This window comes from Anopheles marshallii, chromosome 2 (assembly GCF_943734725.1).
Source record: "Anopheles marshallii chromosome 2, idAnoMarsDA_429_01, whole genome shotgun sequence".
Taxonomy (NCBI): Eukaryota; Metazoa; Arthropoda; class Insecta; order Diptera; family Culicidae; genus Anopheles; species Anopheles marshallii.
In genome coordinates, this window is record NC_071326.1 from 33,751,441 (window position 1) to 33,823,529 (window position 72,089).

Genomic DNA, 72,089 nt, shown 5'->3' on the forward strand with positions numbered 1-72,089 from the left:
GAAAAATACAACTGGTATGACGTTCATTAGCGCTTAAAACCCTACTGTACACATTCATCGTAAACTGCTGCGAGAAGGATTTTGTACGTGGAGTGGAAGCGTCCATCGTCGTTCGGTGCAGATCTGTTCGTTGCATGTGCAATAGATATGTTTCTTCCTACGAACCGGTTGGTAAATGAAAAACGGTCGCGGCAAAGCGTGACACTCGCCAACACACTATCGCTTCTGTTTTCGGTGATGAAACGGACGCAACGGCAGGTGAAGGAAAAGCAAGCGCGATTTTCCCACTGGCATGAGGCATGAGCGGATGGGAGAAGACTTTGCCTTGGACCGTTTTCACCATAAATCAAGTGGTCTTTAGCGGTGACGGTGAACGACGGCGGTACGAAATCCGCCTCCCGGTTGAGTGACAGCTTTATGTCGAGAGTAATGTATTTTTGCTAATGAAAAGGAAACAAGAGATTTCTATTCCGTTTTGTAGTTCGTTTGGATTACAAATATAGGTGCTTTTGTTTTCAACAGAGAAAATCTTCTTTCAATGAGCTTTTCCACTGGAAATGTTTTTTTTTGTCTTGAGTTGCCAGCAACATTGCAATGCGTTTCACACGAATGTTTTATTCATAGTAAATACAATATTATTTAATATGTGCTAAGTTTATGAAGTTTTATGTTTAGTTTTTTTACAATTGTTAAGAAATGCGGTGGAGACAACTTCCAAATTAATAACAATAACAATGTTCAGGAGTTTAGAATTCTATCAAGATCAGCTGAGTCGTGTGCTCAAGATCTTAAAGATTTTCTTTCATTTTCTATTCAAGTTCTATTCTATTCGATATTTGATATTCTATTTAATAATCAGTTATGTTCAACTGACACAATGAAAGTTTTTACAAATTAATAAAGCTTTGAATAGAGTTGATTTTAGCATGCAAAATTTCCAGAACATATGAAGGATTTCCGGTTTTTCTAGACTTTTACTTTAGCACATAGCCTGATAATCAGTTCTTGCTATGGTGGAACGGTCCTGAAGGAATTTTATCTCGGTTTTGTCGTGTGGGACCGGCGTCGTTGCTAAACACACCACCAGGTCGTATCACCAGTATACCTTTACAGATTGCAGCTAAAATTTAAAAGAATAAAAAATAAGGGTCCCACTGAATTCAAAAACCCCACGAGGGTATGTATATTTCGTGAAGGAAGTATCAGATTCTATGATGTACAAGTTACCCAAGTGTTTAGTGGATAGAATAGATAGTCCTTAAGTATCTGCAGCATAATGCGCAAACAGCATATTAAAAATACAAACGATGGAAAAGATTTACCAAGAAAATTGCAAAAACATTCGTTTCTTGTTTGACATAGAAATGTACAATCTGAATAGTCTAACCTGAATGAAACGAACCAACAGTTACCAATACAAATTGATCCATTGGGATACAATTAGTTCAAATTATCAATGCCTAAAAGTGTCGTGAAAAAATAAAAATAATACACCATCTTTGCCCTTGTTTAATTTTACTTAACTTTTTTCAACTTTTATTTTTGGCCACACACTTTTATTTTTGGCCATAAATACACTTTTAATGTGTTGAGCGTTGATTGTTTTTACTTGTGTAACGATGTTTTAAGTGAAAAAATCTTTCGATTAGCATTTTAAAAATTTGAATACAATAGATTGACCTTGATTGCAACAAATTGAATTACTGTTCGATTGATTTTTCATATCAAAACCCCACAATTCCGGGCAATGAAACTTTGTCTCGATGCCGAACGGGTGTGTTCCTATTGCTGCTGCTGATCGAATGTAGCAGCGCGTTTCCCGCTTCACGCGGGTGTATATATTTTCCTGCACACGAATAAAAGCAGTGATGCCTCGAGGGTAGGCCACGATTAGCAACCCAGCTGGAAGTTTGCAATTTGGAAATCCCGTTCCGAGGCTGCACAAAACTTTCTCTTTGAGGTGAGGAACGTACCGGAAACGGGACCCAGTGACATGGAATGTCTTCTTCAATTCCGGCTTCCAATCCGGGGGAGGGATGGATTGGGGGGTTTTGGGTTGTGTGGATGGGCCCAGCAGTCCCTCAAGTGATTTATAACTCCGTTAAGTAGATGAAAGCTAGATAATGTAATTGAAAAGGATACACCGGTGGCACTCGCGTGTTTTCGAATCTTTTGCGCGGATGGCGGCGTCGGCATGGTCGGCAGGTATGTGGCAGCAGGGTATACATCTTGAAGGTTTTGAGTTCGTTCCAAGCGCAGGCGGAATGTTCCTCATTCGGCACCACTGACACGGAAGATGAGCGCTGACGGTTTGCCTCTGTTCCAGCTGCCGGCTCCCTAGAGGACAATTCTATTGCCGCAGGCAATGGAAGCGAGCGCTTGTGAGCGAGAGGCAGCGTCTGGAAGGCTGGGGGTAAAATCATAAAGCAATAAAATTTAGAACGTGACAGCTAGCACAGCCAGCACGAGAACGACACTGGTGGAGTTAACAGCAGTTTGACACAAAACTTTGCGACAGCGTCGAATCGGTGGCAAACGCTGGCATCCGTAGTCGTCGTCAACAGTTGCGAAAGAGCTGGCCCCGGGTTCAAGTGGAGTTGATTTCTTTTGCCGATACAAATAAAATATTATGTGACATTATATTGTCCCCGAGTGCTCAGGTTCTGGAAACGGTGCTTCGCAACTTCCAGGCAGCTCTAGCACCGACAACCGGCTACGAACGGAACTGTCTGCGATGGCTTCGGGATGGCGTGATGGCACTGTAACGATAGCTAGTTTACTATCCCACAAAGTTGAGCGAAGAGCGAAGGGCTACGAGAAATTGAACCATGTTGACCGAAGTCGGAGTCGCGTAATGGCTGACAGATGCTGCCAGCTCGTGCCACACGTTCGAACCATTTACTGTCTCTGCCCTGGTGTAGACCTTGGGTAGCCCCTTTCGTCTCTCGTCATCGGTACCGGTTCTTTGTCTCCTCAGCGCCGGTCGCAACGCGATTGTTTACTCAAGTTGATCCTTTCATCTTGTTTTTCGATCGCTTTCGGGACGCTCCCGGCTTCTACAAACACACACCCACACATGTGATGCCTCGGTTCGGGATTTAATCCTCTTGTCGGTGAGCAACGGCGGTGAAGATTGGTTTGAGCTATCGAAGGATGACAGTCGGAGTAGCTTATCGATAAGCTATTAGATTACGTACAAGGATGCCAGACACATGGGTACACGTGGCGTTCGTGTACGCGTGTGTTGATAAATCCTAATGAAGCAAAAATGTGTCGTACCAAAGTGACCCGGACCACGTATCGCTCCAGGTTTCGTGTTCGTTAGGGAGATAGACTTTCTATGTTCCCTTTTAGTTTCCTTTCCCATGGGTGCAACCAGCTCCGGACATGTTTTCTTTCCGATTCGTTGTTTTGTTAGTTGCTACCGGATCGTCTTTGTGACTTAAATTGTAATTTGTGTGTGCGAATAGTTCATAAATTGTGAACTTTTACCATTTGTCTTGGCCAACAACTGAGGGCCAGCGTTGGTCGTCGCCTGACCCTCCCAAGCACGCCACGGTGATTATGACGGACGGTTATGGTGTGTATTAATTTGTCGTTTGTCGCTTCCCGCCGAGCTAAGTGGTCCAGGTGTGAATGGAGCGTGCGAGTGTGTTAGTGTGTGTGTGTGTTTTTTTATTCTGTAACAGCGACACCTAATTGAACCGGAAGCAGAACATTAATTCTTCTCGCAAGTTCCCGCAACATTCCTCATCTGCGTGTCATGCTCTGGGTCCGGGATCGGTTCCTTCTTTTTCCTGCATGTTGGAAAATGTAGAACGATATGGTTTCGTGGTTTAGCAAACGAGCAAACAGGTGGCGAAGTGATGTTAGATAAGAGTTGGAAGATTTATTGCGGTATAAATTGATGGTACACGTTTTTTTTTGTACGCGGTAATGCATTTTCGAAATCATTAAGGAAAATACGGGAATAAATTATTAACGGACGAATAACTTGAAACCACAGGTGGAAAGCTGGTGGATGGCGTCACAGAGGAGAGGACTGTTTCTTTCTTAAATTACATCTAAATGCACAATGTGATCGTTGAATACAGTTTGTTTAGTAGATAATATTCAATTATTCTTAAAACTTCTTCGGAAAAAATGAGAAAACCTACAGTACCTTCCGTCTATTTTCGTATCTCATAAACCTTTCAAACTTTAAATAGAGCAGCACAATAACGGCAAACCTCAATACTAACGTAATGCCGAAATTGAAAACTACTATTGAAATGGAAACTGCCAAAGGTTTCTTAACTCCGTAGCTAGCATGACATACAGAACACGTCATGTGATTGGAAACGAATCAGTTGTGTGGGAATCGGAAAATCGATATTGCTGTTCCCTTTGAAGAAAAACTCAATAATAACCATGTTGTGAAGGACTCCTTCGATGGAATTACTCCCGGTGTCTGAGTAGAATCCCTCGATTATAAGTTTGCACAATGGTAGTCGATTTCTTTCGTGTATCGTGTAACGGGATTGATGCTGCGCTGCAAAAATTTTAACACTCCCCCAATGCTCTTGGCCATGATTCGTCTGTTGTAGTTTTTGTAATATATAATGTGACAGAGAATGAAACGTACTTTATGAAAAGGAACAAAGAAACTACTCTACACGTTGTCACAGCGTATCGTTGTCCTTTTGCGAAAATAAATCTTATCTGTGGTATTTCAAGTGGTTCTTGCTCGGTAACAGAATCAACACCGGCTTACTGTCAGTTTTCGCTTACTTCTGAACAGTTTTTCTCCCGTTCTGTTCGATTACATTTCAAGAGCTTAACGGATTTAATGAGGATTTAGTTCTACACTGATGGGTTGTGTTGTAACTTGCTTTGCGAAACCTCCCATAAATGTTGTACAACATTTAACAAAAAAATGTTCCAAGAAGAGGGCTTCCAGAAATATGATGCAGACTGGAAAAGTGGGTGAAGTTTTTAAAGAAATGAATTAATAAATGATGTATTATTTTAAATTCACTACACTGGCGAATAATACTTCCTCAAAAGGAAATGCGTTTTAGAAGAAAAGTGGGTCTGTATTTGGGTTTATTTAAATTTATAGGAGAATAACTCAAATGTGTACATTATAGTGAAGGCAAATAGTAAATAATAAATTAAAGTATACACTTTTACCATTCTCTCTGTTTATTTCCAAAGAGTTTGTCGTCAGCTCGTTGTCACATTGGAGTTATTATTTAGTATAAAAAAAACATCGTCACTTAACATGAAAAGCGATTAACATAGGCTTTCCAAAGAAGATCAGATTACAGAAATTCAATTCCAGCGCAACACATTGAACATAAAAGCACACTTTTCACAGTGTCAGCTTATGGTCTATATGTTGTTTGTGTGTTTGTGTCTTACTTTTTATTCCAGACGGAGCTTTGCGCAGTTCCCGTTGCAAAAACACGACCAGTAAAAAGTAAATGGAACAGCAAAGTCACACCGGAAATCAACGCTCAACGGTGGAACAGATCGGAACGTAAAAATCAATCGAGAAGTTTCGTTGTTTTCACGAACGGTTTTCATTTGCGGTTCGGTTTTTGTGGAGCCAACTTTTTGTGACATTCGATTTGCATTCCGCGATCTCATTTGCCGGTTCACCGGTTTGCTCTTGGTTCATCTAACGTAACGTGGTAGGGAAAGTTGGGAGGGTCAATCAGGAAACATCCTTCTGCTCCTCTGGCAGGAGGTGTCTTTTTTTTAATATAGAGGCCTTATCGTGGGGAACTTTCTCGACCACCTTTCACCGACACACTCACATTCAATTTAGTGAAAATCCATCTAACCGTTCAGGTTCAGAAACTGCCAGCGACCAAAGGGAGGATGAGTGGGAAATTGGCTTTTTTTGTTTTACTTTTTGTTTTGTGCACCGGTTGATCCCTCCCACCGAAGGTGCTATTTGCTGTCCGATGGAAATGCCGCGTATCGTCGCCTTCATTTCCAATACCGGCTCAAAGTACGAAGAGGAACAATCGTCTCCTTGTCGGATGCTGATGGGGAATTTCATGTGCGGGAACTCAGAGTCAAAATTGAGGTGGAGGATTGAAGCTTTTCTATTTGCTCTTGTACCCCTCCGGCAGATGATCCGGTTCGGTGTGGCAACGGGTAAGTTGTACCATCGACCGGACGTTTTGGGGATTGTACATTGAAAAGCAATTAAGAGTTTCGTTTTCAATCACGGTTCCCATTGCGGGGCAGTGATAGTACGATCGTCAAACGGATAGGAATGTGGCCATGACATTCGGAATCACCGTTTAAAAGATTCTGCAACGGATTCTGCGAACAACATAATGATGTCGTACGGTTTTTTGATGCTTACTGTTGACGAAGTTATTTAGAGATGACATTTACATCTAAATTAAATGGCTAGGCATATTTGTGTAAATATACACTATTTTGCAGCAGCGCACCAATACCAATATTAACGTAAATAAAAATAAAGTCCGTGAATGTATAATGTTATATGTGAACGATATAATGATAGCGAGAGTATACGTAATGCACAATAGGTCGTTGCTTAACATTAATGGGTTGCAATTAAGTTTTCCGCCTGGGTACAAGCAAACGGTTGAAAAATGACTCACGGGTGCGGTAATATTGGTTGGCCCGGGTACGGTAATATTGGTCTTCGAACATTAAATTAAAACATAATTTCCTACAGTGGTATTGAATTTTAATGGGCATATTTAAAATTGTGAAATGTCGTTCCAAAGCTCATTGCCGTTGGAAGGAAGCTTATTTTTTGCCATTTCCCTCTTGAAATTAAAACGAAAATCAATTACGCAATGAACGGCTGTTAATACTTTTGAATCAAATTCCATAAAATCTCAAACGCTCAGCCTTATGCTTGAATGGCGTAAAGAAAATAATAAACGTATTTTGAGAGAGTTACTGTTACGTTCGTTTGTTAAAAAATAAATCATGAAAGGGATAAAATTTTATAAAGCGCATCATTCGAATATTTGTATCAGTAGTGTAGTACCGAACATAACATTTCTTGAGTCAAAATAAAACGAGAAACGAAACACTCTAAAGGCTGTTTGTTGTTTAGCAAACTATATACAAAAAAACACATGGAACATACTTCTGATCCGCTTATGAAACTATTCTCAGCGCTCATAAGCGTAAAGTAGTATGTACCATGCAAAGTAGTTAGTAAGCATATTTCCTACCACTGCGTCGTACCAGTTGCACCAATGCAGGCACAGTGTACAGTGGGCTTATTCTACGTCGTTGTTCGCATAACATATGTAAATAATGTTGTGATGCATCGTAAACACCGTGGGTTCAAGCAATTGTATTTGTTTGATTTTTGAATGGAGCTGAATTGTGCGTTACTTTCATTAGGTTTAAAAAAAAAAAATCATTAGGTAAAAATTTTTAATATTTACTGCATGGAGCTGGGTGTAGTGAGAGGATACTGTCAGACTCATAGTCATAGAATTTTAATTCTTAGATATCATTTACTGATAACTGTTACGGTCGGTCAGAACTTATGCAGGTAATAGAAAAAAGTGACATAAAAAAAAGAAAAAAGTAAAGAAAAGAAATCATAAAATTTGCGAAGGAAAATGGAAGAATCGTTCGAATCAGTTCTATGAGTTGCATGATGAAATCACTCAGCCAAACTCTGGTTGAAATTATCAAAAAGACACCGAAAGATCCAACTTGTGAAGTTTTTTTTATGCTGGTTACTTAGATCGATTTTTTTTGTGTAAGACATATTTGAAGCATTTAAAACCGCACGTTTGAATTTACTTTTGTTTTAATCTACCAATTGCGATTATTGCGAGTGTATTGTGGTACAAAAAAAGGTCCCTTTCTATTTCACAACAAACATTTTTGTACAAAGTGCAGATGCTTTGTTCCAATCGTTTGAACCATTTCAAATACTTGTTAACAAAAAAGCAACATTGTTTAGTCGCCAGTACCGATTGCGTGGCTCCGACATCACTAACTCGCACGTAGTTCAGCCCGCGAGGCTTTCGGTAATATTTAATCGAAAGTTCAAATTTATGAACACGGGTTCGTGCCACAAACAGGGGATGCAAGCTAAAAGAATTGGTATGAGAGACCCCAACGCCCTACCATCGGGGTACGGCACCGATTCAAGGAGGAAAACAATATGTTGGCCTGGCCGTGTCATGTTTACGGTTATTGTTTCATGCATAGTAAATGTTTTTTTGTTACCGCATCATTCGCGCACCACACAACAAGAAAACAGAAGCGTTTGCAACATGCAAAAATATAGAGCTAGAGGCGCAAAACCAAAACAAAAAAAACTGGAGGCAAACATGCTAAGAAACAGACAAAAAACCGACCAGCGGAAAACGTCGTGTACGCTTTGAGAAATGGTGGTGTATCGTGTGCCGTCAAGCGAAAACAAAATTCACAAACACACACACACATACATACCCATACACCTACATCATGACAACCTTGCCGGTGATCATTTGCTAAAGAGGGTCTTCTTCGCGTAATGAATTGCATGATAATGGTGAATACATTTCACCATCGAAAGAATTTTAGCCACCCTTCGGCTCGTGGATTTTGTAGTGGCTTTGAGCGCTTTCGTAGCATTGTTTGTAAGGATGTTGGTCCGTGTGCCTATGGTCGACTGTTCCGATGCGTGATGCGGTTCCTCGGTTGGTTTGAATGCTATGAATTTAAGCTCGTTTGCCATTTGTCGAAGTGTTTGCCCATGTACTGGATCGTTCACACGTGGTAAGGGTAGGGAAACGTGTGCAAGAGGTAAACAATTCGTAAAAGAAAGCTCCCTCGGGCCCAAAATCGGATGCTCAATTGAAGTAAACTCATAATTTCTATTGCTTTATTTGAGAGCCATAAATATGTCACCGCGGTGAAGTGGTCGTTTCTCTTGCACATTGTAGCCGGTGCGACACGATCGGGGAAATATGGCATTGTTTTGAACCGACGTACATCGTCGACGGCGCAACCAAATGATGGTCTGTCATCGGCCAAAGAACGGGGAAAAAACTGGAACGAGTATCATGTTTTAGAGGGTTGGCGCTTTTCTCGCATGGCTGGTGTGTTGTGTGTTTTATGGTGTGTGCGTTTAATGCACTCATATTTTATGAAATTAAATGTTTTTCCTTCCGCGATGTGGCCTCACCGGAAGATTAATGATCCGTGAATGTCAGTAAGCTCGTTCCTCAAGCTGATACTAATGCGCTTGGTTTTTGAGTGCGACTAGCTCGCAATTTGATCTTAACGTACGGTAGTGTTTTGGGCATTCAATGTTTTGTTGCACAAAAACGGGCTGCACTAACGGCACTAATAAGGAACATTTAATGTTAGAGACCTGGGAACTTTTCACTGCAGTCTGTGAGTGTGTCTGGTTTATTAGCTAAGTGGTCATCGTGCGTTGTAGCTTTAGCTAAAGAAACTTTACCAGCTACGGGGATGAATATAGTGACAGCGTTTACAAGGTTATCTTTTTATGGCTCTAAGTAAGGTTTTTTTTCCTCCTTTTTCCATTTAACATTAAGTTGAAATTACTGTAGATTTCCCTATATTTAACATAAGTCTGTTGAATTCAATACTTCTAACATTTGGAGTTTTAGCTAACTCGAATGTAGTTGGCGAATATGGCCTACAGCATTATTTTACTAATCCGTTCACGTTCGATCACCGTTGTCTATCAATCTATATTGCTGGTCTTTAATGCAGACGCATCGACGCAATCACTTCATCTCAATTTGGGCTTACCACCTAATAGGACTTTGCGGGTTGGGTCGTCCGGTGTCATTCTCATGACATGATCCTGGATGGATGCGGAGCCTGGCGAGTCTAATTCGTTGTACGACAGTGAGTTCGTCGTCTAAATGTCCTTTCACACATACGGGACTAAAAATTGTTATGAGTGTGTTCCTCTTGAACGCGACTGGTCAGTCAGGTGAATTTTTGTACTGGAATTATATAAGTTCTATACAGTCCAACAGGACTAGTGGTAGTGGTCACCTTCAATTTTTATTTTGCACCGTTAATGACTAACCCTAAGTTTTAACCGTCTGCTTAATTCTTCGGTAGGTATCTACTACTTAGGAGCCGTAAACCAATGATATCCATGCCCATTTGGTAATATATTGATCCGTGTAATAAAGGTGTGTCTACTTAACGGTTTTCGAATGTGCATGAATTTTGCAATGGATGCAAATCTAAAAGAGATAATCTTCTTCTTCTTCTTCTTCATCGGCACAACAACTTTAAGAGGTCTAGGTCTAGCACTTATGGCTTGCTATGATATAATTTACCTGTAGCGAGATGGTCCTGTGTACGGGGGTTTGGTCTACATTGTAAAATTATTTCACCAACCACATCATTTAGTTTCCCATTAGCCGTTTGTGGAAACTGTATCGATGGGTGAATGGTAGCCAATCGAAGGTGACTATTTACCTCAATTTTGATGGTTCCGTTTATATTTTATTCGATCACCCCACTCAACGACTGCTTTCACCTCATTCGGGTTACCAACTTCTAATCGGCAGAAACCTTTTTTTCCCTTCCCAATGCAAGAAGGTAACGCTTAAAAGCGTTCGATAGCCTAATCGTTTAACGATACTTGGCCGTCCGGATCCCTGGGACCAACCACCGACCAAATCGCTTCCGGGTACTTCGTTTATGGTTAGTCGACACTCACGGCCGACCGTAAAATGATGACCGCCCATTAAGTGGGAACGATTGGAAAATTTATTTTGTTTACGCCATTCCCGCTGTGTGGTGTGAGCCCAGAGGCTTGCGTAACTTTTTATCCCCGGTTTATGCAAGCTCGTATTTACCCTTGATCCGGGCAGTCGGGTGAACGCGGAAAATCAATCAATCTACATCGATGACGATGGGTGGGGACGGTTTTGCGGGGAAGGTAACGGTACAGGTTTCCTGCTTTTAAAAACAAGAGCTTAAGTATGCCTTTCTTTTGGATTTACTTTTTATACGGTGTCAGCAGCACTGGGTTCCTTACGCGATGATTTATTTCAGAATTCAATTTGTGTGGGGTTGGTTTTGTTTTACTTTTGCTTTGCTTTATTTTCTTTCAACTGGAATCGTTTATATACATTATGCCATTTTGTTGCAACAAGTTTGACTTACAGCATGGCACCGGATGTAGAGCGATTGAGTTACTATCGTTTGAAGTGTTGTTGGTATTTGTATTCATAAAGAATGACCAGGCCGAGTTGCTATTAATGGCTATGACTATTAAGCCAATTATTTTAACTTTCAAACTTATTGTACCTTCCAGCGTAGTATAATTCACTAAGATAAGTTTGCACAACGAGTGCTATAAATGAATAGATTTATAATGGTACATAACTATCAACTTTATCACATTGTTACTAAGTCACATTGTCCAGTTTTTCAAATTTAATTAAAAAAGACACTTCATACCAATCACTTGCTTAACTGCACAACCCACAGTGGGAGTGTTTTTCATTCCTGAAATTGCCTTCAACTTCCCCTGTCTAATATTGATTACAATGCATTTCAACCAAATTGAAGTGAATGAACACAGGGAATTGGAGCAAAATGTCGCATGCATGCACCAGCATGAATAACTTTGACAACTCTACGAAATCAATAATGCAACGACATTTTCTTTTCCCTTCTGTCGTTTTTACCCTGTTCGCCGTGCACTTCGTGAGGTTACTAACTGTGGAGGTACTAATCAATAATTGCAATCGTCTTTCACTGCTTTCAGCGAAAACTTTGCCAAGCTGCCGTTAATTTTCTTCAACAAGCCGTTTCCTGCCTTGCGCCATCCAGCATTGAGTTTGTGTTGTTTTCAGGAGGGTCAGAGGAACACATTTTTCTACGTACCCTCCAAATGGGTACGGTAAGGGGTGCGAAGCAGCACGATCCAGGAAGTTCTGCTGAGGACATAAATCACGTAGCCAGAGTAACATAATTGAACGGTACTTTCTATTAAAGTTTCTGTCATTTTCTTCCATCATTCAAGTTCGGTTTCGTGTGTATTTTGGTACGACGCTTTAGCTTCACGTTTCGTTTCAGTTTTAAAGTCATTTTTCTGAAACGAAAGATTAAATTAGAGTGTGTCAAATTATTCTCAAATCTGTGTCAAATTACAAATTTAAAGTTTTCTTATCAGTGGTATAAATAAGCTATTAAGCTATATTGACTTAATATGATATTAGCGAATAGTAAGACGAGATATAGCAAATTTATCATAACTTCAGTCGGCAGGCATGGTCATTTGTCATTCAGTCATTTGTGATCGCGTGTTGTGTTGTTGTAGGTTATGTCCGTCAATATTTTTAGCGATATAGCAAAATTGCTTTCTCTCAAAAACCTTTGATTTATTTGAAATTTTAACCTTTTCTTAATAACTATCTTTGCACTGTAGCTTGTTTCTTTGCTTTTTTTGTTTCCTAACAAAACAAGAACTGATTAAGAGTTTGAGCAACAGCTTTTGTTTAACTTCTTTTTCCTTTTGCGTCAAAAATTGTGAAAATTTTTAGAGAATCTTTTTATTCTCAAAACGCTTGTTATTTTGTCAGATAAAAAAAATCGTAATAGTGCTAAGGCTTCCGTTTATTTTCGACGAATTACTCAACGAATTATTTAACACAATGTTCTGGAAAAGACATTTTTATTGTTTAAAAAAATCATTCATTGGAGTCATAATGTAGTATTCTTTATTAAATCACGAGAAATGTGTGTAAAATAGCCTTATGAAACATTTAAACTAAAAAGTTTGCTTTTTTGTTTTAAAAGAAAATCAGATCTGGTTCTTCCGCATGCTTGCGTGATATTTGAGAAGCAAACCAATCCACATTTGGTTTGACCTGCTTCAAAATCACTCGGGAAAAATGAAAAAAAAAACAAAAGCATTAAAAGGTATGGATGTTACCTTTGTTTCACCTTTACCAACAATGCTCACGGTTGCAGAAGCTTCATAGCAGATTTTCTTAAGCTACTCAGATACCCAGGTCTGGCCGATCCTTCATCATCAACATCAACACCTCATGCATCGGCAGTACCGATTCTTTCGTTTCCTTGGCCCCAAATGTGTGTTTGTGTGTGGCGAGATGTTGAACGAACCGGTCGTTCGGGGCTGTCAGCAATGCTGAACGATATCCTGGCATGATTTATGACGTAGATGAGCCTAAACAAACGACCCGTACCCGAGTAATGCTTATAGAAAGGAGTACGGACGGGTAAGCGGGTACCCGTCCGGAAAAAAATGTTCACTTGAAAAAAAAGAGCCAACCATCCAGCTTGACGTCTAGTCGTTGTAATTTGTTTGATGTGTTGCGCATACAATATGGAATAAGGGCAACAGAGAATGTAAGGGGAAAAAATGGTTACATTAAAAAAAAAAAAAACGGTTGGTTCATCCGACAGATGTGTGAAGGTGTGAAAAACGTTCAAGTGCATTACATTGACATGGGTTGAATGGAAATTAGCACCATCGAGGCGTGTAAGCGTGCTGTGTCTATTTCGTCTTGGACAGAGTGGGTTTTTATTTTTGCACTCCTAAAATAGTATATAGTATGGGTTAATCTTACTTGAATGTTTACAAGAGCGATGAATGTGGGAAATCTAAAAATACCACAGAAGGCACAAAAGCAACGATGCTCTTATGGGTATTTTTGGTTTGGGATTGTGTAAAATTCTAAAACTTATCAAACGAACGTTTGTTCAAATGTTCGAAGTGATAACATTCAAGATAAGTGTTTAATTCAAAATAGAGACAAAAGCAATTGAAGAAAGGTAGAAATCCGTATGAGAAAATGATATTTCATACAAATAGTTTAATTCCAGCTAATATGCAACTAATTAATCCGAAGACAGAGTATCGAAAATCATGAGTGATTTTGTGTAGTCAAAGTTACTGTTGAAATATTTCTGAAAAAATTAAATCGTTTGGACTGTCACGCAAAGCCATCCATCCCTTTTATTGCATCGAAGGAAAGTAATGCAATCACACGGAGTTATAGGGCACTGTAAACGACGTATTATGTTATTTTGCCCCAGCCCGTCTGTTTGAAATTGCATTTTATCTCCAAACTACGTAGGCCAGGCCATACCGTACAGTGAACAACCAAAATTCCATGTTTTTCCTCACTTGAATCTGTTTGCCGAACAGAAGCGCAGTAATGAGTTCGTACGGCCAGCTTATCGGGCATATACAGGTCATGGTTGTATGAAACTGTTAGTGAAAGGGTGTGAAACCATAAACTGATGTTCCAGAAATGAAACAGTTGACACATCCACAGGCATTTGAGTGGCTGACTGATGCACTTGGATCGATGCACAAAATTCTCATTTCCGGTCAGTTATTTGGTCTTCTCGATTTCGGTTTATTCCGCTGGGGATGTGGTTTTCCTGCACATTCTGTCAGCTGCACGTTGTAAGCTTTTAAAAGAGTGTACACGAAACGATTTTTCTGGGGAAGAAAGCATTTATATTATCCTTTTCACATTGCTTCATTCACACTATAATACGCTTTATCTGTGGTAGGAAACAGCGGAACAGAATAATAAGTGAGCTTATGCACTTTGTTGTATTTTTTATGAGATAATATTTGATTTTTTTTTCAGACATAAACATGTTCATGTTCAACATAAAGTTTGAAAAGACTAGTACAACTGCAAAAATATTAACAAGAAATACGGAACTGGTAAGTGCAATTTAAATATGTTTTATGTTTCATTTATGACGCCTCATCTCGCTTCTAATTTAAATAAAAATACTATAATTGCGGAAGTTTAACAACATAGCTGATTTCATTCATTAATAACTTCAACATTTGTTTGTATATAATTGATTTTTCTCAGAGTAGATATCAATTTTGTTATCCAAAATGTTCTGGATGTTGTAATTCAGAAATGTTATCGATTAAAGAGATTGGCTTATTATAGAGTATGAAAAAAAAGTTTTAGTGAGAGATTTGAAAAACGGAAGGTTCTTTGACATCACTGTAATCAAGCTCCGCGCTTTCGAGAATTTAAACAGCCTGCTACGAGTTCTGAGATAATGACACTGAATCTCTTCAAAGAAATGTAACTTAAAATTTCGTTGCATGAGCAATGAACGTAATATCCATGAATAAAGAAATGAATTTTATAGGAAATGTTGGGTATTGACAATAGCTCTTATATTTATGAGAAAAAGTTTTTCCTGTCCAATAAAATATCAGCATAAATAAAACTAGTTGTAATAATAGGAAGTCATCCAATTCTGCTTATCCAGTTAATGCTTGTTAATAATTTTTTTTATAGTTAAGAGTTTTGGTATATTACTCGCTATGAACGCTATGTTCAGGAACGCAGTTATGGGTATTAAGTATTGAAAGGATTCACTGAAAACTTCTGCTCTGGATTTTGTCATACCCGCTAGCCATATCAGCTTATAAACCCGCCACCTAACCCCCCTACCCATATTATCCCGACAGTATTCGTGCGCTATCGAACGATTAAACCATGACCTTTTCGCTCGGTTCACTCTTGGCAGAATATTCATATTTAGTTACGTTCTCAATTTAACCTCAACTCAAAGAACGTCAAGCAAGATGGTGACATTTAGTCGAACGATTGTGATCCTTCCAGGAAGTGGGAATATCACTTTCGGTGGTTTTTGTCTTTTCTCATCCCTTTCTCACCTACCACGGCTTCTCGTGTTCGTCAGCAACACAACAACCAGAACGTTGAGCGTTATAGTCACGTTGAGTGTAACGAAGTGAAACAGGTTGCTGTGCCGAGGGTGACCTTACTCGATTCGGGACTTGATAAAGGTCAGCGTTTGAGTGATGCGTTACATTAAGTGGCATTTGATTTCTGCCAAAACTGTTCTCTACTAGTGATGTGAAAAGGTGTTTAATCTTTCAGTGATCTCGGTTTATTGAGGTTAATCGGTACATCGATTCTTAAATAGAAAAATGAAACAGAGAAGAAATGCTTGTGTTCAGTGAATACAATCTAATAATGGAATATGTACAGTATTTTCATCAAGTGTATGTGTAATTTTAATGATTTGAAGAACTTGTAAATAAATTCCAAGAACAATCGAATAAACAGAAATAAACGAAATTTCTGTTCACTACAACAGCACTATATCTTAATTGAATTTACTTAAAATAAGTGTAAACATGTTTTGTTGATAGAGAAAATCTGTATTTGATTCTAACTTATTTGTAAGATGTTCAAAAAATATTATTTTTGTCAAGCAAACAAGCAGATAAGTTTGGTTATAGAACAAGTTTCAAAAGAGCGCAATAATCAGCAATATAAGATGAAAAATTATATTTATTTTTTAAAAGCAGATATTTATTTTTTGATTATTTTTTTATATTACGAGCAGTAACATGTTTAACCACATTACTTATTTGTACGTATATTTTATTCCGTACGTATATTATATTATATTTTATTTGCGTATCTTTGTATTCCATTCTACATTATCATTTCGAAACCGACGTACATTATGAATGTTTTAAAATGGCATTCATACAATCGCTATTGAAATCGTTTCATCATTCGAATCCGATTTACCAAACTTCCCAAAACTTACCCTGAAGCACCACAGTGAACCAATGTAGTGCACAAACTTATCAACCCGTAACCCTCGCTCGCACTTGCCCCACTGGCACTATTTCCAGTGCACGAAAATTATTCATCAGCTACGTTAACGCCCTTCAGTCCGATTGTCACGTCTTGGCTTTGGCTCCAGCCCAGCTGCCTGAAGCGAACGAGAAAATTTTACAATTGTCATTTGATTACAAAAGTAGTCCGACTTGAGGCGTCGGTTGACACTTGCAGGTTGACACACCGGTACACTCCCGGTCCGTGCACATCACCGTCTCAGGTTCGCCGAGGGCAATCAGATTCCGAGTGATTACTGCGGCATTGTCAGTGTCAGAGGCTCATCTAACTTTCTGCCGGCGATCTCTGCCAGTTTTCGGAATGATTATGGGAGCAGAGTTTACGAGCCAACGGGGGCAGAGTTTTAAACGTGGCAACCCACGGCAAGGGATGTTGATTACGAAAGTTTTAATTTTTATTTCACAAACTTTCACCCGGCAAAGGGTTTAGTTTCGTTTTACGTTCAATCACTTCCGTTCGGTTGCCGGAGGGGGGAGACGCTTGGCTCGCTGCTTTTGATGGGTGTGCTAATATTTTATATCTGAGGAGTGAATTTCAATTTATTTCCAAGCACTTCAAACGATCTTTGACGTGTGCGACTGAAGCAGCGGTGGAAATTGATTTAAATGAATTGTGTTGTCGGTACTGAATTGAATGTCGGAAGCTTTTATTATAAAATGAATGGATATTTCAGTTTTTGAATTTCATATTTACACCCCGAAAGTAATGAAATACTCCAACCGACAGGCAAAGCTCATGATAAACCAAAAACAATTTACCTTTCCGTGTGGCAATGTGCGCCAGAAGAGACTTTCGTGTAAAAAAAAAACTGATCAGGCGCGTTATGCTCCATAATGCTGGGCTCCAAAACGTCGAGAGCTATTTCACTGGAGCCTAATTTCCCTTCTCCATCAAACACAACCCTAATATTGAGCACCGGAGACCAAGATGAGCAAACACCCCTAGCCATGTAAAAGGAAAGCATAAAAGGAAGGCAGCGAGCGAAAACAAGCTCGATAATATTGGCCGAATGATACTGCCACGGTGGGTAGACAATGTTCATCCTGATTACGGGCCCGGGCGTGCCCGAGGATGAAAACGGTTTTACCATTCCGAATACTTTGCCCGAAACTATCTCATTAATATTTCATTCAAGATTAGCACCTTGCCGAAGGAAGGATTTTTTGTGTGCATGTGGTTGTTGTAGGGATTTCTGTAACTCCCACTTCGTTGTTTTCTGAGTGTGTTTCACTGGACGGGACATTCCCTGGGAATGGAGCTGTTTTCGCCAAACGGCTCAGCGAAGACGTTGATGATTTTCATAAAATTTTGTGTGACTTTTAGATTGCTTCCGGGAGCAGCAAGTACGAATGGCCGTTCGTTCGTTGAGGATAGGAAGAGAAAGTAGCAGGAAGTGAAACATTAGGCAGGTACCATTGCTGACGGTGGTACTTACGTGGCGATGCGATTTGTTATTATGGATTAATTTTTGTCAAGATGATGCGGTCATTGGGTTGGTAGGAGATGGCTAGAACGGGACTGCTCCGATTGAATGAATGTATTTAATGGAGCATTACCAGAGGTCGACAATGAAAATGAAAACGCTTAATCTACGGGATGGTGTTTGGAGGTTGGATAGTCAATTTAACGGGGTTTGCCGTTCAATAATGAGTGACCCGTGGGACAGCTTTAGGTGGCAAATGGAAACGATGAGAAAATATAGCTCCTGCGCGAGTAATGTCGATAAGTAGACGCTTCTTTCGTGAATATAATTTGTTGTTTTATTGGTAAATTTAAAAGATTATTTTAGTTTTATCGGAGTACTACATAAAATACAGATTTTACTATGAAAGCTAAGACCTAGAAAGCAGTGTTTGATTGTTGTTAGTTAATCTAACAACAGTTTTCATGTAAGTTGTCAGATAATATAACTGTGTATTAGATAATCTGGTTAGTTTTACGCGATTCAGTAACAACATCCTTCTTTGTAATCATAATATTTTTGATCGGTTTTGGGGCTTTTTTAATTATGCACATATGTGTTACATACACTCCGTGTCACAAAATTATGGAAAACTTTTGTTAGGACTGTATGGAATGTAGGAGCTGATATGTGAAATGCATTTCGAGACAATCACAAGTCTTCTAACCACCAGCAACTATGTGCCAAATTTGTCCGAAAAACATCACAATTTGTAAAAGCTTTCAAAAGCCATCCATCGTCCCAGAGATCCGTGATTTACAGGCTGGTCAACGGGAAAATAGCTTACGGAGCACTATTTTCTAACATGCATTGAATGATACTCAAACAGCTCTGTTTGCACAGTGTTCTCCCGGGTGGATACACTTGGGCACAAATTAGCTCCGTGTTCCAGAGTGTCTTCGGCCTGCAGTATTTTGCTGCATTCAATCTAAAAAATGAACCCAATCTATTCTCCCTCCTTCCAAACGTGGGGTTAATACTTGACTGTATGAATGAATAGAATTAAAATTAAGTGAGCGCTCGTTTTCGATAAATATTTTATAATAAAACGTTGAAGTGGCTATATAAATTCCCATGTAAGTAGAATCGATTTACCATGCTCTACATAAATGGTGCGCATTGAAAATTCACGAAAATAGATCCATTGCTACTTTTAACCCTTATGTTTTATTATTGATGAAATTTGCTTACTCTTTTGTGAATATTTCGACTAAATTTTCAATGGTTTTGAAAATCACTTCAATAATTTTATTCCAAAGTACACTTCATTATTTTTCCATGCACGCTACTTTAAAGCATGTGAAAAAAGCGCGCGCCAACGTTGCTACACGGTGTACGGCAAACAAATGCACCGCAATTGCATACTGCAGGTCGGATTATTTACTGGGCCACCGAAAATTCGTATAAATTTGTGGTTGCACCGGCACCGCACAACCGGTTCTAGCATAAACATGTACGCGTGTGGTGCTATGCGAAAGGATGTGCGGTGTATGCATCCAGCGCGTGCATCCCGGGTGTGCAGTTGCATCGATCGCCGCTTTACAAATATGTTAATGAATGTTAAACTCGCACTACATATTCATAAAATGTCGTCAACTTGTGAGCTCTCGGGACGATTGGAAGACCTTTCGTTGGCGTGCGAGATGAGCAGGGCGTTGAGTTGTCAGTTGCGGACACGATGTGAAAGATGCACACAGCCATCTCTACCACGCTCCGGGCGATGTTGATGACGCGATGATGATGTTGTTGTCGGTGAAATTATGGAGTAGAGATGTGGCGCAGATTCACACAACGGAATCAGGGTTTGAATGTTTGCAAAACGGTAGATTTATGTCCTGCAACAAACGGATGGGCAAACCTAGAGGCGACACATAATTTTGTATAATCACCACTGACAACACAACCACCTAACACAGGCACACAAACACACACATTAGCTCATACCGCAGGCATTCGGATGGATGCAGCCACAAATGAATTGTTACATTCGTCCTTTCATCCAACTCCCGCACGCTGTGTACACCCCAGGGAGTTCTAAAGCCCCAAATGATCCAACATGAAACGCACGGTTACAGAGTGTTGACGAGAGCATCCGAACGGAAGAGTGCTAGAATAGTGTTGTGCATTGAACAACACCACAAGCACCCCGTCAAACAATGCGCACTGGGGCGATACAATCGTACCGAGGATTGTGTAATTACTGAAAATCTTTACACACGGGCATTGGACGAATGAGAACGGAATGGTCCAAAACTCTTCCACCCTTCAAGAAGCAAACTAGGAGATTCAATACACGTCGCCCGAAAGCGACCTACCAAAGTTGCTCGTAATCCGTTTCAAGGGTAGCGGTACACTAGTGGTGGCATTCCTATTCTGTAGGCTTGAGAACGCATTAATTTCAAACGGCACACGATACCCAGAAATGTTATGGATGCGTCCGGATGCGGGTATGGCAGGAATGCAATTACGGTGCGTTTTGTTCAGACTGAAGCAGCGTGCTGAAAGAAGCCAGGCTGTCATTCTCCGATCGGCAACCGATCGTTGGCTTTGATTTGCGGCCAGTCGATGAGCGAACGCAGCCGGGCATTGGTTGGGTGAGCAAGATAAAGCGTGAGGGTTGCAATTATGTCATGCTGTGCCGTGTGTGGTGTCAGTTGGTGATAAATTCCATCCCCTACGTCGAACAATGACATTCCTTCATCCGGGCTCGACACTGTACCCGAGGAAGGATGCGAATGCCGGTAGGATGCGATGAGTTGTGTGTTTGAGGGAGTTTGCATTGTAGAAACCATCGTGTAGAGCAAGAGCGGTGGAAGGATCGAGGGGTAATGGAATAGGTGCGTACGATATGATCGAAATGCACACATTTAATTTACAACGTCATGTCCCCCAGGGAGTCGGAATGTCGTTGTCTGAAGGAAGTATTGTTTGGTCATGAATGTCGTTAGTGGTTGAGATTGAGTGTTGATGTTTGGCAGATGGTAGTTTGGATTCGGTGTATGTTGGGGCAAAGGGTGAGATGAACCTTAGGAATAACGATAAATTGGGCTCGTCTTTAAATTTTGCGTGGACAATCTAATATCATCATACAAACGGTCGTGATTCGGTAATGGTATTCCAATGGTTGCTTTGCCGGTTCTGCATGATTCAAAGACGAATTATAATTATTCTACTGTTGCCACGTTTCTATATATCCTTCTAATATGACATGAAAATAGATATGAATTGCTTAAAAGATTAAACATGATAAAAGATTGGAATAAATACGCCGTACGCTGAGACAATGAATCATTGAACCGCCTTACAAACGTTGATTACGAATTGTAAAAAATAAAAAATAAGAATAAATTCCTCATTGTATCGCTTTGAGAATAACCTGGAAGAAAATATTCATAACCATGCACATAACACGACATTCTACAACATTCCGCGATTAAGCGTAGATTACAGTAACAGTAACGCTCAGAAAAAAAGAAGTTTTTGTCCCTTCGCTATCACGTTTTACGCAAGCTTTGAAACAAGAAGGGCGGATGTTTTGTTGTACAAACTGTACGAAACATGCGAAAAAACGTTCACAATGCGCATCAACTTTCCACACAAACGAACGAATCCAAGAAAAGGTGACACTGTGGTGGTTGGAAGGGCGAGCCACCCCAACGGTGAACAATAAATATTAGCAAGTGGTTGTATTTATGGAAAAAGTTTCACGTGCAACACAAAACATAACTGCACCGCTAGCGGCCATACTTATGGGAGCGGATCTTGGGAAACTTCTCGCAAACAGCGTCGGTAGATGTAACCTGACAGATGGCTGGGCAGTAAGCAGCAAGCATCATGAACTACTCATGATAATACCTATCTTCCCGAATGTTGCGTTCTGGTTGTTTTTCAAAGGAGTAACTAAAGTTGTGTATGTTTGTTGAAATGATATGAACATTTAATTACAATTTGTATGTGTTTCTTGCCTTGTCGGAACATGAGAGTGTGATGGAAATGACACTAATGAGATGTATGCAGTTCATGTCTGATAATCTGCGATGCACTTTTTTATGTTGTACCTTTTGCACCCAGCACTTTTCCTTATTTAGCTTTAGTTGGTTAAAAATTGATCAAAGGTGGCTGTGGGCATCCCACCAGCCCTAGGAGCTGTACTGAAATGACCTACGATGGTGCAAAACAGCGAATGCAGGGAATTGATGCAGCTAGTCTCTCATGTAATCCTAATCTTGAAATCTCAACTGGCTCGTGTCTTCGTTACTAAGCAAATACTGTTCATTCCAAGACACAGCTTGAGTCAGCCATTAATCCACACTGCTAAACCGATAGCAGAAAGATCACGAATGCGCATACCGCAGTAATTATCTTTAAAAGAAAAGCTATTTCATCAGACGGACGTTACTTTTTGAACGAAAATTCACGATGATACCATAGCCGGTCTCTACGAATTCATGAAAAAGATGTTTAAATGCATGGTGTGGACACCACAGTACCTGTTAATGAGCACACTAACAAAGTGTGTTTGTGAAACACTAAACAATTTTTTATCCTGTGTCAGAAGCATTTTCTCGAGGTTTGTAGAAATACATAATTTAATAAGCTGTTTTATATTATCTATTATGTAAGTCATTTCGGTTGATCTGTTCATCATTGAATACGTCGTGCTGATGTGTATATGAGGAATCTTCCTCACTCTGATCCCTGAAAGGTTAGATTGGCATGACTAACATATATTAATTCAATTTATTTCGTTCCAAACAAATTGACTACCTTCCTGGTGGATAATGAGTCTGGTAAAGCCCTTCGCATATTTATGAACTTTAGTTGGAGTTGCGGAGCTTGCTGTTTTGGGCAATAAATGTCAGAAGTGTCGTTCTTAGTACTGGTAACAACCAACATAACAAAAATTAACCCTTGCTCAAGTAAATAACGGTAAAAAGTTGGAGCACAAGAGTATACTAAATTAAGAACATAAAACATCGCATCGGAACAGAGGATCGAATATCACATCAAGTAATTCAATATCTTCGCAAATACATGTAAATTTAGAAGATTGATTTTTTTTACAATAGTAGGATAGAATTTATGATTAATATAACGCCTCACGGTAACCATGATATGCATTTCCTTCAGCTGTGCAAGGTAAAAAAAAGAGTAGATATGGAGGAGGATGGAAACTGTTTTGTCTCTGACGCAGGTCACGCACCAGACGATACTTAAGTGAAAATAGGTTTGTTTTATAATCGGCCAAGTCAAGTGTCTTATAATCGGAAAATGAACGAAGATTAGATGTCTTCTTTTGGAGCTGCTTCCATATGATATTGCTACTCTGCTATGATATTGTTAAGGGTTCGTGAAGGATAAAAATAAGACTTTACCTACAATACCACAAATAAAGAAAAAAAAAAACACTAAAGCAAAACTAAGGAATGCTCACGTTTTGGCGGATTTTTTTGCTCCTTACTGCACTTGTTCTTGCACTTGTATCCAATTTCTTTAACATCATCACAACTCGGTCAACACACCGGAAACATGGAAAGACATAACAACAGCTACCATCGGACGTCGGTACATGGCGTTTGTTTTTGTTGCGAATCGTCACTTCATTCCAAGAAATGGTTTTAATTAAATAGTATCTTTTTGCTACCGATAATGCGAGAATGAAATGAGAATGGCCGTAGGTCGGAGTACGTAGTGATACCTTGCACACGCCAACAGAGCGATAACTTTTGCCTGAGGGCTGTATATAAATTAGCTCTACCACGAGCCCTCGCGTTCTATTGCAGCACGGTGAAACCAGTGAGGTGTACACTTGCAGAAGGTAAGGTTCGCTGAGATCGAAGATGGTGCAGGTGTACCACGGGTTTTCCCAACGAACGAAAGGCTTGTCGATTCTGTGTGGAATCTTTGCAGTGCTACAGCTTGTGGAAGCTTCATTTGGTATGGAAAGATTTGTGCAATCATTGAACGTAGAACATGAACACTGATGCGTGAATTATGCACTTGTCTTTGCAGTCAACTACCAGCTAAATGGGAACCCGGTGACGTACGATGCGTACAATAAACAGTGTGGTTTACAACTCAAATGTTTCGACGATAAAAGGTACTTTGTGGAGCAAGTGAATAAAATAAGTTTAGCTTTGCTAGCCTAACCGATCGCCTGTTTCGTAGTTGTCCATCACTGCAGGAGCTAGGAAGCTTGGAGAAGGAAGCACTGGAGAAAGCGATTCATGAGCTGCTCAACAACGAAGCAGCTTCAAACGATCCTCGCTTTCTGATCGATGAATCTGAGTTTGATGCTGGGTTCCATCAGACGAAGCCTATTCATCCAAATGAGCAGCTGGGGGTAACGCGAACTCTCACCACACAAAAGGTACTGGAAGCATTGGCCAAACGGTACAGCTGCTGCCAGTTGAAAAACCTGCTAGATGGAAAGTGTTACTCGAACGTAACGCTCCCCTGCTGTAAAGGTAGTGAGACACTACACTGCGATCCTGCCTATCCGTAAGTGTAGCAAGGGCCAATTAATTGTTTGTTAATAACGCTTTTCGTTCACTATTCTCAAAATAGATATCGAAGCTACGATGGGAGTTGTAACAATCTACGGCATCCCACCTGGGGCAAGCGTGGTAATGCTCTGAAGCATCCCATTGCGCCGTGTTTTAGCGATTACGTTTCGCAACCGGCGCGCAGCAAATCAGGTGCATCGTTACCACAAAACCGAAATCTCATCTCCGGGCTGGCCGATGCACTGAGAAAGCGGGAAATTAAAATTACCTCGAGCCTGAACATGTTTACGGTGTTTTTTAGTGAGTTTATAAATTCGGATATGATCGGTCGAGCGAACAAGCGAACCAAACGAGCAACAAATGGTTTTCGCGGTTGCCTCGCGGATGGATCCGATCGCAGTCCTTTCATCACCCCACTGTCCAACCCGCTGCTAGTGCAGTCCGACGATTCTTACAATGGGAAGCTTGGAGTGCGCTGCCTCAACTTAAGCCCGCAAGAAAAAGCAAACGACCAATGTGAGTTAAAGCACGTGGCCGAACGAAATCTTGAGACCCCTTTTCTTGACTTGTCGAGCTTGCTTGGTGATACGGCTAATTATGATGTGTTTGGTAGACTGATTCTGGAGTTGTGTGGTGCCACTAACCCGATTGTGAACTCGGAACCCATTTCGGTGCATTTTATTGCGATTGCTGGTCTATTTGGCCAGCTGCATAACTACTGTGTGGATCGTGCTAGTACCTGCTTGCAGAGCCCGGGTCCGGTGCAGGAACGGTGCCGTGCGTTTACAATAGCCGTGTATCAGAAGATTGTCACGGAGCAGCTGCTGCCAGTATTGTTTGGTGACGAGTTTTACAGTCAGTGTGATTTAAATTGCGAGTATAATCCGCACGATGAGACGGTCGTTTCCATGGCGTATAGGAACGGGTTGGGACGATTCCAGCACATATGGATTCCGGAAAGCATATTGTACAGCCCACAAGGGCAGACACAATCGTTGCCATTTCACACGTTCTTCCATGATCATGAGCAGTTTGATTGTAGCGGTGTACTGGACGGGGTTCTGGAATCTCCAATTCACATAGGAAACTTATCTAGGGCGGTAAGTGCCGGGTAAGGTAACTTGGTGGGGTTGGAATAATTGTTGATGAATTTCTGTTGCTAGAATGTGGACAAGTTTTACACCGTCGATGGAACACGTGGAACCTGTCTGCCATGTATCGATCTGTCACGTAATCGTGACTCTGGGATGTGTCCGTTGGTGACCTACAAACACTATCTTGATCAGCTAGTTGGCGACGAAACTAAGTGTTACAACACGTTCGAGGACCTGAGCGATATGTTTAGAGAGGATGTAAGACTCTGTGTTGTGCTTTTAAGATCATTCTGAAACATTCATTTCATTTTCATAGGTTATCGAATATTTTTCCAAGCGCTATGAACATCCGTCAGATATTGATTTGCTGTTTGGAATGCTGGATCGCAGAATCCTGCCCGGTGGTTTCCTTCCCAAAATAGTTGCCCAAGCCACCTGCCTTGAGTTTAAGCGGCTCAAATGTACGGATCGGTTCTTCTACACGTGGAATCCGTACCTCGGTGAAGGTAAGCCAGCGTGCGGTGTAAACTTGTTGATTGTGTTGATTTCCCATTCGTTGATCTTGCTTATTCGTCATACTTTTTAGGAGCTCGTCATCTTATCAAAGTTTTCGACTTTACATCATTACTGGCACTGTTTACGCAGATGAGTTTTGTTCCTTTAAATCCATTTTTCGTTGGTGGTCCCAGAGTAGCTTCGAGCGACGTTCAAAGTTACTTGAAAACTTTGGACTATCTATTCTGCCATCTCTAGAGTTTGTTGTTAGTACTAAGCCGTTAACGAAATAAAAAAACTAAAACGATAAAACATTCATTCAAAAACACAACCAGTTCTTGTGTTGTTGGAAAGAAGCTACCATTTCTTTGTGCATTACATTTTAAGTGGTATTTAATAACTGTTCAACAATGGCAAACAAACTAAAAATCTCACACTATACCCAAGAGGCCATGAGTATGGGGTGAAAAAAGTAGCTTGTTTTATGTTAATCAAAACATTATGAGCTAATGTTGGCCGGAAAGCACGCGTGTCACCAACAAGACACAACGTGAGTCGCCAAAAACGTAAACAACTGACCAGCGGCAAAGCAAAACAATTAAATAAAACCCCATGCCAAGCGGAATCTTATAAAACCACCTGTTCTGGTACGCGCCATTCAGTAAAGGTGCAGTTGTGCTGGGGGCACAATAGTGATACCCGTTGTTAGATGTGTTATTTGTGTAATCTAGCGCCTTTCAACAAAGATTTTCCAAATGATGGCATTCTTGCTTGAAAAGTGGTTTCCTATGCATGTAACTGTGCTGGCGTTAGCCCTATGGCTGCTTCTGCGCGTACAATTATCTTCAGCAGACCCATTCGGTATGATTCTACTAGTCGTAGTGTTTTCGTTTGTGGTTGAAAATAAATAAAAATTGTTGCAAATAAACCAGTTGGTAAAGTAAGCGAGATGTACATTATGTTAAAAAAAAAAACTACAAATAGTGACATTGAGAATTGAGCAAAGAACTGTTAACAGATGTCTGAGAACCCAGAATGTTGTGCACCTGTACATGTTGTATATGCTGCATTGATTGTTTGTAAACAAGCGCGCAGCTCAACATCAAGCGCCGAACGTGCTTTATCGTAGTCCGACTGTCTTTACGTGACATGGTGTAACAGAAAGAGAAAACAGTGACTGTTGAACTCATGTGGACTTAAAAGGTGAAAAAAATAATGTGATCATTTTGAAAACCACTGGAATGCTTGCTAGCGAATTAAAAAAAACACTTTACAATGTTCATTTGCTTTTTTTTTGTTGCTTATGAGTGTATGATTAATAATAAAATTAATATAACATGCATTACTGTGGGGTGGAGATCATTTTTCTATTAGCGTATAAACGGCCAAAAAATGAAGATCATTCTCCACAAACTCCTATGCACAACCAGTGACACTATTCGATGCATGCAACTTTCGACTGCATCAGTCCCTTTTGATGGCGAATGTCTACATAACATATTTGATTTTTGTTGAATGATATATTTCCTTTGCGTTTTATGACAGATAAATACTACTTATCTGAAGTTCCGGAGTATTATGATGGGTATGACAAACAATGTGGATATGATCCAATGTGTTACGATGATCAAAGGTAAACCATGTCGAATATCTCTCTAGCAATGGGTATACAATAATGATTCGTACTTCACACGGCCTTCCCTTCCAGCTGTCCAGATCAGGATCTGTTTGGTGAATACGAAAAGGAAGCTTTCATCAAGGCAGTCGCCGAGTTGCTAAGCAACGAAGAGAAAGCACAAAACAGTTGCTATCGCATTGGGAATAGTGAATTCGACTTTGGACTCTTCCAGACGTTGTCAATCAAACCAAATGAGGATCTGGACGTGCGGCGGACTCTTACGACGGATAAGTTTTTGAAGACACTAGCAAAAAAACTGAAAAAATGTCAGTTGAGAAATCTGCTCGATGGAAAATGTTACACAAATGTAACGCTCTCCTGTTGCAATGGCGCCGAACAAATTACCTGCGATCCCGACGATCCGTAAGTGTTGAACATATTCGATATATTTTTTTTCCTTTACGTAGTTATTGTCTACTTTCAGATATCGTAGTTACGACGGAAGTTGTAATAATCTACAGAATCCCACCTGGGGAAGGCGTGGAAATGCGCTGAAGCATCCCATCGCACCGTGTTTTAGCGATCTCGTATCAAAACCGGTACGCAGCAAATCAGGCGCACCATTACCACAAAATCGAAAGGTGATTTCCGGGCTGGCCGACTTCCTGGAAAAGTATGGTCCCTCCACGTCCTCCTCACTAAACATGTTCATGGTGTTCTGGATGGAAACGATCAGTTCGGATATGATTGGCCGAGCGAACAAGCGTACACAATGCCCGACCCAAGGTTTTCGCGGCTGTCGTGCAGATGGACGGGATCGCAGCGCTTTCGTGTCCATGCTGTCGAATCCTTTACGCATGCCGTTGGATGATCCGTACTATGGAGAGTCCGGTATAAGCTGTCTTAATTTTAGTCCGCAAGAAAAGGCAAACGATCGATGTGAAATCAAACATGTGGCCGAGCGTAACATGCAGAGTAGCTACCTGGATCTATCCAGCTTATACGGTGACACCGCGAACTATGATGAGAAGGGAAAGCTGCCACTGTACCACTGTGGAGTCTCGGAATCAGTTTCCCAGTCGGCACCTACCACCGTGCAGTTTGCTGCCATCATCGGTTTATTCGGTAAACTGCACAACTATTGTGTGGATCGGATTCGGTCCTGTGCAAAGTCAAAGGGTTCGGTACAGGAACGCTGCAGAGCGCTTACGATTGGCGTTTACCAAAAGATCATTTACGGACAGTTATTGCCGCTTCTGTTAGGAGAGGAATTGTACAATTTGTGTGGTTTGGATTGTGAATATAATCCGTACGCGGAGAGTACTGTTTCCCAGACGTACAAAAATGGGCCCGGTAGATTCCCACACGTATGGATTACGGATGAGGTGATGTACAAGCATGAAGGAAAGTCACAATGGCGACCGTTTAACGAGTACTTCCGTAATCACGAGTCGTTTGATTGTACAGCAACGTTAGCAGGAGCGTTGGAAACACCTATCAAGACTGATCGACTGGCCGATGCGGTAAGATTTGAGGGTAAAATGGAAATAGCAATATCTATAATCAGGGACGATTTTTCATTGCAGATTGTACACAAATTCTATACCGTTGATGGAGAACGTGGTAGCTGTCTACCTTGCATTGATTTGGCACGTAATCGTGACTCTGGTTTGTGTCCGTTGGTGACCTACAAACACTTCATCGAACATGCTGCCGGGGAGGAAAGCAAGTGCTACAGTACATTCGAGGACCTGAGCGACATGTTTAATCCGGAGGTGAGTGTAAGACCGTAAGATGTGGGACGGGGAGAGCATCAGATGATTCAGTTTTTTAATTGCGGGTTTGCTTTACGTTTCGTGCAGTTGATAGAGTTTTTCGCACAGTACTATGAGTACCCCGGAGACATCGATGTGCTGTTTGCCAACATGGATCAGCGTAGTTATCCTGGGTCGAACATGCCAAAACTAGTGTCGCAATCTACCTGCCTTGAGTTCAAGCGGCTCAAATGTACGGATCGGTTTTTCTACACGTGGAATCCAAACCTAGGAGAAGGTATGCTATTCTCGATTCCTCCATTTGCGTTGGAGTTAAGACTTATAATGGTTTTGATCTTTGTTTAGGAGCTCAACATCTGATCGAGATATTAGATTTCACTGCGCTATTGGCACTGTTTACTGATATGGCTGAGGTCCCACTGGAACCGTTCTTGGTAGACAGTCCTAAAGTTGCTGCTTCGGATGTGAGAAAGTATCTGGAAAGTGTGGACTATCTTTACTGTCAGATGTGAACTAGTTATAATTTAAAATAATTATAATAATAAATATCACACAGTGTTCTTTTCATAGCTGTGACTTGGAGATTTTGTGTAATGCGCATTTCAATGCCAATGAAATGTTCCTACGCCCTATCAGAATGTAGGACAACACTGACAGGTAAACAAAAAACAAGAACAAAAACGTCATATAAACACTATCACAGGATGCTCCTGCAAACTCTTAATACGATAACCGAGTGAAATAACGACCAATTTTTTGGCACACAAAACGTAATGTCTTCAAAAGCACTGTTAATCGGTGTTAAATGCGCTACGTTATAAAACGTACCGAAATTTTATAATTATTTGTTTTAAACAACAATAAAGCGTAAACATAAAAAAAAAACTTTACCTTTTTGTTAATTCCCCGCTCTCAAAGTTTTAATAGATTCATTTATGAAATGAATTTACCAAAGACTACAGTTAGTCCTTAAAAAAACATAACAATAATTTGTAACACACTATTGTGTGTTACACACACACTTCCACACACACACACACACACACACACACACACTGCTAAACTTTTCAATTGAAAAGAATTGTTTTTTTTTTTAATAATTTTATTCGTAACTTCAGTTTTACGCATTATTTGAATTTGTTTTATATGTTTTAATACAGTGCCATTATATTGTATAGTGAAATGGAATGTAGTACCATGGATATGGAGTATCATATACATTGCTATTCATATAATATTTGCTTAATTTAGTAAGGACTGCGTGGCACATCTATTACTTATTTACTGTTATATATTTGAGCACATCTCAAGACGCAAAGCTTACTAAATCTTCTTTACATAGAACAACAAACCAAATCAAACAAAAATGGTATGCATACCTTGGAAACATCGAAACAAAATCTAATTTGTTCAATTGTATGTACAGGAAATCGTTCAAAGTGAATTGTTCCGATTGAAGTATTCGGTCCTATACTACTTTCAGTCTTGATTTGTGGTAATCACATAACATTGCGAGAGCAACTTTTATTTTATTTACTTTTCCATGATGACGACATTTGCCGTTAGAGTCTGTTAGAGTACATCTGTTTGGAGAAACATCACAGACATTCTTCCGCCTCTATTTGACGAAAATTGAAACTAAACCGCGAGTTTTGAAAGGAAACCATGTAAGCTGGCTAATAGAATTGAGTTTGGGAAATATGTGACAAGAAAGAAAACTTTTAAAGAATCCGTATGTTAAAGTGCGAAATGATGTATGAAAATAAATATGCTAATATTGTTATTAACTAAAACAGTTAAAAAAATGAAAGATTCCTGCCTGGCAATGAGTTACGCATCAACATTTCATCTATTCGCATGGTGGCTATAAATTAGGATTACGGATGATGAATGCGCTATCCGACCACCCACAAAGTGCACTATGGATGCAGTAGGAAAAAGTGCAGCGAAACTGTTAGGTCACGACTTTAGAAGATATATCTTTTGGAATAGTACGATGACATAACATTGGCAGTAGATGATTTAATATCAGAATCTACTATTTGAGGAATCTAATGTTCTGTGAAATGATGTCTTCAATGACCATTGCCATTTGTTTGCGACCATTAGGAGGATGAAATGGGTTGCAACATATTAGAAGGCAGAGTTGAACGCATTGTTTAGAAGGAATAACGTGATTTTGTTATAAATAAAAAAAAAACATATAAAATCGTATTCAGTGTTACGCAACATGTATTATAGACCTGCAATATATTTCTAGTTGCAGTATGTTTTGTATTCAACTGTTTTAACACAATTGCTGCAAAACATTGCAAATAATGAAAAAGTTTTTTTTTGTGACAGTGAGTCAGTGAGAGATAAAAGCAGAAACAATTTTCTTTTCCTTATAGCTTAGAATTAGATATTGTTCAACTTAAAGTGTCACTACACTTACTACGCTTCCGAGCTTAAAGTTTTCAAATTACATTTATGGTATCGGAATGAAGACAACATTTTAATAAAATGAAATAAATTTTAACGCTTAGCCAGTGTTCGTCCTGTGTACCGTCAGGAAGTAAAAGCAATGTTATGCTAGTTATTGCAACATTTCTACGCTTCCGGCGCTTGTACGAATGTATAAAGAAATGGAACGTTTACGGTTATTAATGATTCTTGGATCAGGATCGAATTTATCATCATTACAAATGTGGCCAGCCGAATCGAACGCGCTAGTTTCGAAGACAGCTGAGACCGGTTCGGTACGCGTACGTACGGGTATCTCGCAGCGATTCGTACCAATCGGCACACCGTCGGCATCCATTCATTCGATTTAACATCGTTTGCAGTCGTTGCAGTGGGTCATTATAAAAAAAAACCCGTAGCATTCCTTTCCCTGGGTCCGAGATTGCGATTATCGTTCGGTAGTGGATTGCTGTTGAGCTTGTTTGGCAACGGTATTGACCAGCGATGACACCACCATTCTAGACCCAAACCGACCCAACGAAAGGAGCGCAAAAAAGGCTGATCCTGCAGTTCGGTATGAATTGCGACCGTTATCGGCTACCCGTTTTCTCACATTCCTAGTTCCAACAAGGTTGCGGACATGCTGCATTTTCTGAGAATGGGAAAGGAAGAAAGCATACGAAAACGAATCAGCCGGGCACATTCGATGCATTCGGAATTTTTTTTCCCCTTTGCTGACAGCAGTGAGTATTTCCTCATCCGTAGTAGTTGTGTGCAAACCGTGTTTGTGTGTGTGGATTGAGAAATATTCCGTAAAAAAAAACACGAATGTGTGAGGAAACGACCGTACACGACTTTGTTCGAGCGTTTGCGTAATTGAAGCAAATTGAGCGATAATTTTAATCATGATTTACTGAAATGTCAATTTGTCTCCGATGCCAGTCGAATTTGTGCATTTTGCGAAAGGAATCAGCGATGCTTAACTGATTGTTCCACGTTCAGTTATTGTGCAGTTGGTCTCAACATAAAAACGTAATTTGTGGGGAAAAGGAATAGAATCAGCGGAAAGAAAATGCAACCCAGGGCATTGAATGGTTGGCAATTATGTCTTCAATATATTTGGGGTGGAATTGCAGATTGGATTGAATTAAACATTCGTTGTTTATGCTAACAAGTAAAACTTTCATACTTACATCAGCTGAAATATTTTAGAGAATGGGTTTTGTTGTGATTTTCTGTCTGTAAGTTATTTTTCCATCACCTTCCACCAAGCTGAAATTGGAAAATTTATTGATGTTTGATTGCAAAAACAAGCATTTTTATGCTAAGAGCTTTTACAGGACCAATTATATAATTTGCATAATTTGTTTGGGTCATTACTGTTTTCCCGAAACAGAAAATTACTGTCATTACTGTTTAAATTCACCTTACGTCAATATCAATTCCTGTATATCCTTTCATATCAAACAGCTCCAAAATTCGAAGCTCAGTAAATCGGCTTCGTTGTGAGAAATCATACGGGAAGGAAAAAATAATGATTCGTACCGCTTTTTTTACAGGTGAACCATTTTGATGTTTATGTCTGACCTAATGTTGGGCTGCTGGAAGCAAGACAAAAACGAATGTTACCATGACTTTCCAGTGCTTGCTTTATTCGATCTACGGTAACGGATGTAGCACTGCTGACACTGCTGCCAGAGCTTGGAACGCTTCTTGCTTGCGTTCCATTTTCTTACACTTAAAATGCTGCATCATCTTGGCAGCTCGTACGCTGGCCCGGGTGCTTCGTTCGATTTATTTTCCGTGGTTGTTCCAGTGGTAAGAAAACATTCCCATCCCGTCAAGGCATTCCCCGGATGCAAATCGTAAAATTCCTATTTACAATTCGTCGCTAGCAGTGAGCAAGAAGAATACAAAAAAAAAAGAAAACACAAACTCCAGTTCCGGTTTGCGGAACCGCGGTGGTAAGTATTTCGTTTTTATTTTCTTCGTATGTATGTGTATGTACCGAGTATGTGCATAAAGCACTTACTTGGAGGTGGAGGAAAAGCGCAATATAAAATCCGTCCCCTGTAGCATTCCACACCGACGGTGACTGTGTGTCGTACGCACCCAGCACGGGCGCGCACCCCGTAGTGTTTGATTTATTTCTTCCGGCTGCCATTTACGGCGGCTTTTACGCTTTTACGCGGAGGGTTTCCACCGAGGCGCGTGTGTTTGCATTGGAATAATGCAAAATGCATGATTTTGCCTTTTTGCAGCACCGAACCTTTTTTATACCATCTCTCAGCTGTTTTCCGGTTTAGACTTGGTGGTGTTGGTGGTGATGCATGGAATTGGATGTTATATACCAATCCGGTCAAAACAACGAACGTACGCAGCCGGTGTGCGGTTTGTTAGAAGAAAAGGAATTAGTTTTCTTTTTATTACACTTTTTTCTTGCATTCCCATGTGTTTGCTCTTGTGGAAAACAAACCGGTTCCATTTCTTCGCTCCAGCTACGTGCTGGTGGTCTTAGAAATGTTTGTTCTTTGCCCGGGGTGACATCTTGCAAATGCACACCATTCCGGCAAAGGATCGATGGACGGGAGCGGAAGTTTAATTATGCCCAAGTCGAAATCGTGTGCCCGTTTTTTTATGGGGCAATATCAGATTGTACGCACATAAAACATTGCCGTGATCGCGGCGCAGCGAATGCTAATGCGCTCGACGAATCGGTGCAACGTTTCCAGCAGCAACGGTTTCAGTTGTTGTAGGTAAAGGTCTGGGATGAGGGTTTATTAATGGAATGTTGCGAGATGAGACGCAATGGTGGTTTAAAATCAATGTAAATTCCAGATGTGCCGCTTGTTGGTACACGATGTTTTCTACCGGAACAATGCGTAACGGCAGCAAACATGTGTCTGCTCGAAATGGAAGAAGGTTGCAAAAAGGCCCGTAATTCAGTTTCATTTGTTTGAGTAACTATTTTGAGTAAAATTAATTAAATTGTTTAAAAAGTAGTACAAAATGTGCGAAAGCATCGTTCCATGGACGTCAGAGAAGTAGCGTTTAATTCCGGTAGAGGGCGGTAGCGATCGAGATCTATATGCATGAGCGATTCGGCACCGAAAGGTTCTCTTTTTCACCGGATTCAACATATATGTATTAAATGTGAACAGCGTTACAGGAAAAACTGACCAGTTAAATTTGTGCACACCCATCATGCGATAATCCTACTCATTGTTGTAGAATTATTTATTAGCGACATATTCCAGAGCAATGTTTTATGAATTTTGTTTCAAAAATATCTACATTGTATTTTAAAGATTCCAAAATCAAAGTTATTCCAAAATGCAAAAAAAAAAACACTACCATAGTAAAACCGGGCACCAGTTTTATTGCCTTAGCAAGAGATGGTTCTTTGTTGCTTCAAGATTTCACATGTTTCTCATTTTGCTTTACGACTTTTTGCTGCTTATACAAACAAGCAAGCACGGTATGCGACGGAAAAGGATTCGAATTTATTTGGCATACAAAATAGCAAAATTGACAGATCAGTTAAACTAGAGTAATGTTTGAGATTTTTGTGATGTTTCAACAGTAAATTTTGTCTTAAAAACTTCCATTTTCTACATAGAGATTTTTTGAGAATTTTTCTACATAGAGCGTTTTAGTGAATGGTTTTGTGATTCAAATTATTCAAACTCTCTAGACTTTGTCTAAATTTTGATTATTTTTTTGTTGAAAGATTAACATAGACGCTATATGCATTTGTATGGGGAAAAATTCTACTTGGAATTTTCCACAAACTCGTAAGTAGTAGCAAGTCCAGTGAATTATAATCCGCTGATTTGCCGTTTGATGTTCGCACTGCAATCATGCCCTGACGTTTTACGGCTTCCAACGACGCCCCGGCTTCGTGCCGGATTCTCAGGGCCTGAGCGAACTACATCGACCGCAGCTGGTGCAAAGCTGGTAAAGATGTGACTGTTGACTTGGTTGCGCGTTTCACAAATCCCATGCACTTCCTAGCCCTCGTCCAATTCCCACTAACGTGCTGCACTAACGAATGCTAATCAGACAAAGCGTTCCGACCTAGTACCATTAGCAGGATACTACGGCGCTGCAGCACGACAGTAATATGGCTCCGGAGAACATCGTTTCTCAGCACACGTGGAACATCGAAATTTTGCAATCTGCGCTCCCTGAAGGAAAAGTTGCATTTCTTCCTATCGCATCTGTGCACAGCATTCGGTTGCAGGAGCTTTGGCGGCAGAATAATTTCCCTTTTGTACGGGAATGCGAAAAAGTGACGGTAGCAAACGCTTTAGAGCAGGGTAAAATTTCACTCCCGGCAAAGGGTGGACTCGAACATGAGTTCGACAGAACGTGCGGAGAACAAGCTTGCTCGGGAAGCCTGCATAAGCCTTTGGAAAACCGGTCCGGAACAAATGGTACTCCACTCTTCGAGCGTGTTTTGGATTAGGCCTGATGTTGCCCATGCATCTAGCTTCCGGCAGATCATCGTTCTACGCTGCAACAAAAAAAAAACTGTTGCGGCTGTATCGAAGAAGCCGAACCCAAAAGTGCAAGACACACACGCGGTTCTCCGCAAAGCAGCTTGCTTAATCTGGTCGGCCTGAAAGCAGCTACCGGTTGTTCAAAAGTTTGCACCCATAAAACACTCAATAAACTGCATCTGGAATAAAATTTATTTTACGTACCGGTGGTTGCACCGAACTTTGGCTCGAGGTCGTGTTTCGACCTTTTGCTAAGCTGGAAAGTTTTGGATGTTGGTGGATCTTTTCCGTGCCCATTATGTACCTGTGCTGTGGAAGAAACCAGCAAAGGAACTTAATGTTTTTTTGCGATTTTTTTATGACATGGTCGTTTGGTTTTACCATAAGCCACCGATCGGAAACATGGCGAAAAGGTTTTAGCTGCAGTAGCACCTTCGAATGGGTTGGAAGACTCGGAAAAGGCACATCTGTTGCAGAGGCTTTTATTTGCAGTATATTTCGTTTATTTTGAATGGTTCATGATGACCGGCAAAAGATTACAATTAAGTGATACCAACTATTTGATGTAGAAACAATTTGCACAATGCAGCTCAATGCTCAACCAGGGCAATGGAAGTCATAAGTTTCAAGGTTTACGCTACGGGGAAATTGTATTTTTTTTTGTGGCTTTTGTGTGTTGTACTGGAGTGAACGCTATAAAATTTTGATTTTGATTTTGAAAATTTCGATTAATTCCAGATTTTGGGAAACTTTTGTAAGGTTGCTTGCATTTTCTGTCAATAGCATGTGTATTACAAAGATGCCTTCAATAAATTAAATCGTTAAGACGATCCATTTAAAGTCCACATATTAATTTTAATCATGTGTTTCATTTCCTATCACGTTTGGTGGTGTTTTTCAAGTTAACCAAAATGAATCCAATTTATCGGAAAAGCTTCATCCAGCGTGTTGAAGCAATGCCAAAAATCTTCACATACGCTCCAATCCAATCACCGTCACGGCCGTCATGAGTAAAAGTGCACCATTAAACTCAGCAATAAACGGTCAACGGAGTGACTTTGCTTCAGCTTCACCCAGACACTACCGGAGTACGCTGATGCTCACTGCAAGCGTGCTACCATTAAACCAACCGTCGACATACCGGCTACCGGCGTGATTTTACGAGCTTGCATTTTTAGGCCAAAAGCTAGCCCTCCGGATGCATGGGCAGCACCGATCTGGTACGGACCGGTGCGCGGCAGTTATGGTGGAAGTCAAAGTTTTTGCCAACACCAATACCGCCACCATTAAACCGGGTCGGCTCGGAGGGTAAAGTGATTGTGAAAGTTCGCACATCATAAAATGCATCCATTTGCGGGAAAGCGGTAGATGAGGCGTAACAGCCTCCAGTATATCTAGCAGCGAACAGATATGAAGATGGTACGAGGTTTTTTAAATGCTGCTAGAGTGCTTTTCCTTATCTGTGTTGAATGGGAGTAACGGTAGAGAGTGAGAGTGATTAGGTATTTAATTAGAAAGATATTACTAATGTAAAATGTGGTGTAATGATAAATTTAATGGTTAAAAGGCTAGTTCGTCTAATTCATTTAATTTTGTTTTTACTTCTTTGAAACCATTCAGCTGTTTGGCTAATAAATGCCATAAACAAATACAGTAGAACGTCGATTATTTGTGGCAACTGTGGACAGGCCGCATGCCTGTTAAACAATTTCCATGGATAACAGGTTCTTCAGCTTTATACGTGCAATAACTGAAGATGAAGATGACGGATCAAAGCTAAGAGCATTTATATGTGTTTAATTTTAGCAGCTATTCATTATCAACATTATGGAACCTTTTCCAGGGAGCTTAACTTGATGAACTCTTCATAGAAACCTCTCTAGTTCCTCTCGAGCTAGCTGGTTAAACAGTCTTAAAAGTCAAAACTATTCTACTAGCTGTATTTTTTTTTTTGACTCCCGGATAATCCGCCCGCCGGTTAATCAGGTTAATCCCCAGAAGTAGTAAAGAAGACAAACAAAACAATTTTGTAAAGTCAACGCGTCAAAATATCAATCACGAATTTTAATTAAAAAATTGTTTCTCTACTGCGTTTAAGGGAGATGTTTTCAAACAGTTCCTTGCATTTTTGTGTGTGTTTTTACCTACTGTAATTATTGAAGAATATGACGGAATAAACTACGCTTATGTTCCGCAATGCACAGATTAAGCTAGATAAAACTTTTTTGTTATGTCATAGGAACAAAACAAACAATCAACAAGGAAAGCGTTAATTGAATGATTATTTTTAAAACCATCATTAGAATAAAGTCAGCATATGATAAACCAATTCACAAAATTTAACCGTAGTTAAATGACAGCTACAGTCATGAACAAGAACATCGAGGAGGAATGACGCAACAAAAACTCGAACTTAAGCAAACAGAAAATAAGTAGAGAGAGAAATATACAATAAAGTAATTTTTCTTATGGATCCAATTGTGTTTTACACCACAATCATCATAAACATAATGTAACTGATATTATACGTGAGCAGATATTGCACGTGAAATTTTTGAGTATTTTACATATGTTAGTAATATTCAAGAACGTATGTATTGTACTTGGAAACATAAATTTTTCATCCAAGAGAGGCGTTTTGGTAACCGACATTTTACCAACTGTCATAATGCATAAGAGAAAAGGAAATATATTTAGTGTTTACCGTTCCCGAATGGTCTTTCTGAATGGTGATCTACGATTTGCATGTGATGATTTGCATAAAACACCACGACTCACAGTTCAACCGTGTCGAGTTGAGTGTGAATAGCGTCGTGTGAATGTAACAGCAGTCGTGCCCGACGGAGCTAGATTTTGGAAAAGTCGAACCGGTTTCATGTGCTTCCGTTGCTGCCGTGCCTTAAAAGAAAAGCCGAATAGTAAACGACCATTTTTGGTTGATTTGACGTGGTGTGAGGTTATAGCCATTCGACACGGGTAGGCCGACAAGTGAACATTACAGAAAACATCGTTATATCGTCATCCGGAGAGCGATTATGAAGATTAAGGTGTGCTAATTGTGGAAATGGGGATTATCGTCGCGGCCATTCAGAACGAGCTTTACCGTGTTCAATATCTACCAGGGCAGCGTGTTTGTTTGAGATGCTTTCGATACACGCACATCAAGATGTGCCAACAAGTGCTGTGATAGTTAGTGTAGATGTTTTTACCATTTCCACATGAATAAAATATGAAGCTGCAAAACATTATTTGGAATGGAGAGATATGGATTATAAAATTGTTGCATAAGGTAGTAGTACACAATTTTCTACAACTAGGTGATTTAGTATTTTATTGGAATGTGTAGCGGTTATATATATACACACACCTTGTGCAAAACTGAAGCGTTGGACATAAAAGCACCATGACAGTTCGAGCTGTACGGAAGGAAAAGCTATCAAGTTGAAGTGTATTGGTAAATTTACAGCTTTAGTTTCTTGTTTATCTTTAGTGCTTGGTTTGTCACTAATATTGCTGCTATTTTCAAAATGTCTTTCGTTAAGACTCAAGCACATGCTGAACTTTTCCACGTTATACTGGCCCAAAAATCGTTTTTTCCGTTTCTTACTGCTATAAATAATAATTAGTTTTATTCTTTCATTGAACTGTATTTTTAATTGAATTTTACGTTTGAACTATCCTAGACTGCGTTTAAACGAAATACTTTTGTTTGTTAGTTAAATAAGTTCTATACATTCGTTAGTGTTTTGTGGCTCCGTTATCAATCGCATTACCCTTAACTAATTCAGCTTTCAGAGACCTACACAAACCGCAAAATGTCTTTGCGCTTAAAATCAACTGCTTTCGTGACGGCAAAATGTAACGCCGGTTCAACAGTCGATTGTGGTTTTGGTGGGATTAGAAGCTGTCTGATACAGCAATCGCATAATGCAAGCTTAACACAGCGAAAAACAAACCAACTACTCCGCACCGGGAACGCCTTCGTACAGAAGCGGATTGTTTCGAGCGCTGAAATGCGATCAAAGAAAAATCCGCTTTTCCACCTCATACGGAAGTCCCAAGAGTCATGAAGCAACAGTTCTCCAAGCCGTGGAGCAGCAGCAGCGAGATACTAAACCCTTCTGCCAAGTGGTATACTGTATACGTTGTGCGTACCAAACCGATTGAACGACGACGAAACGACAAACATGGTAACAACGTGGCCCGATGGAGGCGCCCAGTTGCTCTGGGCACAAGCAACACGTGGGCGAATGTGTGTACGTGGTAAAGTGTGACACATAGGACGCAAACCGGAGGCGTTTTGCCGGCAATTGAATCGAACCGAATCAAGCACTCGTGAAACGCACTCACACTCGTTGAAGGAAAGAAAATATCACCCCACGCGTTTCAGTGTTTCTTTCGTTCTGGAGGCTTGCGGTTTGGGTTTCGGGTTTTGTATTCCCGGGGCAGACGTGAACTTTGTGGTCACGGTGGATATCTTTCAAGAATCATCAAGTAAGGGTGAGAAATCGCGAAGATACGTAAGAGTAGGAAGGTTATGTTTATGCGTTTCATGTAACGCATGAAGCCGACATCTCCTTTCCAAGTGATTTTTCGTTTGATAGGAGGAAAAATTATCTTGTTTTTGAGTGATTCTATGTTGGCATAATTTTTTTCTCATCAAAAATCTTTTTGCAAAATCAATATTATATTTAAGATACACCTTATTTTTGATAACTTGAAAAGGAAAGCAAATTATTGAAATGTTAAAAATCATATAACAGTCAACGTCAATCATTCAATGCATCTAATGTTTAATTGTAGAATAATATAAAATAAGTAAGGTATAAACAGTTTGAAGTAAAAATTAGCACAATAAAATCAGTTTACAAGTAGAGCATAGAATTCATCTAGTTTATTCACTTTCTAGGCATTCCTCGGAATCAAAATTAAAGACAAATTTGGCTAAAAATGGAATTTTATTGTATGAAATGTATGTGGAAAATGTGGAAATGTTTATTTAACGTGTATATAGAATGGCTGTTGAAATATTTTTTTTTGTACGCTGATTCCTGCAAGATTATTCGACATGTAAAGACATTTTAATATTATTACCATCATTGAACATAATATAAGGATTATGGTTTATACGTCGACATGTCGACATGTGCACACATATTAATATTATTATAATATAAGGATTATGGCTTATAAATCCGTTAAGAATTATATGATATTTGCTAAAAAAAAATATTTCATAATTTTCCAATCGAACAACACATAAATTTGTTGTACTTTTATGAATTGTTTTTGCTAAACTCCACTCGATATGGAACAATGACATCTGCATGTTCTATGCAGGAATGTAATATCGATGCTGTTTTAGATGTTTCAATTATTGGTACCATTTTTTGTGTTCTCAACAACAATCATCGCTGATGTCCAGTGTGGCATGTTGTGAATATCAATCACTTCAACAAGTGCATGATGACACTTGGCAATATCTTCGGCGTCGGAAACAAATTACAAAACCGAGGCCTCTTCCTTGATCGTCTTGATTCAAAACCCACCAAAGGCGAAAACAAGGAAGAAATATGTTCGAACCACCTTGGCCTCGAGCTGTGAACGCGACAATGAATGCGGAAGCATACTGTCACGCTACCATGGGTAACAATATCCAACAGCGAAGCGAATGCAAATCAGTCATTCTGGGCATAATTGAATATTTCTTTCACCCAATCCGTGGCCCAAGTCGCTAAGGACCTGCGATCCCGTACCAGCGCGCCCTATCGAAAGTCGATCGATAGGTCAAAGTTGAAACAAAGTTTGAGAGAAGAGTGAACAACAGCAAGAGCAACAGCGAGGGAAGTACTGGTGACTGTGGCAATAGGATGCAAGGCATTGAAAAGCCAACTGTGACTAGGCATCAGTAGTAGGTTGGCCTGGGCAGGAAACCAATCATTCCCCTCAATTTCTCAGTTTGTGATTCGTCGTTGCCATTTCTTGCTGTGAGTAGGAAACACGCAACGGTAAAGTTCGAGCGAGCGATCTGCATTGGATGGTTTATTTAACTTTTCCCTTCGATGAGGTTGGGGAATGGGTGTGGGAAATTAAGGAGAGTAAAATAACGCCTGAACGCACCGGAGTGGAGTAGCCAAGCGTGCGAACTCATAATCGGCACTTAGCGAAGCAGACTGACGCTCTAGATGGTTAGTGATTTGTGATGGCTTCGTTCGATGGTGTGGCGAAGAGAATTGCTTCATGATGATTGATGTTTGGCAGGGTTTAGAAAGGCACGGGACGAGATGGTGTGGCAGTTGGATAAAATAGAGATGTATTTTTTTTATTCGTGTTAGTCATGCTCAAGCCGTGAATGGAAGGATGAACAACGGAAACGAAATAAATTTATTCCTCCAGCAGCTTAATCAGGGCAAACACGGAAGCAAAGATAAAAGGTTAAAGACACGGTTGACTTTAATTAGAATGTTAAAATATTGACGACATTTTGGTGTGAGAGCGATTAGAGGTGATGAATGGCACGCCCTTAGCATGAAAGGCTAATTAGCCTATGGCATTTGTTGACAGTCGTTTAACATTTTTGTTTACTATCGTTGAAGAGGGTGTAATGTTTAAAGTTTTTCATAACGAAAAATAATAGAAAGCAAAGGACGACCTAGCATAGTTATAGATGTGATGGTTTTCGCAGGTGAGGACTGTTACCAGGTATGGGATCGATCCTACCTCCTATTAGCTTTTTCATATGTGTTTTGATGCTTGGTTGTGTATTCGCAATTAGCTTGCTATAAAAATTAGATAACCAGAATAACCTTTTTTACAACCCAACCTATTTCTACTACTACACTCTTGGAAGTGATACAACCTGGTACATGGATCATTTGGCAGATGTCATCTTAAAATTTAATCTTTCTAAATTAAGGCATGATGGGTCCCATTTATAAACTCTCTGCAAATAGAATTAGAATATACATATACAACAGAAATCGTTCAAAATAGCATAATATTAACATAAATAATGAAATAACATTTGATTGATGTCATGGTCTATAGTGTGTTACCGTTACCGAAAGGATCTTGGTAAGAAATGAAAGGATTGTGGTTATTTTCATTGCGAATCATAAATATGCCGTACAGAAATGCAAATAATGCTTAAAAATCGTGCCATTGCGTATCATCGTTAGAGCAGCGTATTCATCACAACGGATGATCCGTGCTGTTCGAGAAACGCGTCGTTAAGTCGTACAATATCATTTGAAGAATACTCGAACGTACTATTATTCTTAACATTTTCTTCCATCTCTGCTTCCATCGATGTGAAAAATGTCACAGACACCCTCAAACCAATACTATCACCCTATTCCTTCACTCTTACTGAAACTGTAAAAAGATGAGCCAAACCCTTCCATCACAGAGGCCCGACGGAATGTGCAGAGAGTACAACGCTTCACTGTCGTTGACACACGGACACAACACAAACCAAACGATGAAATGTGTTTGCATAAATCAGCAAAACGTAATGTGGCTTCGAACGCTCAACCCACACTGTATGTTGCTGTGCGGCTTCTCGTAAGGGTTGTCAATATTTTTGCTACACTTTCCACTTCGTCGCTCGATCCAACATTGGCGTTAGCCTGGCTTGCCCGAGGGATAAAGCGTTGAAGTCAGCAAGCCCATCTCGGGTTTGGCCGAACTGACGCTTGAGTTCCTTCGGCAGGGTAAATAAATATGCCAGGAAAGAGCAGATAGCACTCGGTCAACCAGGACCAGAACGATGGCAGATGTTACCGGTGGTTAGGCGAAAGTCGGTACCGTTCTTCGTTCGGCTGCGTTGGAATCGGAGAGAAGTCGTGAGATGGTGTTCCTCCCAGGATGGAAACATCCTTAGGGAAAACTGCTTGAATCGACAAGGGAATTAGTAGGCACTTCGGTGACTTCTTAACTTTCCAGCATCGTCTCGTAGAGCAACTCCCGACAATCTAGTAGTACTCGAAAGTCTTGCTAGGTTCGAGAACCTGATGCCCATCCATCGCACCAGCACATGCACCCGAAATCATGCACACACGGACACATGCTTTCAATAGCAGCACGAAGCACTAGCAGGCAATGCTGTCGTTGTCCATTAGTGAGATGCTGTGAGGGTTTCCTTCCGGTGTTTGGGCGTACGCTCTCCTGGCCAACGGGATGCATTTCCGGAAGGCAAACGAACCACCCGTTCAGTGCAACAATGGAGCAGGTTTGTCAACAGCCAAGCATCTGGTAAAGCGGTCTCTGGGAATGAAGCCCGAAGAAGAAAAGAGGCTTAAGGGTTTTCATATTAAAACAACAAGTAGCACTAATGAATTGTTGGAGTGCGTTCGAGTTTAAGCGGAAAATATGATACGTTGCAATATGAAATGGAACCATTAGTGAGTAGGGGAAGCAGATCATATGTTCCAGTTCTCGCTTCAATGTATTTGCGTATTCTTTATGACAGCAGCAACATACGTTAAACTACATAAGTCCAGTTTAATTACAATTTCGGATTACATTGTACGGTATTCTTTGAACTGATGGATATCAGATGAGATAGGAATACATTGTTACGAAGTGCACAAGACAATTATAAATCAACGAATTGATAATAAACAATATAAGCAACAGAATTAAAACAGCTGTGTTGAGCAATATTATATTTGAAAAATCGATTCGAATTGTTTTAGTTTTGGTTTCATTGAAAAATTGTATCACCTGTACAGTTACCTTTTGTTGGTGTTACTTTATCAAAAATTTCAATCGTCTATCACGCGTATCCTGCTTAACATTTTCCTGCACTGGCTTGCGTTAGAACTGTTTTCTTCTCCCAGACAGCTAGCGATAATGAACATTCCGATGTGATGGATCTGAGCCGTCGGGGGAAAATTCGTTGCTGCGAACGACGTTCCGGAGCAGTACAAAAGATTTCATGCCAGTTGCAAGTTGCAGCAGGTTCTTCCGGTGCTCGGTGAACGATAACCCTTACTACACGCTTACTAGCCGCTAAAGGTTTGGCACGATTTGATACGGTCTGGTGCATAAATTGCATCCCATTTCAAGAGTAATTGTCATCCGGCAGATTTATTCTCTGTGTCGTTCGTTTTTTTTTCTTCTGCCCGTTTCTTCCTGCCATTCGTTAACCTTAGCCGCGTTACAGACGTGTACAACGCGTTGGAATCTGTCACAGTGTAGCTATTGTGTGCTGCCAGCACAGGAGTTTCGAAATATTGCTGACAAACAGGAACGCGTTGTAAATTGTTCTGTTACAAAGCTGCGAACATTTTGGACGGCAAACGTGTAGCCAATGGCTGTTGCAATAATTGTGCTCTAATACCGTTCGAAAAAGTGTGGCGTTTAAGAAGAGAAGTAAAAACAATCGTAGACCAATATGGAACGTGATTGTTTTCAAAGAGCTCACTTCCTTGATAATCACGCTCTTTTGCGGCTGCTTCGGTCAGCATGTTTCAAACAATTATTTCGTTTCTTGCTGTGGTCAAGAAAAAAGGTTAGTATAAACCGATTGTATTTACTAACATTTATTGTTGCAGCAGTTTTTTTTTATTATTTTGATCCGCTCTTAAAGTATAACAAATCTGGATTAAGTGATGTTAAATTTATATTCCAATAATAAACACAATTTTGGTTGTACTTCTAGCCCAACGGCCAACATGTCATTTGCTCATTAATTATCCTTCTGCTTAAGTGTCAAATATGCTGTCAATAGCATTGAACGAACGTAATCTTACCTATTAAATCGGTCGTGTCAGTCCCGAATACCGCGTGGTGACAACGTCCGATACATTATTAACGTGTGGAGAGAATGGCATTAATCATACAGCTGTCTTTCACATGACTTAGCCTTTAGGGTCGTTGGTTAACCATTCAGCAGTTAAAACACATAAGAAAACAATCAATTACGGATATTCTCGTTTCAAAGCTGGAAACAGATTGTACTGTTTTCTCAATTAATTACATTCAAGGTAACATTGTGAAACGTCGAGGTATGTTGTAGGCTGCAGTCTTCTAAATGAGCATAACATGAAAACATAATAAATGGACTCAGTGAGAAGCTAACAAAAAGCTTACCTTTTAAGGAGTATTTTCTTAGTTTTCTATACATTCCCAAGAAAAGCTAATGAAAATGGCAAATAGTGTGTCTTGAAGGTTGGTTATTTAGATTTCTCCGAATTTTGTAAAAACATTAATAACCCAATGTTTGCGATGGTTGTTATATACATATGAACGAAAATAAACTGCATTAAGATGTTCTGAGTGTATATTAACTGAATTCCTGTTTTTATTTTGTTAATTGAATAAGCTTGTTGAACAAATTGTTCAAGATAAGTTATATTCCATAATAATAATGCCATAATTCTATAATAATATAATTGCATCAATTCATGAATAAAAATGAACGAAAAAACACCAATTCTTTACAAAAATGCAAACTAGTTGAAAATCAAAGAAGGCAAATGCAGTCATCGAGGATAAATAACGTTAATTAAATTAACATGTGTTTGATATTAGTGTATATGTAATTAGGAATTAAAAGCTGGAATATTAGCTGATATTTACATTTGAATTTTGCCTGCTTTCGTGCCCCTTGTAACCATCCCGAACTCTTCTCCTACTGCACAGGCATTATACGCTTGAATTAATAATCTCACTATCAATCATCCTATCTCGGGAGAAAATAAACGCACCCGATCGGAATCGGTCACGGTGAGCGCGTGTGTATGTGTCAGTAGTTGTGGTGTGGCTAGGAAAGAGCGGAAGTATAGCTAATAAAATAAACTTTTCCCTTGTCTGACTTTTCCATTCGTTCTCGGCCATTTTTCATCCACTCCAGCTACCACCCCGAACGGGCCACCTCGAATGAAACTCGATCCGGTGCAAAACCGCTCACGTGTGCAAACAGTGCGCAATGTAATCAAATTTCCCTCCGTATCGCCGTCTGCGTCGTCTGGATGGTTTGGAGTAGTAAGGGCTTTTGCTTTCCGTTTTTTCTTGTTTCCGCCAATATATTTGTTCGCCTTTTCAATGGGATCTGCATCCGGGTGTGTTGTGGGGTTTATTTTTGCTCTCGTCCATCCTCAGCGTTCGATCCATCATGTAGCACTGGCGAGGCGGTTCCGATCGTCGATGATTGGTTTGGAGTTTTGGTAACAGTTAGCTTCAGTGTTCGCGGTCGTAGAAATAAAAAGGTTCCATAAAGACGGAGGATGGAAAGATATGCTGCTGGTTTCGGATTTGGCAAATGGTAAGAATCTCATAAATAAGAGCGTAACCATTGATCCTCCAGCAGAGCCGTGTGGTCCGACCGGTGTTACGCGGGAAACAAATCAATTATGTAGCGAATGAATACGATTGAAAGATTTTTTTTTGCCAGCGATGAAGAAGGTAATTGCTTTTATTTGATTCGTTTCTTCATGTGTAGAGCAACATTCATGAGTTAGTAGTACTTTTTTTGCTACATATATCGATCGATAGCGTGTGGTAAATTGTTGCGAAAACTATTGATCTGAAAAAGTAAATACGTATGGGAAGATGTAATCACAGTTGGATCGAGGGTTTGTAGACAATAATTACAACTTATACAAATGATATTTGAATAAATTATGGAAATGAAAATCTATGTAAAGGATAAGGACTGTTTAGCTTCATTTTACTTTGTACACCAGTTTTATCGAAGATATACGTTAGAAATGCCTAACATGGTATGGCCGCTTCTTACATATTGTAGTTCCAAATCAAACGAATCGATAGAACAGATTCTAAATTGTAAAGTGTGATATAAAATCATTGATTTAACCATGGGATGTATTACCAACGGTGTGTTAAACAGTATAGAATACTTTGACAAAAGAAGTAATTACGTATGTAAAGAAAAATCTAGCTAAATTAATTCATATTAATTATATTTAAATATATGTTAATTAAAATGCTCCAGGAAAAGAAAAGTATTTCAGAGAAAACGAATTTGTAACAAATCTTTACATAAAACCCTTCCCAGTTGATTCAGTTGAATGATGAAAAATTAACAGGAATAACCATTATTTTGCAGCCGTTAAGCCCGAGTGCTCTCGTCATTAAGTCACTTTTACTTTACGACAAGGGTCATCAAGTTTAAAATTGATAGTGAAAGTGAGCATCAAATTTTGTTGTTCAGCTTCACACAACTGTAAGGTACCAAAAGGATTCTTCTAACGGGCACTTAAAAGCCACAGTAAAACTGCTCTACCTTCAGCTTTCTTGAGTGGCCTTAAATGTGTCCGAATTATATGTTTGCCACAGTCGGGATGAATCTTGAAAAGGTGATTTAATGTTCATTAAGCTTTCCCTGCCTGTTTTGTTGCTTTGTTTTCAAATCTTTTTAGGGTCTTTGGGAACATTAAAAAGAGAAGGATAAGGATGCAAGTAAAACATTTTACAAAACCAATGAGCTCGGCGCGTCCGGACACCGGCTGTCAATGACGGTTCGGTGTGGACTTTTGTTTGTGTTCCTCCGGAAACCGTAACGTAAAAAATATCCATTCAAAGGGGACGTGACGATCTAGCACGATCACTGCTAGGAAAAGATGTAAACAGTGTTCTGGGTGGAAAGAGCAAAAAAAACAGACCAGAACAGACCTTGCGCTTTTTAGATGTTCGGACGATGTAAATGTAGCCGCACGAGAGGGAATGAAATGTGAAGCGATCTGTCTTGTTCCATCCGTTGTCCATCGCTACAAGTACTCAAAATTAACAAGTTTGATTAATGGTTTAACTTCGAAAACTTTTCCAACCATATCACCCTTACTTGACCAATTCTTCCCCATCAAAGCTTACTCTTTTGGGATCTTTTCCACTGTAGCCGCTCAATCCATAGCCGAACGGAAAGTTGGCCCAAACCCCTGCGCAGGTTTTGAAAAGTGGTTCATTTACGGCGTCTCTCCGGATGCCAAGTGGATCATGAGGGTGAGAAAATTAAACGCAACAGCAATTTATCGGTATCAGAAACTTGTTTTCTATTGCGAGCGATAAAAGGGAAGAACGAGCACGAGTACTGTGGATTAGTAATAGACGGAAAACCGTTTTCAGTTTCTTACATCTTCATTAATTTTCAATCTAAGCTTCTTACCGTTACAGCGCGATCGAGTAAACAAGCTTATGTTTCGTCAGGAAATAGCGTAACGGTATGCATGGCGGAAATAGTGTTGTCTTTAAACTATGTGGTGCAGTACAACTTTTCAGTGTTTCAAACCGCAGAGTTGGAAACAAATTGTAAAGGTCTGTCAAACGCTTTTCACACAAAAACTTTTACCAAGTTGTGTGCATATATTTCGCGCGTAAAATGTTTTCCCAGCAAATGACTAACTGGACCAAACTTTATGCAACACCTGCTCGGTCTAAAATGTTTCGAACTCACGCAGTATTAGGCACAGGAAAAAAAAAACATTGAAGCTAGACGCTATGAAAGCCCTTCCAACAAAAGCGGGTAAAATGGGATAAATTATGATTTTCAATTTACATAAATTAGTCTACCCTTGCTTAGATCCCGGCACTGCTCCGATGGGACATCGTTCGCATCCAATCAACCATAGCTTCCGCCATTGACGGGAGATACTCCTCGCCCTGCTCAGTACCATCCGAGATCATCCGTCCAACGCAGGTGACCATTTTATGACGGTTACTTGGTTGGGTGGACAGATGTAAAGAAAAAGCATGCTTGGTAGGGAAAAAAAGCGAAAACGCCAACAAGACAATTTGTTTACGCGGTCAACGGCATGAGCATGATGGTCTGAGTTTATTCCTTTCATTTTTATGGGGATTTTCTTCCGACAGTGTCCATCGTTTATGACGAGGGATGAAGACACTCCATTAAAGATTCATGGTACCGTCGCTCGTTTCGAGTTGGTGAGATGATTAGTGCAGGGTGAGGAAGAATGAAAATTGAATGGATCTATATTGTTTTTTTTTTTTATTTTACTGTATTTAGTCTGACCGGTGTGTAAATGTGGTAGAATGAAATGTTTTTGGTTTATTGGAATTTTTAGTGGTAAATTGACCGCATGCCATGTAACTATTTGCGCCAGCAGCAAGTAAGCCAGTTTGTGTGTGTTTTAGAAGTGATATTTAATAATTAACGAAAAGTGATGGATTACTGATTTTTTTTTTCTTCAATAGAAATTATAATTAAAGATGATGACGTATACTAAGGCACGACAGAACCCGGCCAGTTGTCAGTTATTAGGAGATATGGAGACCTTTTTCACACATTTTTAAATATATGTCTTGTCAGTTAAAATCGAAACTGGGAAGTTCTGTAATTATTTTTTTTTAAATTACATATTGGAGCCTGCATAGGTATTTTTAGTATGGTTTTATACAACTCAATATTTCTTTTTTATTCATGTCTTTTTGCGTCAACTTCAAGTGAGAAACATGTCCAGGTTATTGCTATATAACTTAACTTATTGTCTAATTTGACTAGGTAACAGTGTAGTTTCTAAGCTAGTAACATTAAAAATATCGAAAGCATTCAGACTTGTTTCCTCCCTTTGTTTATCGACACAACAACACAACACACAATAACAATCAATCTTGCGTACGGAGGATTAGTCCGGATGGGTTTTTTGGGGACCGGCACCACTATCAATACACCACCAAGCTTCCCCATTCAGACTGGTATGCTTCCTATTATTTACCGGAATATTTGGATTTACACAAAACAAACTGCACAGCTTTGGCTAGATATTTTTCGGAAGGCATGTGTCAGTGGATGTCTATGGTTAGCTCATTTGAAGTGATCGCAAGGATAAATTCAAACATTTGTATTTTATTTTTTCATCATACATTGCAACAATGAACCAAAAATGTCGCTACTATTGTGTGCTTCAATTAAGATTCCCTTTGATATCATTTGATCTGAAATAAGCATTAAATCCGCTTTAAAATTAGGTGTGTATGTGTGTGTGTGTGTCAGGATTCCTTTCAATCCCAGATTTCATGTCCACTTCACGAATCATTCCGCTCCATAAAATCCGATCCGTATGAAATTTATAATGGCTCTCAGAGATGCTTTACGTTCTACTTTGAGCTGTGGTTTTGTCTATCCGTCCACAGCTAGACCTAATCCGGTGATTCACGTTTGCACCGAAGATGGAATGCGCCACATGCACGATAAATGGTACGAATGGCACAAAGCAAACATCAAGAAGCGTACGGCGATGCCGTTCCATTTTTGCTGTAAGAACTTACCGGTTCGTACCGTAAGAATTGCAACCAAAGATCATCTTGCACATTTGCTGACACTTTGTATGCTGTCAGTGGTGAAAACACGTTTCGCCATATTAAAGAAGAAGGTAAAAACTCCAGTGACATAAGTTGCAATGCGAAAAAGGTGCGACGGAACGTGGGATCAACGGAAACTCACCCAACCGTTACGATGGAAGTACACTTTTCCGTTCAAGTTTCTATTACATTTCTAGCGGCCTTCTACTGTGACACAACCGGTGCATGGGAGCTGTCCAGTGTGGATTTACCACGTGTCGTCTTCCCGGGGTCAGGCGTACCGTTGCATGTAAGCCGGAAGTTTCCGGGCAGCAGCACTGTGCTGCTTTCTGCGTTGAAAAAATTCAGCAACGTCAGACATTGCAACGAGTCCCGGGGTCCCGGTGACAGCCTGCCCGTGTCCGGAAGTTGTGCGTGTGGGTTGCCGGCACCAGACGGTGCGCTGTCCGGTCTGGGTGCCTGAGGTTAAAGGTTTTTCCATCCCCGAAAGGGTAGCACAATTTGCACGCGTCATATCCTATCGCACGCTAGCTAGAACTCGGAACAGAGAACGGAAAGGCAGGGGCAATGCTACCAGTCCCAAACTTGCCGTTGGTGCTGAGTAAGGGAAAAATGGTACATTCTTTTTCTCCGGTCAGTTACGAGCTCATGGGGGTTTCTTTTTTATTTTTTTCAAATTTCCCATTTCAGCCATTCTACATTGAAGTGGAATTCAATTTTCCACCTGCGAAAGAATATCATTCGTAATGCGATGAAAGCATAGAACAACTTCTGGAGTGACGGTATGCCACCGGTACTCCAGTACGGCGTGAAGGACACGAAGGTCTCACACACAGGATAAAATCCGCCCTTTCAGATAAGATAAACCGAGGCGGAAATTTATTGTAAAAGATTCGTTCCAGTGTCGGATTTTCTGATCATCGACTGTCCATAGATTGGGGATCTCTCGTGCGAATGGCGTTGCCAACTCTGGATTTCTGTGGGGTGAATGGAAATGAATGGATTGAATAGTGTCGTAAAGGTGCTTTACTAGACAGTAGTCCTACTAGTTGTCTGAAATGCAGAGGCCCTTCCAAAAGGCAAGAAGGTTTTTTCTTCTCAATGGGAAAGTGTTACCATTTGAATTTCGATTGAAATCGTGCCACTCTTCAGATGGCCGATCGAAGCAGCACTTAACGGGTGAATGGTATAATCGTTTTTTCTTCGTCATTTTTGACCATTTGCGCTTTCATTACTCTTCCGAATGATAAGATTGCGTTTCGAGACTGAAACTCTTTGTGGAAGCTTCAGGAACAAACACAGGCGCGATTTAATATCATTAGAGAAATTTGAAAAAATGAGAAATAGAATGAGGAATCAATCAAAGCCAAACATTTATGTTAAGGTGTTATGCATAAAGTGCGTTATTTGTCGCGATTTTCTGTTGTATCAACTTTAAGTTGATTGAGCACGTTGTAAATGAAAGTTTTTCAGCAATATCCGATTCCAAAACTCTAAGTGACTATTTTTTAAGGGTATCTGCGAGATTCTTTTACTTTTTCTGTTACAATCTCAGGAAGTTTGACCTGCCAATGTGGAACATTCGTACCTAGATTACGAGATACCTGTTGGTGGGATTTGCTTTTCACATTGCCGTGTGAATGTCACTACCAGTACAGAACAGACATGCCAAGCACTATCATAATTTTAACCTCGTCATCATGTTGGACATTATTAAAGGGAAACTTTTTTTCCAACCTATGAAAAAAAAGTGGTTTTTTTCGTACAATATGCATCATTCGTAGAGCTTAGAACTTCCATTTAATTTTTTTGTTGGATATTTGGCATTAGTAAGTGTTTTTTCTTAACATACTCTCAGTTAAGAAAAATATGAAAGAATATTTTCATTCAATGAAAATTATGTTTTCAAATTTGTTGCGCTAGTTATATGCCAAGGTTTGTTGGTTTTGAAGGAATGGTCTGCTTTATTTATTCTGCTTGCTGTGAGGGTCTAAACTAGACAGAATTATGACTTCTTGACTCTCTACATGATTTACAAAATTGTAGAAGAAGGATGGGATGGTAGGGAGGACATGATGATACCAAAGAGTTGGTCAGGCCACGTGACGTATGGAATGCAGCCCACGGTCAAGGAGGCATCGGGTTGAACCGTGGCTCGATGTCTATTTATCAAACATTCTGAACGCATGTGCATGAATGTTGCAGAACCGCAACTCGCTCCCAACAGTTATGATGAAGTTATGATTTTAAATGCTTTTTAGTATTAGACAACGCGAATTGCTTTTCATCTCCTTACTAATTAAAAAAAAATATCTAGAAATTTTTTATTGATATTTTACTTGAATAAAATATAAACGACTTTGTGTGTGAACGATACGACAGATGTTTAGCGAGCTATGCGGAGGTATTCCCCTGTTGGATTTGTATTGTTCATGCTCAGCGCGTAGTACGATGCTTGTATCGTACTAGGGTAGAAACAGTGTAATCGATTAGTGTTAATAATTTTGCAATGAGCATCGATCATTTTGCATTGCAATATCTCGTTAAATTACTATTGTACATCAAATCCAGGAATTTCACAGAAAACATCAACCTGTACAAAGAAAATCCGACGTGTTTTCTTCGTAAATATCGTATTTACGAAGAAATATACAAGCGAATAAGAAATTGAAATTGATTGAAAAATGTACACCATATGAATCTTCTTAAACATAAACTTAATCACTGGCAGATGCTCGCAATACAATATGCGGTCGTATATTTTGGTTGGTTTCATTTTCAGCATACAAATAGATATCGTCGAGCCCTATCCTTGCTCCACTGCCTTTGAACGGTTCATTTTTCTTACTTAAAAAAAATTAACACCTACCATAGGAAAGAAACAATATAAACCCAACTGATCGAACCACCTTGCTGGAAGAAACGAAAAATATCTACCCCCGATGTAACCGATCGACGGTTTCCATCCGGAATCACAATCCTTACAAACACACTGACACCCATACTCAACGTGGTGGCACGGGAAGTAAATTATTTGCCGCCCTTTCGAGGCAGCTATCCCGTTGTCCCCGTGGGACATAAATCTAGGGGATGCGAGCGCAACACTGCACAGGGTGAAATAAACCACCACTTCTAGGATAGAGTTTCCTTTCCATGTTTTTTTTTTTGCGCTCTTCGCGTGTCGATTTGTTATGTTCGAAAGTTTTTCATTTTGGGGTAACGTGATGCGTCTCCGCACTGTGGGCGCTTTTCATGCGAGGCACGTGTTGAAGGCATAAGAAATCCACTGTGTGGTTGGAATTTAAATTTTTCCCTCGCACACCACAGTTACGTTCGCTATTGAAACATTGTTGTTCACTGTTTGGTTTGGAAAGCCTTCGGTATCTCTCGTCACCCAGCGCGTGCCATAGCTTCGGACATACTAGGAACGTTCTGTTTTTTTTGTTGTTGTGTGTAGAAAAGCGTAATCGACTCAAGGAGATAATTTATCAAATAGGATGAACAGCGGAAACAAATCCACCTTCGCCAGGTGGTTGCCAAATTTTGGTGTCTTGTGTGATCGTGAGAAGTGGTGTCGGTGAGGAATGTTTTGAATGCGTGAGTTTTCAATACAAAAATGTATCAAGAAGCAAAGTCAATTAGGGAAATTATATTGGTTAGTCTATCTACAAGGTTTGTCTAAAAAGTGTTGTGGATTTCGTTGCATTGATTTTTTATCTGCTTTGGAATAATGTGTTTAATTTTTCACTAATGAAGCGTGTTTCCAAGTTTTGTTGTTTTTTTTTGTATTACTTGCTGCACTAATTTACATTTAATAGGTCACACAACTTGCACAACTGTGATGTTTCGGTTAATTTGATCCTTGCTATACGTTTGGCTACTGTTGCGATGTATGTGAATGTTTGATGGTATTATACGAACATTGTTATTTTTTTTGCTATTTGTTAATTTGATGATATTGGTATTTCTTTGAGTTTGTTAAAAATTTAGTTCTATTGTTTCTAAATAATTATCGCAGAAGGTAAGTTCATATCTTCACATTCATTGCGTTAGCAAATATACTTTTGTTTTAGTTTAACACTAAGATATTAAAACCATTAACGATCTTCTGAAAGCTTAATAGGAAAAAAACTGTTCACTAAGGCAAGCGAAAGAAATCGAAAAAGAACCCAAGCTCGGGTAAGTGCGCGAAGTTGCCGCGAAAATGATCCCCCAGGGAGAACTTCATCTGCAGACGACAAGCGCTAGCTGCAAAATAATCTTGGGACTCATTGAAAAATCAACCAAACCCACATTCTGATTCACGTTGGCGCGTTTACTCCTTTTTTAAGAATTAAATTCCACTTTGTTGTAGGTTCCCGGAGGGAAAGCTTCTCGCCTGTGTTGGCTCAAGTAAAAGCAGTGTGTTTCTGTCAGGCCAACTAACCCCAAAGGGAAGGTGAAATTTTCTGCTGCCCCAAAGTAATATCGTGCGAAGAGGTTTTTAGTTTTATAAGGGTTTACGAGAGGCGCATCTTTAGACGGTTCATTAATTATTTTGTTCAACAGCGACAACATTTGCTTGCGGTGTTGGACGAACTGCGTAAGCACAGTGGTTGCGGTGACGTTTAGTTTCGCAAGACCTGTTGGTGTGAAATTTTCGGTCTAAAACGAAACCACAAACCGATTTTTAGTGAAAGTTAGCTGTCGCCTCGTAAAATTTTTCTAGAAAAAGGGCGATAGCATTAGTCCCCTGAGGAGAGTACCGTAAACGCTGCACAAAAGCGGAAACACTCAGCCCGATTATCAAAAGCTTGGGTCCATCAAATAGCCGTCGTGTCCTAATGGATTAACATACCGGGAAGGCGATAAGGAGGAAGCTTTTAAAAACACGCTGAGCGATGATGAGAATAATCAACCACAGGATGAATACTTTGGTTTTGGCGCCTCTACTTCCACGATGGCAAACGGTACCAATTGGAACAAAACCCATTTTTTGCCGGTTCTTCTCATACTAAGTTAACTTTTTTTTCCTAATTTGACCGCTGCGGTTATGCTATTCATTTTGAGTGGTACTTTTTTTTCGGTTGCTCACCTGTCCGGGTTGTAATGGAACGGGTGTCGATCAAAATGTCAATAGCCTCTTAGTGGCCTTGCGTTGTCTGTCATCGTGGCAGTGTGCTGTGCTGTCATCGTTGCTGGGAAATGAAAGTTTAATGTTTGCGCATTCCATTCCCATTCGATTAATAGTCTTTCCTTCACTTCGAGTCATTGTTTTTCGGTGGATGAGTGCATTCGTCTGTGGTTAAATCGCTAGCTTCATTCTCTGTGGAAATTGTAATAGGATGTGTTGACGCCATGATCTTCATCAGCTTTGTCCGTGTCCACCCTTTCTGGTTTGCGTGACCTTCTGGAAGTTCTGGAAATCGATCAATCGGTTGGAAACCCGGTCGGTTGTTTTACCCCACCCCACCGTACGATGGTGTTGATGGTTGATGAGGTTGACGACGTCACCGGAACCGGAGCAGTACGGTATCCCCATAAATTACCCCATGACACTGGCAGTCAATCAAGCCGACGCCAGCGACAAACCGAGCTAACCGACAAGAAACATACTTAATGATCCAGAAGATACTGGAATTTAGGCAACCTGGGGTGGGTTGGTGGAACACGTGCCGAGCGAAGTGTTGGTACATGTTGGTTTAGTACACGGCCAGCGACCCGTACGCAGTCTTGATGTCGTTTGCTTTTGCAAAACCCTTGTATTGCTTATACCTACCGTGGGCATGCTGCGACAGGACCTTTGCCTGCTGGACAGCGGTGGAAGGAAAACCGTTCGACTTTACCGAGGTCAGCTTCATGCGTTTGGCATGCTATCAATCTTAATTAAAAGCATTTTGGTTTGCGATTTCTGTCGCGAGCGATTGTGATAAGAGCTGTTCATCCATTTTATTTGATCCATTTCCGGACCCGAAACAAAAGGAAGCATCGAGGACGGACGATGGGACTGATGATTGACTAGTGCAAGGCGTTACCCATTCGTCGGAAGCTTACAGACGCCAAACGGTACGGATCGCTGGCAACCGGTCAAGTAGATTTGAATAGATTGCAATGGTCGATTGATGTGTCAAGGATTAGCGAAATTGACGGGAAGCGTTTTATCAAACGTAACGGATTGGGTGGCGTTTTGGTTGCCTTTCCGTGACTATGTCTTGAACGAATTCTATAATGTTTGTCTTGATGGAAATTTCGTTTGGTGGATCGAGTCGCAAGCATCATATATGGTCATGGTATGGTCATGGTATATATCGGTCGGACTGTTAACATTTGTTAACAATGGTAGTGTAATAAATGGTATAATTTTGCAATACTGTAACAATACCATAACGATACTAGGATTTATTAGTAATAATGATACAAGATACACCTAACAAATTAGATTCTCCAATCTTTGAACAGTGTGTATTGTTTACCGACACCACTGGTACTAGTGTTAAACTCAACAATATCTGCTCTTCCGGTTCCACTAATCCGGCTCTACAATTTAACCTGCTGCAGGAGTCCTCTAAACCACTCACTGGCAGACGCATCAATGCTATCGCTCCATCTCAAAATTGGGCCTACCACACCTCGTCTGTCCATGTGGACGATCTAAATGGACTTTACGAGCTGAGTCGTACGGTGTCATTCTCATGACATGATCATCCCACTGGAACCAGCCCCCAAGTCTCAAGTCTGACAAGTCTCAAGATCTCGTCACACGGCTAAGAGGGTTTCGTTAGATTTGGACAAAGTTCATGTCTCAGAGGCATATGTGAGTATCGGAACTACATAATTTCTATAAAGTACCAAAATTGAACCTCATGGCAGGTGATTTGAACCAACTACTCAATTAATGGATCCTTTTTTTCCAGATGTTGCAGACATCATCTTAATGTCTTTAATCAGTCGAAAGTACACAAGTTACTAAGAAAACCATAATTCAATACAGCAATAACAGCAACTACGATTTCTAAATAATGTGCTGCTAATGTGACGTGTAAGGAAAAACTTTTACTTCTCTCACACTATTTTGAACCGTATCTATTGCAATCATAAAATCATAGCTGTACAGCAAATTCTCATCGAATAATATCCAACCGAAACCTTCTCATGTTGCATGGTAACGCGCCACAAGCAATCGATTTCCGAGCAATAAAAATAAACATAGCAAGTGTCAAAAACGAACTGAAAAATATGATATTATATGAAATAACATCTTCGATAGCTATCGATACAAACAAGCACCATCCGACAAAGTGTATTGTACCAGCAGGCAAACCTATCGATATCGGGACAATATGAAACACCATAAACTGTAACGAAGGAGAAAAGGTATTGGAGTAAACTGGTGCTGGCTAACAGGGACAGCCATTTCATTTCGTTTTTATTTCCATTCGCAACAAACACTATCATCAGCTCGTGTACGGATCAGTTTGGGTACACGAAGCGTTTGAGTGAAATCGTTTTGTAAGAAGGTTAAGAGACAAGCGGAACAGCGAAGCTCAAGAAATCATTTTCCACAAATCGTTACCGGTAATGGGGGCGACTAAGGCGGGCAATAACTGAACGGTTATCGGTTTTATCGATTGTTAACAAAGTGCAAGATTTTTGTGACTCCCGTGCAGCCGCTGGGAAGGTTCCCACGAAGAAAAATCCGGCCCAGTTATAAGCGAGATTATCGCTCAGCGAACGTGGAAAACAACGGCAACCGGTTTAGCCGTGTACAAAAACGCTTTCGATTGGATTTATTAAGGTAATACGACCAAAGCTCGAATACGGTCGGCTTGAAACAGGCAGGTTGTGAGGAGTATAAAGGGAGCAAAAAGGATCTTGTTTTATTTTACAACACACCTGACCCTTTCCCCCGATGGCAAATGTTTTCCTTTGGGAGATTACCACCTCCTAAGCGTACCGGGGAAAACTGGATGCTGGCGGTTTCCTTTCTTTAGCAGTGGTGGTTTTTCCAAGGAAAATGCTCACACCATCGATATGGATGCTTAGGACGGTGGTGTGTAATACCGATCTTCGTGAACCGGAGCAACTGAAGCGGGGTAAAAAATGAACTTACGAACCTGCTTGACGTCTAGGTTTGGGAATTCCTTCTGCCGAATTGAGCACTTCTTTCGCACGGCCTGTAACACTGCTGTTGCATAGCACAAAGCAAAAACCCATTGCTCCCAACCAAAATAGGGAGGGCAAAACATTGAACCCTGGATGTTAAACTGATTCATAAACAAAGCATCCATCTCGAACCGGCATACCGTTGACCGGTTTTGGTCGAGTACTGATAAACTTCTGACCATTCCGACGGGGTTAGCCGATTGAACAGTCTTTAAATTTAACGATCTGACCGCGCTAGATTCGCTGAAGATTGTTGCTTTATCGGCAATATTTTAACGATCAGCTATGAATGGTTCAATAGTTTTGGGGGTTTTTCCTTTCGGAAAATTGTTGCGCCCATTTACCAGGGTGTTTGGCGGTGGTTCGTTAAATGATGTGCAATCAAAATTTAAGTGGTTTACGAAGAATGAGGATGATTTTTTTCTTGCATTGTTGTTGATGGTTCAATTCAATGGAGTGGTATCATGGGTGAGTTGAGCTATTTTATTGTGAAATAAAGCTGACATTTTGGTAAATTGAAAATAATAGACAAAAAAGGGGATTTCAGAAGAAAAAAATGCGAGTGGATTGTTAATCTCAATGGTTCGATGTTTGATGACGTTTGCATTGAGGTTACCTTGAGTGTACAAATAATTTATGGGAAGTCATTAGCTATGAATATAAAAAAATCGGAGTGAAATTAAAATAGCTCATGTTTTAGATATTAAATTAGGATGGTGGGATCTCTGAAGTAGAGTCTTTGAAATTTGAATATTACTTCTCATTAATTTATTGCAAGGCACTATTTAAGATATTTCGATTGTTTGATCAAATGTCCTGTTCATGTTTTGTTCGTAATTTTATTTTGGAGAATGGAACGCAATAAGGTAAGCAAAAAAAAAATCAGATTACGAAGTGTATTTGTGTTAAATTCCCCTCGCAAGTGGTAGTACTCTAGCAACATTGTTTCTCTAACAAATTCTTCTGATTTCTTAAGAAACAAAACACACCAAATCTGGTCTAATTTTTCATCGTCACCACCAAGAGAAACTGAGAAACGGTGATGATTTGAAGACGCCATTCCAGAGGCGAAGAAATCTTGGCGCAATGCGTCCGAATTTTGCCGGAACAAAGTCACTTCTCTCGGAACGAAACGGACGCAACATTCAACCGGGACAAGGGGCCCACAGGTCAGGTGAAGAAGCGAGCAGGTGAATTCAATTTTCCAAGCCCCAGCTCAATTCCCTTGTTCACCTTTCATCATACCAGTGCCAGTGGGTGTGGTACGATTGGTACGCTGGTTTTCATGGCAACTGGTTTCGGTGGTTCCGGCACCGAAGCAGCATCAACATTATCGTAATCTTGTTTATTGCACACCATTTGCGAAAGGGTGGAGTTTGGCACGATGGGGGAAGGCACTGTTAATCTCACACCGAGTCGACAAATACTGCGACAAAGTCGCGAAATACGCCTCCAGCCTTGGAGCCCGTGATCTTGTCGCGGAAAGGACGGAAGCGGGAAACCATCCGACCAATCCACCAACGCCATCGTGATAGTGGCGTCCCAGGTTCTTGTGAAGATTGTAAGCCGCCACCCGAACCATTTGTCTTGTTGATTTCCGGGCTCTTCGGGCACGTTTTTCATGGAACACACCTACGGTACGGTACCATCGCATCACAAGAGAGTGGCTAGAAACAAACAAAAAAACTGAGACATTACAAGGGACGTGTGATTGTGAGTGTTTGTGCGTGTGTACGAGTGCTTCCGTTTGCCACCGTTTGGTCGGAAGGGTGACAGGTGACAGTGGTGGTTCAATGTTTTTGTGAACCTTTTGTTCGATGAAAAATGATCCCCGGAGCCGGAGGTTGTGCAAAGGACATCGATTGGCTGGGACGCCAATTCCTTACCGCTACATGACGATACGGTAGAATATCCTTTCCAGCGGACCAAAACTAACATTATTGGATGTGGTTGTAGCATAACGGGTAGGTGAGTACCGGCTCACCGGACAGGTGAGGTATGGGCCGGTTCAACCATCGCACATCACCCGAGCACTCTTGAGCCTAGGTGTCCTTGCCAAGAACCGGGCGTTGCGTGTGAAGTTGACCAGAAGTAAGTCGTTTCCTGCCCCTGACACGCAGTTTTCTTCGGAGAAGTGTATTGCAGCCTCAAATGTGATGAAAGATATTCGGGCACGGTCACACAGATTACTCGGGGGTTTGCCCGGTGTTTTATGGGTCCGATTGGTTGGCCGTTGTACACCATTGAATGTGATTCAGAAATACGTGTACCGTTCTGTTTGTGTTTTTGTAGTAGAATGAGGTCGGTAATATGTGACCGAACGGGACTGTACTGAGGGCTGTACGAAAATCGTTTTTCATTTTTATGCTTTAATAAATTATGTGTATCCTTTTTTTCTCTCTCGATGAAGTCGATAAAAAAGGTAATGTGTTATTTCACTCATGCATGACAGGAACAGATAAAGGTTTTAGTTTATTTATTTTTTTTATTTAGAAAGGTGCAAACAGAGTTGAATTCAATGCCCTGATGAGCTGTAATTGCCTTGAATTACTTGAATTTCGCGCTAAAAAAAATAATGATTTGCCTACTTTTAGACGTTTGTACCCTCGTTCTAATATCAATATTTCTAAAGTATTTAAATTACTTTGGAAAACGATCAATTATTTACTGTAATGGGTAATTTTTTATTTAAGGGTGACGGCCATTTGTTGCGAAGAGTGACCTAATATAAGGAACAATCCAAATTTCTTTCAAGACATTTCCTTCTTCAAACACTGACACATTTCCTTATCGCGTTATCGGTTGCACTCGGCCAGGGTAAATATTTTTTACTATTCTTAACATTGTTAATTCACTTATGGTGCTGGATGTGCTTAACACAAACATAATTATATTGTTTTATTCCATTTACATCGACAGCATCAGGTCTAGTTTTTAGTGTATCATGTCTACCATCCGTCACAATTCCTACGAATTTTGTTGAATTTTGTTTCCGTTCCAAAATTAAATTAACTTTACATCATTTGGAAACTAACACTATGCTTTAACCTTAATTCGCTAATAGTCAACAAGTTTAAGGATCATTTTTGTAACAATTTGTTGTCAGATCACGTATTTGTTGCATTTACGACAAACGATCAAGCATGAATCCCCTCCTAAGATTATGTCGAACCAAAGGTTAGAGGAATGCACAGCTACTCCATTCACCCGTCGGATAGTCTCAATTTTCCCACCAACCAATCAATTATCGTCGAGTCCCTGGCAAATCTTTACCGTCGGCTGAAACTCGCCATCCGGGTGGTGTTAAGTGCATTACCGGACAGGAAATTGTGATGCGGCAGCTTATTGAAATTTCCCTACTGTCCGTTAAGCAGCCCATTTTGATCAAGGCCATAGGCGAGATGGAATTGAAATAAGGAAACCAAATGCCGCATCACCTTCCGAACAGTTGGGTCCACTAATTTGCACCTTCTTCCGTTGAGGCCATTCACTCTTCTTCCAACATCGGCCTTCAATAGCTCAGAACCTTCTGGTATGTGCTTCAACGCAGGGTTTAGGAGAGCGACGCCATCAACGGTGCCATTTAAATGCTTTGTTTGCCGTGTCAAACCGGACACGGTACGCGCAGGAAGGGCCAGGACTTACCGGACAAAAGGCATCAAGAACCCAGCCGCTGTACGACAGTAAGTACTTTGGCCGAGGAAACACAATTATTCCTAACTTTATTACCGCATTCGACGTCACGTAGTCACGGTCCCGCTGCTCGGTTGCTTGTCCCGCACGGGATCAGATTTCCACGTCCACGTCCGTGTCCTACGGTAGGAACAAACAGCTGAACTGGCAATCAGAGCCCGTTTTGACTGTTTGCTTGTTTGCTCACGGCATGATGACGGACGAATCGAGTGGAGAGGCTGTCGGGATTGCGAACGGTTTGAGCATCGTCCCGATTACGTACCAGCCAGTATGATACCTGAACCTTCCACTGCGAATGTCCACGGTGACAGCGCATTTCATCAGCTTCCGTGTCGGATGGGACAGTTCCAAGCATCTTGCACGGGGATTGCGTTTCGCCCCGTTGAGACGACAAACAACAGCTTCCCGATAGTACCGTCTGTTGCGAGTCCTGTTTTCCGAATCACCTTTTTTTCCCCCGGACAGGTAGTTGGTACGGTTTCCTTAGTTAGCCCAAATGAAGCTGTGACGAAGCTTAAGGGTCTGTGGTCCCTATTGACTGCATTTCCTGTACGACGACATCGGAAAGCCAGCATTTTCAAAGAATAAGCTTGCAATCTATGCACTTCCTGCAAGTATTTTTTTTTTTGAGAATTGTAGATATTTGAGCTCATTACAATCAAACTACCATGGTTGGGTGGTAGAGGGCTTGAAACTCTGAAAGACGATTTTTGTGGGACATGTTAAAGATAATCTGCTGGGTACAGGAACCTTTAACTATGAAATGGTTTTTTTTTTTAAATAAAATTTAGAAATACAATGTAAAAAATCAATTTTGTTTTACAGTTACTGAAAGTTTAAAAGTGGCAATGCTGTTGAATGTTGCTAAACTGCGATTTATTATAATAAGAAACCCCAGACTGCATCTTTTCATCACTGGTATGAAACACATCAGCTACTTACTGAAAACAAAACTCAAACGAAACGGATGAAATTGCAAAGATCCACAAATCCTGTGACATCATTTACAGCTCAATCCCTGCATCCGTGTTGCCAGTTCGTGTCTGTTACTTATTTTGTGCGCTTTGTTGACCATGCCAGGATCCTCGTAATGAAATTAAATTGTTTTTGTTTACCCCTCTTCGGTTCTGCATTGCAGAAAAGTTCTAATCCGCTTACTGACCGCTCCGTTTTTGTGTCCATTCGTGTCCCACACTACAGAGACCCATCCGTCATCTGCCGTGATGGACAGGATCACTGGCGTACTGCGAGAAAAGTTACCGGTCATTCATTTCGTTAGTTTTGAACGATCGGCAACGCTTTGGGTATGGTTTCTTTCACACACACACACGCCCGCTCTTGAACCCCGGACTCCCATCTGAGAGAGGAGCTGAGGAGCTAAGGCAACCGTTAGCGACGATCCATCCACTCGCACCCGCACGGGAATGTACGGCTTCACCTCCGGACTTGGGATTTATTGAAGCATTTGTTACATTCCATCTTCTCCTGCCTGCCAGAGTGTCAAAGGACATTGTGGCCCAGCTTTCCCGGAGGACTTTCGCTCGACTCTCGATAATCCCGTAGAAAAAAGTTATGGCGCCGTTGGTTTCGTGAATCAAACGAAACAACAGCGTCTGGGTTGGGCATGAGGGTGGTGTGACACCCAGACCCAACAGTTGGCTAATCCCTTACCCGGTTGAGTTACATTAAGCTGTCCCGCTGGTGGGTAGGCCGAACGAAACAAACTACCAGCACGGTGCGACACGAAGGCGCATGGAATTAGTACAGGAAATTGAGAAATGGCTAATACCCTGCAGGAGCTGCTGTGGCACGAAATGTTTGTATGCGATGATACGTTTCCGGGTTCTTTTGGATCGGGAAATAGGTTGAACAAGCAAACCGGAGCCCTGAATTGGCTGAAGGAGCTGAAATGCATACAAAGCGGTAATTATGGTCTTGAGTTGTTTGAAATTAGTGAGCGAAGTGTATTGGGTAACAATGGACAAGGATAATGGGAAAATAAGACAGTTGTACTGAAAGATCCGTAAAAGCTGTTAAAGAAATTAATCACCTTTGGAACTCAGTAGCATGAAAGATTTTTTTCTTCTGGTTTATATCTATCATTTGCCATTGCTTATGAGAGTGATGATATGATATATATGATATTCTTCAAGGATCTAGTGAAGTTTTTAAAGTATTAAAATTACATTTAATTATTGATTATCCTTGGGGTTCTAGGAGTATCACATTAAAACCGTCTAGGAGTTTTAGCCAAAAGTAGGCAAGTAGGCATTTTCTGAAGCAATCAGGACCAAGTTTGCTTAGCAGTTAACGAGCAATGTTGTGAACGATCTTACGTTCACGTACGAACAAACACGAATTAGCACGCGAAGATCCACGAAACTGGCTTCTATCCAGTTGATATACATCACTAAAGAAGAGGAAGATATTCCACGCATCTCCTTACTGCAAAAACATTAATTCGCCAAGGAACAATCTAAGAAATGTAATTCATTAACTGAATATTGGCCTTTGAGGTTATGGTACACTTAGTGAACATGGAATACGAAGTTTTCATCATGGTTCCTGTTTTCGAATGTCGGATAGCGACAAACATGCCCATCTTTCCCAATAAAACATTTATTTATCAATAATTAGTCTATAAATTATATAGTTAAGTTGACGAGGCGCCAATAAATCCAGGAATCGCCGCCAGAAACCCAATAAACCAGAGAGCAAGAGAATATGTATCACAATCCATTTTTCTTCGAAAATTGTTCGACTTTTGCAAAACAATTCCATCGAATCATGCTTCAATGGAAACGACAAATGCTAATTGCTTTTAGTAAATGGTGAAATGTTGCTTTCAAGATGATTAAACCACAGATAAATAATTTGTTCCGCAAAATGAGTGAGCCCAACAGCGGTCGGTCCAGCTGTTGCATAGCGCTTATAATCGTTAAAACTTTTCTCCTTTCGAACCGCTGTCGCTTTGTGTTGCACACTTGACGCTCATCAATTCCAAGTCACCATGAATAACGGACACGGAACATCGAAACGTTTCCTTCCTGCTTATTATTCGACGCGATCATCCCGGAAAGTATCATCATTATCCGAAAATTTGTTTTCTATTGGCCCGACCCCAGACACCTTCGGTTGGGGAAAATCGACAAGGGTAAGCAAGCATAAAAAAATAGCGTACAGAATGAAGTGAATTCTTGGAACGTTTTCTCCAATTTCTTTTTTCAGTTCACTTGAACCCACCAAAATAAAAGCCACAAAAAACGGGTTATTTACCCAAGCCGAGATGAATTTCATCAGTGGAAAAGTAAACTGAAACGAACGAAAAAGGAAACGAAAACACTCCCTTGCTAGCGCATCAACGGTCACCACGGTCACCATGGGTGTTTTTGTCTCGTGTCAGGAGTAGAAGAGAAAACTTTCCCAGCCCGAGACAAGCAGACCGCCCCCATGGTTGTGGATGCGGATGCATGAAATCAATCATTTCCTGTAATATGGGATGCCGTGGTCGGCGTGCGTTTCTCTCACAGTCTGGCACCGACACACAGCCTTGGTAAACAAGCCCGTCTCTTGATGTTGCTTTCCGTTTTTGCTAAGGCCACGCAAAACCACGACGGCTGTAATAGTCTTGTTTTGCACGCTGAGGAACAACAAAGCAAAACCGTCAGACTTCACTCAATGTTGGCCGGTACAACACTGCCACAACCGCTCAAAGGGTGGCATGGCAGCATAGATTTGCTTTTTCCTCAAGTAACCGTCCGAGTGTTCGAAAGTCTTCGGGATTTTACGAAAGTGTGTGTACTAAAAGTGAGAGGAGAAACCCGGCAAGAACGACACAGCACGAGGGCAAAAGCTTCACTTCGGCACAAAAGCTTGCTGTCGTGTAGTTCGAAAATGAGGGGAATTGCTAGGACAGTGAGAGAACAAACAATTTCCAGGACATCAGCCAACGAATCGAGCCGGAGAGCAGTTGCATTTTCCACCGTTGTATATTCGGAGCGGAAATGGAGCCTTTTCCCCCGTTCAAACACACATACACACACGCGTGTTCACGAATCGGCCAGGTGTTTCGGAGCGAGCATGCAGTTTTCGGTTCAGTGTACGGTTTGGCATCGAGCCCGAAGGACACGCACAAAAGGATACACCGTCTACGATTGCCGGCAATCTCAAAAGCAAACGTGTCAATGCCACCTGCTTCTCGGGCTGGCCAGTGAGTACGGTGAGAAAATAGGGTAGACACGGTGGTTGAGTTTGAAGGAAACAATGAAAACATTGTGAAAAAAAACCTCATAACGCAAGCAAACGGAACTAACGAACGGAATTATGTGGTTACGCTGGCGATGGTACAAAGATACATGAAAAGGTGTTGTGAATAAAACTTTGGAACTTCAAATTTATGTGCGAAACTCTCCATCCATTTGTCGGTGGGTCGGTCGAAACCGAGACCGTGGCGTGAGATATTGTCCGAAGTCTTCCAAAAAGCTGTGTGTTTGTGTGTAGGGGGATGTCACAAATGGAAACATTCACTTTTCTCTCCTGCTAAAGTTTCAAAACCAAGGTATGGGAAGGGACGAGTGTATAGGCAGACCGGTTGATTATGTGAACCGTGTCCGAGTTGAAGCTTGAAAGAAATAACAGCGTTGCTAAAGTTGTAAACCGTCCGCCCATTCATCTTGTGGCAAGTGAAACGTGTGCCTGGGTAAGGAATGTGTGTGTATGTGACAAATGAGACAGTGTTTGGGGGGCGAAGGAAAGCCAAGGATTTAAGAGAATTATTGCCTGCCAAGGTTTAATGTGCATTGAAATAAAACAGGTTAACAAACAAAGAAAAGACCAATACAAACGAAAAAGCGCAAAGAACCACTAAGCCCATCGAAGCAACAGGACTGCAACGCGCCTGAATGTATGCAACGGTATTTCCAAAGGACAGCGATTCGATTTCTATTACAAAACATGATTGTTTTCGACAATGCGCACAGTTTTACACAATATCACCACCACAAAACCATATCCGGTATAGTGCACGGAACAAAAGATAACACTCAAATGGTACACTGTTTGTGTTGTGGTTTTGTGGGGTTCGTGACGATAAAATGGGTGATGTTGTTGTGCATCTCCAGTTCCCACGATATGTGCACTTTGGAGCATTCGTCAGTGATATAAGGTATCAATTGTACATAAAACCTCGCTTGCCTCGCTAGCCGCCCACAAGTCCCACAAGTGTGTCCCATCGGAGACAAACAGAGAAGTTAAATTCAAATCCACAAAAACACAACGCACAGATGTTAACATAGTCAAAAGTGTTCAGCGTACTCATACATTTCAAATAACCTCGGGCACAACGGGCAGCTGTGTTATGGAGAGACAGATCAACATTGTGTGTGATGTTGTGTTGCGCTGCGAGGAGACACGGCCAATTTTCGGTTTTTCCTCGAACCCAAAGCATTCGGAATGGATGGCAATGGATACACACGTACACACGAATACCAAAAACACAAAAAGGATGCACAGCACAACGGACAAAAGCGTGAGGATGTAGATATCGTTTGGGGGCAATTTTGGGTTCCCTGAACCGCTAGCCCACCATCTCACCAATTCCATTTGGCGTCACGAAGAGTTTTTTTATCCTTTCTTTCTTTCTTTCTCTCTCACACACTCTCTCTCTCTCTCTATCTATCTGTCTGTCACCCACAAAGCCCAACATAAAAGGGCTCTAGGAAATAAGTCCTTGGAGAGAGGAAATTGTAATAAAAATGAATGAAAAAGAACTGACACCTCTAATCAAAGGCTCATTCACATCAATCGTGTTTTGGATTCATGTTTCCTGTGTGTGTGCGCATGTTTTTTTTGTGGTACGACAGTCAGATACTGTTACTGCTGCCCTCAATATTTGCCTAGTGTGTATAGTGGTTGAGGTTGTGCGAAACGAGCTCCATTTGCAACACTCCGACACAAACTCGCTAAAAGGAAGAAAGGATAATTGCTTGGCTGTGTGTGAAGCAAGCTTTACCGTTATATAAACACACACAGACACACTGTTCGGAGCAGGTATTCGAGCGGAGTTGGAAAACTCTGGTACAACATAATTGACGTTCGATTCTACTTCACACACCATCCTATGGTGGTAAGGTGGCGATCGTTTCCTTTTTTTTTTATTGTACACCTTTTTTCTAGCACCAAAACGAGAAGAGCAGGCCAAATGTGCTAATAAAAAGTAATAGAAACGAGTTTTACGATAAACCGGTGAATTGTTGATAGTAGCTGTGATCACAAACCATCGATATGCTAATTATGTGTCGCACCAAGAGAAAGGATGTTCCTTTTTTTGTGAATCATTTTTATGTATCTATGTTTCTCTCTTTGTGCAAATGTGTTGCAGGGTGGCCAAAAGGTATGGGATGCATGAAGCGGCAAGTGATAGATAGGGTTGTGGTTCGCTTCAGCTGATTGTTGTAGGCGACGTGTTTATGTCATTCCGGGTGGGGAAAATAGGTTTCCAAAAATAGACACCGATTTCTGGAGAAAAAGGACCACACACAGTGGGAAAATAAAAGGTGGCGATTGATGACACCTTGATGGTAAGTGTACACATTTAGACGCACGAAAATAGCATACGGTTCAGTGGAAACAAGTTGTGACAGGCAGTTGAGCTGGTAGCGTATGAACTCGATTGTCCAATGTCAATTAAGCATATAATGTAAGCAGGCACATTGTTTGATCAGAATAGTAAACTAGGTCAAACCATACGTGAACAGAGCAAAAATTTGTTCAAACAACACCCATTCTGCCACATTTTGGAACTCGTGTGCAAACGACGGGTTATAAACGCACGTTAATGAAGGGTGGCATGAAGGAGGATGAAAATTAACACGAATATCCTTTTCGGTGTGGACATTCGCATGTGGAAGAAGGTGATAAAACAGCGACATAAATGGAGCCCTCAAATGCCCGCAGTGGTTGCGGTTGCGGTGCTTAGTCCGGGACCATATAACACACGGATGAGCCCACTCAGGTATTTTATTTTACATGCCCCTTCACTGATACAGCCCCTGCATCCAGTGTCCAGTGGGGCATGTGTGTGTGCGCAGTACGTGCGATGCTGGAGAATGTGGTTCACAGTTTGAAAACCAATAGTCGATGTGTTAGTGCCCTAGGCAAAATACACCCCATGGTTTTCCTGCTGTGGTCCAGGATTTCTATGCAAGATTCCGTTCGAGCTCATAAAATCAAGTTATGAGGTTGTTAAAAGATTGTCACCCACAGTGGCCGGGGTGGGATCGTGCCAAAAGGACGCTTTGACACGTTTTCTTGGCGTACGAGCACTGTTTTGCTGTGCCACGGTACCATGCTTGTGAGGAAAATGGGATCCTTTCTTTCCTAATGTTCACAGCGGACACAAAAAACACCCGAAAAGCCGGTTCAGGGTACGAGTTTTGGAAGCGTGCAAGGCGAGAAAATTGATCACCTATCGGGAAAATGGCAAGTAAAGAACACGGCGACGATCGTTCTCTCGTTAGTGGTCGGCAAGTTTTCCCTACCCGTGAAGTTTCGTTTGCCATCACACGAGAGTTCCCGTGTGCCGTCGCTAGTGTGCCGTACCGTGTTTCGCTCCGGGTTGTGCTTTGTAATCTGACAGATTTATGGTTCCCACACCGACCGAAAACTCGTGCCTCGGTGTGAGTCGGAAGCGAATTCGTGCAGCAGCTGCAGCATTGGGGTTTCCAATATGGGACAACAACCAAACAAAGCAACGTTGTCGTCGTGTTCGTGTTCATCCTTTGGTTGTCTACATCCGGCGCAGTTTGGTAGGCATATCGCAAGCAACCGACCTCGATGTCGATACTCGCAGCACCCAAGCGCTGCGAGGACTACCCGGGTATTCCGAACCACCACGCAAAACCCCTTAACATGTGCGCCATCTTTCCCGGAAGTGCTCCCGGAACCGATTGCTATCTCTCTTCCCATTTCCCGAGTGTCTTTGGATTCTGGCCCCAGTGGTTGGATCCTATTTTCGGATGCGGCACAGTAGCAGGTGGTGTCCTCTGGCGGTGGTTATCACAAACATAAATTTATTTCGGAAATGAGGCTCGGCTGTACAAGTGTGGCCTGAGAACTTGGGGAAGGATTGGGAAAACTGACGAGAAACAGCAGCCGCAGGTGGAAGTGAATTAATTTTTGAAGGCCATCATCTCCTGGGTTGGCTGTGTGTTTGAGCGTGTGTGTGTGAAGATATTGCTGAACCTTGGTAATAGTATGGTCCTGAATGCCGGCCATCAATTTTCGAAACCTTCGATCGGCGATTATTTCGTGAACGTAATTTATGCCATTCACCCAATCCAGCAATAAGAGGATACTGTGTTGGCATGTTGAACCATTCCATTTCGATGACGCAGTTT

General features: G+C 40.8%; 2 protein-coding genes across 2 annotated transcripts; both read left to right on the plus strand.

The window, feature by feature from the left end:
- Window positions 1-23,984: 23,984 nt before the first annotated feature.
- Window positions 23,985-26,497, plus strand: LOC128708829 (lactoperoxidase-like). The gene is made up of 7 exons (XM_053803809.1): window positions 23,985-24,081; window positions 24,157-24,244; window positions 24,313-24,645; window positions 24,712-25,750; window positions 25,814-26,002; window positions 26,061-26,250; window positions 26,331-26,497. Exons 1-7 carry the CDS (start codon window positions 23,985-23,987, stop codon window positions 26,495-26,497), a joined length of 2,103 nt encoding a protein of 700 aa, XP_053659784.1.
- A 1,355-nt stretch (window positions 26,498-27,852) lies between these two features.
- Window positions 27,853-30,144, plus strand: LOC128717882 (chorion peroxidase-like). The gene is made up of 6 exons (XM_053811556.1): window positions 27,853-27,872; window positions 27,948-28,280; window positions 28,342-29,380; window positions 29,444-29,632; window positions 29,720-29,909; window positions 29,978-30,144. The coding sequence occupies exons 1-6, from the start codon at window positions 27,853-27,855 to the stop codon at window positions 30,142-30,144; spliced, it is 1,938 nt and encodes a 645-aa protein (XP_053667531.1).
- Window positions 30,145-72,089: the final 41,945 nt, after the last annotated feature.

What these genes read in the sequence shown, in the direction of transcription:
- LOC128708829 (XM_053803809.1), top strand. Translation starts at nt 23,985, where the DNA reads ATGGTGCAGGTGTACCACGGGTTTTCCCAACGAACGAAAGGCTTGTCG. An exon ending in GCGATATGTTTAGAGAGGAT is followed by an intron (nt 26,003 to 26,060) that starts GTAAGACTCTGT and finishes TCATTTTCATAG; the next exon opens with GTTATCGAATATTTTTCCAA. An exon ending in GAATCCGTACCTCGGTGAAG is followed by an intron (nt 26,251 to 26,330) that starts GTAAGCCAGCGT and finishes CATACTTTTTAG; the next exon opens with GAGCTCGTCATCTTATCAAA.
- LOC128717882 (XM_053811556.1), top strand. Translation starts at nt 27,853, where the DNA reads ATGTGTTACGATGATCAAAG. An exon ending in ATGTGTTACGATGATCAAAG is followed by an intron (nt 27,873 to 27,947) that starts GTAAACCATGTC and finishes CTTCCCTTCCAG; the next exon opens with CTGTCCAGATCAGGATCTGT. An exon ending in GAATCCAAACCTAGGAGAAG is followed by an intron (nt 29,910 to 29,977) that starts GTATGCTATTCT and finishes ATCTTTGTTTAG; the next exon opens with GAGCTCAACATCTGATCGAG.